Source organism: Tamandua tetradactyla, chromosome 8 (assembly GCF_023851605.1).
Source record: "Tamandua tetradactyla isolate mTamTet1 chromosome 8, mTamTet1.pri, whole genome shotgun sequence".
NCBI classification, from domain to species: domain Eukaryota; kingdom Metazoa; phylum Chordata; class Mammalia; order Pilosa; family Myrmecophagidae; genus Tamandua; species Tamandua tetradactyla.
Genome location: NC_135334.1, coordinates 77,421,222 through 77,493,310, shown reverse-complemented (window position 1 = coordinate 77,493,310; position 72,089 = coordinate 77,421,222). Strand labels below are relative to the sequence as shown.

Below are 72,089 nucleotides of genomic sequence, written 5' to 3'. Positions count from 1 at the left end.
CTGCCTGACATGTGCAGTAGCTTAGACTTTAACCTACAAGTCACTATATCTCATTATAATACTAAAAATCATGTCCATCATCATATTAAGACTGCCATTTTCTTACATACATTCTGTGACAAAGCATGTAATCAATATGTAAATGCTCAATAATCAGATCACCTCTAATTATCTAGGGCCTTGTGCTCATTATTCTAAACCCTACCCATTTTTTTCTCTAATAAAACTATCAGAATTACTGAAGTTAGGGCAGGCCATGGTGGCTCAGCAGGCAAGACTGCTTGCCTGCCATGCCAGAGGACATGGGTTCGATTCCTGGTGCCGGCCCATGTTAAAAAAAAAAAAAAGAATCACTGAAGTTCAGGGAGACATATTTTGGGCCAATCAGCCATCTGCTTTCTTGCTACGTGCCTAGTAATAAACTTTCTCTCTCTTTAAAACTCCAGTGTCTCAGGAATTGGGCATTTGGGCACATGTGGCAAAAGTGTCTACCACCTTTGTTTGGTAACATCTCCCCATCACTGGGAGGGGTGGGGAACAGCAGATTGAAGTCAAACACATGGGCATTGATTCTATCAGCGAAACTGACATGAGGGAACACTATATAAACTCAGGAGATTTTAAGCCCAAGAGAGCTTCTATGATTGAAAAGATATACCTCTGTGCAAGGAGGGTGATGAGTTCTGACTCCACCATGAAGCTTGCATTTGAGATCATCCCCAACCTCACCTATGAGTCCCATCTCTGGCTGCTCCTTATTTGTTTCCTTTTATTATGATAAAACTATCATTTTAAGTGTAGGGCGTTCAGTGAGTTTTGCTTGTCATTCTAATAAATTATTGAACCCAAGTAGATAGTGGAAACCCCAAATTTCTAGTCAGTTTCTCAGAACTGTGAGTGACTTGGTTCCCTAATTTATGACTAGTATCTGAAAGACATCTTGTAGAGTATTGCCATTAACCTCTGGCCTAACTCTGGGTAGTTAGCATTAGAATTGAACAGATTTACTGCACTGCAGTTTTTGTGGTGTCAGAAAGTAGAAGTTTTGCTAACTCTACAAGGTCCTTCTATAAATACATGGCAAGTATATTTATTAATTTTTAAAATTAACATTTAACATTTAAAGAAAAAATGCACAGAAGATAAGTGTACTACTCAATTAATATTCAAAATGAACATACCCATGAAATGAAACCAGATTAAGAAACTTCATATTACTAACATCCAGGAGACCCTCTGGGACCACTTCCAGATATGATTACCCTTCCAAAGATAAATACCATCTTGAACTTTAACACAAGTATGTGTTTTTTTCACTTATTTAATGTAACTATACTATATATAATTATTTTGTCTGACTTCTTTTGTTAAACATTATTTTTGTAAAATTAAAATATATGCGTCCTTATAGTTGCAGCTGATTAACTCCTATTGCCATGTAATATTCCATTGTGTGAAGGGACTCCACATTATTTATCCATTATATATCTACTTTGTTATTAGGAATATTACCAATGGGTAAAATAAATTGCTGTCAGTATTATTTGTTCATATTTAATATAAATTAATATTTGGATTAATTTATGCTATTTACTAATGTGTATTAATAGGTCATCAAATATTGGGGTGGCACTTCATTTTTATATATGCCAAAATTAGTAGGGTATCAAATTTATAATTTAATAAAATTTTCAGATTATTACTATTCTTTATCCATGTTATTACATTACTGTCCAGTATGAATACTATAATTTGAGAGCAAATGAATTCAGATATTTTGAAAACTTTTATAACTCTTCAGTGTAAATGGGAGTAGTACCATAAGTAAATTTAATTATCAATATTTATTTATGGCTTTTATTAGTGGGGGATCAGTGGGATATTATAACTACATTTGAGGTATGTGTGTGTGCAAAGGCATTTTTTTCCTTACAGAGATATTTTCAGCACCTTTGGATATGGACATCTCTGGGGATTGATATTAGTTTAGACAAAAAGTAAGCAGAAAAAACAATTATCATTGTCTCCTTCATTGTTGGAAAGATTCCATTTCTGATAACTGGAATAGGTATGTTTAAAGCTGGTGATAATTCCCTGTAGAAAGTAAATACTGCGCTTTCTTACAATATTCAGTCTACAGTGATCCTTTAAGCGCATCCCATATCCACCACTGTTATGCCTAATGTAGATTGGAGGAATGTGTTTGAGGCTCAGGGAAGATGAAACATCATTTCTAAACAGTGCCGGAGAAATCACGGAAAGACTTACTTCTGCTTTATGTGAGAGGAATAACGTGAGGTGAGACAGTCCCTGTAAAGATCAAAATCTAAGGCAGAGCAGTTAAAACACAAACACTTGAGTCATACTACCTGGGTTCAAATCCCCACCATTTATTAACTGCATGACTTTAACCTCTGATATTCAATGTACTCATCTGTGAAACATAGTCTCTGAAGTTTAGTGTTGGTGTGGGATTAAATTAATATTTTTAAATGCCTAGAGCAGTGCTTGACATATCAAATAGACTTTACAATTATTTGTTAAATAAAACAAATACAATGTCCCTGGATGATTCCAGATTACAGTCAAGTAACAATGATTTTCATAATTATTTTTAAAATATGAACAGTATGTCCCTAGGGACGTGAAGTCAACTCGTACTCATTAGACTCCTTAATGCTGAAATAAAACACAGCTCCAGAGCTCCCTCTATGTACGGAATAGAAAAGATAGAGTCTCCCTTGGAAGTAAAGAAGCAAATTCTTTGGATTTTTACCACTGAGTTGAGATTTGAGCAGGACATGCTGAATAGAAGAGAAAGAGTGAATCAAAGGATGCATGAAAGATCCTCTGAAGATGAAGAATAGCTATTTTTCACCAAGACACTGAAAGATTAATATGCATTTTTGGAATTAAACTCTATCATAATATCCAGTTGCTTGAGAAAAGGCAAGATCTTTTTAGAGCTGTTTTTCCTTTCTGCCGTCTCAGTGCTTTGCCAGTAATAAATAGCACAAGTTTCTCAGTGTGCACATGTACTTGGATACTGGATGTGAATAGGAAGAATTGGGGCACTGCAATCCCAAAGAACTAAAGAACTCTGTGTTACATGATAATCTACCTCAGCTCAAATCAACACTGTGTGAAGGGACAGTTTGGAGGAAAATTATATCATAGTAAAAACACTTCAGACTTTTCAGGCTGGCTTTTAGTGCTCCTGACACTAATTCATCAATCTTTCTTCTGACAGGTTTCCCTGGCCTGGAACAGCAATATCCCTGGCTCTCCATCCCTTTCTCCTGTATCTATGCTATGGTACTGTCAGGGAACTGCCTGGTCCTCCATGTGATCCGGACTGAGCCAAGCCTGCATGAGCCCATGTTCTACTTCCTGGCCATGCTGGCCCTCACCGACCTGTGCATGGGGCTGTCCACAGTACACACAGTGCTGGGGATCCTGTGGGGGCTCAGTCAGGAAGTCAGTCTGGATGCCTGCATTACACAGACTTACTTTATCCATGGTCTGTCCCTCACAGAGTCTGGAGTCCTTCTTGCCATGGCTTTTGATCGGTTTACAGCCATCTGCAATCCTTTGAGGTATACATCTATACTAACCAATGCCAGAATCATCAGAATTGGGCTGGGAATTTTAGGAAGAAGTTTTTTGTTCATCATTGTTCCCATAATCCGCCTCAAATTTTTCCATTACTGCCATTCCCATGTCCTGTCCCACTCTTTCTGCCTGCACCAGGACCTACTCCGGCTTGCCTGCTCTGACATCCGATTCAACAGCTTCTATGCCTTAGCCCTGGTGATCTGCACCCTGTTCTTGGATTCAGTGCTCATCCTCATCTCCTATATCTTGATTCTATACTCAGTCTTGGCTATCGCATCCCAGGAGGAGCGGCTCAAGTTGTTGCAGACCTGTGTTTCCCACATCTGCGCAGTCTTGGTTTTCTACATCCCAATCATCGGTCTGACCATGGTGCACCGCTTTGGGAAGCATCTCTCTCCTGTGGTCCATGTCCTCATGGGCAACATCTACATCATCTTCCCACCCCTGATGAACCCCATCATCTATAGTGTGAAGACACAACAGATCCATGCCAGGATTCAGAGGTGGTTCTCTATGAAAAGGTAGCGAAATCTTTTGGATGGTAAGTGGGATAAGTGGTTTAGATGCAGGAAACTGTGGGCAGGAAAAGGAAAGGAATGCATTTAGGTAAGGAAGTTGAAAATAAGGCAATTGGATATTAAGAGTTTACATGCCATTCCATTAGTTAAAATATTTACACATATTACGAGTGGTAACAAAACCCAAGCTTGTTAATAGAAGTATAAGGTTGAAGGTTCTGACAGTAGAGTCATTTATCACATGCCTGTATCATCTCTGCCTAAGAAAAATAGTATTTATAATTATTCAAAAACATTTGTCTTACCGTAAACATCTACAAGGAAGTCATCTGAAAACACAGCTGTGTCTATCAGTGAAGGCACAATATAATCACCTCTTGGTGATGTTACCTTGGTCTACATAGAAGATGCAATTATTCTCTAACCACAAATGATATTATTAAAGTGGTTAATTGTCCACTTCTGAGCTACCCCAAAATATCAGCACTCTTCTCTTCTCATTAACCCCTCAACAGACAACTATTTTGCTTCTCAGAAGACATAAGCATTTTTTACATATATATGTAAAAATAAATGTAATAAATATGTAAATTAATATATATATAAGCATTTTTACATATATATATATTTAGAGAGAGAGACAGAGAGAAAGAGAGAGAGAGATGGTGACCAACCTCACTAACTTAATTCCTTTTTAGAGAAATTGATATCCTTTTGCTATCCAGAATATATATCCATTTATTTGTTTTATGTGATCATCTATTATCCTTTATGGATATGGTAAATAGCAACTAAGCAAGAATTTTGTAAGGACCTTTCATAATGGTGGGGAAAATATGTATTACTTAACTAATGTGAGGTCAGCTAGTTAGCAATCAGGGAAAACAACAAATAATAAAACCTATTGTATCCTGAAAATATTGTGGAATTGTAATTCATGAAGATCTTCAAAGGGAGAATCAATTGTTATGCTTTTTTATTTCTGTGCATGCATATCATCTTCATTATACTCGTTATGAATTACAGGAAGAATACATGTATATATGCTTTAAGATGCAGCTAATATTGAGGACTTCTTGGAACTCTTCCATAAATTTCTGAGAAGAAACCTTGTACGCATTTCATCTATGTAAAGGATTTCCCCAAATATTCTAATTCACAGTCATCTCTCCTTTTCTCCTGGATATTCTGAATTATCAATCTTGTGACTCAATTTTTGTATCATTTGTTCATCAAGTAGAAATGCTGGTTTGAACTAGGTGATATGGATTAAGATATATGGATACGTAGGAAACATGCTGACCAGTAGCAAATACAAATATATGTAACTGAAAAGTCTTTGAATTACAATCTTAATCACGATCTATGTAAGAGAGAGCTAGATGAAGACTTGGCAAAGAATTCTACACAGGCAAGTGTTAGTCAGTATAAAATTTTTGGGGGGGTCTTTTCTTAGGTTTTGGAAATTCAATACTAGAAAAATATCATAAGTTGTGTGGTGGAGTGGTCAATAAAAATAACTTTCAGTCTTCAAAAGTAATATAACAGCCAGATCATAACACATTGGCCCTTTTTCAACTTCCCATTAAAATGCACTTAAATGCGTATAAAAATGGTGAGAGCACACAACTTTGAACAACCAGAAAATAGCCAAGAAACTGCAAACCTGAAAGTCATTTGTACAAGCTATATTGTAAATGAAGCTGGCCAAAAATATACAATTGATAACATAATGCTTCTTTACTCTGTAAACTGGGTAGAATCACCAACCAGAATCTGGGAAACATTTTTTCCATACCAACTCATAATCTGAGTGATGGAGTTTACAGCAATAATGTTGTGTTGCTTAAAAAATAGACTTTTTCATAGAAAGTTGTCATAATTGACAGGAAGTTAAAAAATGTCAACTATCATTATAGCATAACAATTTAATAAAGGCCTTTAATTAATACTCAGTGGAAATTAGATAAGAAAATAACTACAATGTTCATGTGTGGTGGAAGATGATGATGTCTTATTTATTTTAAACTTACTACAAATGTGTAAAATCCAAGAAATTTGATGAATTATTTACTAAAATTTTAGCTATAAATGCATATAAACATACATACAACACATCAACACTTGGTAAGGATGGTGTGAAAACACACACTTGAAGAAATATAAACACATTTCCTAATCTATTTAACTATGTCTTCCTCATAAAGCAGATCTGTAGTTAACCGTGAATTAAAAAATAGCATTTTAATCTTAAATATTTATAATTTCTTATGGAAGAAAAAAGCCTGAGAAACATAAAATTCTAAAAAATTCAAATAATGTTTTGACTAGCTCTAATATTAATAAAATACTTTATGAAGCAATAATATTCTATGAAGTATAGCATATGAACAAAAATTTCACAGAAAACAATATGGCAGAATACTGAGTACAGAAATAATGCTAGATATAGAGAAGTAATTAATTAGTGAATAAATTTAATGAAAATCTAGTGGCATTTCATATCACTTGGGAAAATGTGGATAGCCAGATAGGAAAATAGAAAGCAGAAATTAACCTAATTTCTTAATCCAAATACAGATATTTTGAAATAATTTCTAATTAGATCAATAGCAAGTACTGAAAAATATAATGATAAAATTAAGGAAAAGCTGTTCTTTAAAAACAGGGTTTGGATCAGATATGCTCTCCAAATAAGGTCAGGAACCTAGAGCTCACAAAGTGAGGAGTGATAATTTAACTACACACACACATATACACACACACTGCATATACACACATATAATAATAAAATTAAAAATTAAAATAATCTTAGCAATTTAGTACATGACAAGAATTAATTTGCTTAGGCAGAGCATTCTTACAAATCAATATGGAAAGAAACAGAATAAGCAATAAATAAAAGAAACAATTTAAATCGGCTATACTTAGAAAAGAAATTCAAATGACAAGTGCACGTTGAAAATGTTCAAACTCATTAAAAGTTGAATAATTACAAAGCTAAGTGATAATGGTCATATAAAATTTCACATTTTATATCTAATTTGAAAAATAAAATATGATTTTCACCATCCGGTGTTGCTGATGTGTATTTCATTTTGGATGTTAATTAGCAAGGGCTTTTTGGAGATAAATATGTCAATGTTATTCAAATATTAAATCATTACACACTTTAAGAATGAAATTCCTTATTTAGTATTTTCTTTTATTTGTTTATCCAAATAAATATGCAAATATGTGCCAAAATCTATCTTTGAAACACAGTTACATAAAAACTAGGAGCCAATGATCTCTGAATTGCTTGAGGGGTGGTTAAAAGTACATTGAGACCAAATAATTATAAGTTCTGCAGTTGAGAAAAATTGATAGATATGTAGTTCCCAAACTAGAGAAATGATCCTTATGCATTTTAATGAAAATAGCAAATACCTAAATATAACCTCCAATGGTAAGGAGTAGTAGATGGGTAATGTGAAAATGCATACTATTATACACCTTTGAGGCTTGCTAGCTAATATTTATTAACTTTACAACAATGGTTAACATGTTACATGGCTTCTTATAGCCTAGGAATGATGATGATGGCTAGAAAATATGCTTATTTGAAAATGTCTTCACTTAAGCAGCTCTCGATCCTCTAATACCCTAACTGAGCTGTCCTTAGTTTCCAGAAGGACATGAATCAAACCTTTTCAGTTCTGCTTCTAGGGAATGTCCCATTCACTGTGGCCCTTCCCTGGATCACTCAGCTGTATGCTTAGCAGCTGCTCAGGGATTTCCCTGTAATATTGAGGCTGGAGGTTCTGGGCAGATATTCTGCAGTGGATGGATACTAGGCACATTTGTGCAGTAGTGATTTTTTTGTTTGTTTTTTAGATTTCTTTTTCATCCATGTCTTTATTACTCATCTACTCATACACTGGATGAAGGGAGTATCAGTCACAAGGTTTTTACAGTCACATGGTCAGAGGATGAAAGCTATGCAGTTATACAGTCGTTATCAAAGATCAAGTGTAATGGCTTACAGGGCAACAATTTCAGGTATTTCCTTCTGGCTATTCCAACACACTGGAAAATAAAAAGAAACATCCATATAATGGTACAATTGTCATGATATTTGTTAAATTTGAATTTCTTCATTAAACTTCCTTGATCTTTTACTCAATTTTCATGGATAGCTGAGAAATAACCATTTTAATTATTTCATGCTGGAAAAGGGTATTGGTCCTATGGGATAGAGCAATGAAACTGGCTGATGTTCTTGGAGAAATTGTTACCTCTGGATTTTAGGGCCTATATGGCATAGGAAAAATCCAGAGGCCTTAGAGTCCTGAAAAAAGAAACTTAAATAAAACTTGTACAGAGTCTTAGATTCCAGGGAATTCTTTAGGGTGTTCAGGAATACTATTGCTTGGGGCTTGGCATACTGTGGCTATTGGGGATATCTGGCTGAAACTTGCATATGAGGAATCCCCATAATAAGCTCTTGACTCTGTTTGAAATCTCTCAGCCACTGAAACTTTGTTTCATTTCTTTTCCCACTTTTGGTCAAGAAGTCATTCTCAGTCCCTTGATGCCAGAGCCAGGCTCATAACTGGGGGTCTTGTTCCACATGGCCAGGAAGACTTATACCCCTGGAAATCGTGTCCCACGTAGGGGATGTAGTGAGTTTATTTGCAGAGTTTGGCTTACAGAGAGAGTTACAAATCTGAGTAACAAAAGAGATTGTCTGGGTGTGACTCTTAGGCATAATTATAAGTAAGCTTAGCTTCACCATTACATTTTAAATATTTGATTTTTTAATATTCAGGTTTTATTGAAAAGATGTATTCACATACCATATATTCTGTCCAAAGTATACAATCAATGTCTCACAGTTATCTTTACTTACTAATGCAATCATCATCACACTCAGTTTTATACCTTGTTCATTGCTCCAAAGAAAAAAATGACATATAGACACACACACACATACAAAACCCCAAATACCCCATATACTTATTCCCCCCTCAACTATTTACCTCTAATGTTGGTGTGGTATGCATGTTACTGTTGATGAAAGAGTATTAAGGTATTACTGTTAAATTTTGTTCATAGCATGCAATAGGTAATTTCCCCCCATTTACCACGCTATCATTAACTCCTTGAACTAGCATCATTCATTTCTAGTAGTTAATGCAAGAACTTATTTATATTTATAATATTAATCAGTGATTTCCATGACTTTAAACAATACCTTTCAAACAAATTCACCAATATGACACTATTACTTATACTCTCAATGATTACCATTGTCTCTATCTATTGCCAAACATCTAAGTTCAAATTCATTAACAATACTGCACATATTCAATAACAGCTTTTCCTTCTCTAACTTCTGCCTATTTCTAGGTCCCCTATAGTCTACATTTTAAGATTCTGTGTCTGTATTTTCTTGGTAGTTCACGTTACTAAAATCAGACAATATCTGTCCCTTTCTGTCTGGCTTATTTCACTCAGCAATATGCTTTCATGTTTCAACCATGCTGTCACATGCTTCAGGAGCTCATTCCTTCTTACTGCTGCATAATATTCCATCGTATGTATACTATATTCTGTTAATCCACTCATCTGTTGATGGGCATTTGGACTCTTTTCATCTTTGACAATTGTGAATACTCCTGCTATGAACACTGGTATACAAACGTCTGTTTATGTTGCTGCTTTCAGATCTTCTCGGTATACACCAAGTAGCAGAATTGCTGGGTCATGGGGCAATTCAATACTTAGTTTGCTGAGGAACCAGCAAACTGCTTTCACAGTAGCTGTACCATTTTACATTCTCACTAACAGTGAAAAAAATGTATCTATTTCTCCACATCCTCTCTAACATTTGTAGTTTCCTGTTTGTTTAATAAAGGCCATTCTTATAGCTGTGAGATGATATCTCATTCTGGTTTTTTTGATTTGCTTTTCCCAAATAGCTAATGAAGATGCACATCTTTTCGTGTGCTTTTTAGTCTTTTGTATTTCCTGTTTAGAAACATGCCTAGTCATATCTTTTGCCCATTTATCATTGGGTTGTTTTTCCTTCTGTTGTTGAATTGTAGGATTTCATTACATTTACTAGATATTAATCCCTTATGACATACATGGTTTTCAAATATTTTGTCTCACTGAGTTGACTGCCTCTTCACTTTTTGACAACGTCCTTTGAAGGCAGAAGTGTTCGAACTTAAGGTGTCCCCATTTATATATATATTTGGTCTTTCATTGCTTGTGCTTTGAATGTAAGATACCTCTTATCACTAGGTCTTGAAGATGTTTCCCTATGTTTTCTTCTAGGAGTTTTATGGTACTGGCTCTTACATTTATGTCTTTGACCAACTTTGAGTTAATTTTTGTATATTGTGTGAGATAGGATATGGATATCTGGTTCTCCCAGCTCCATTTATTGAAGAGACTATTCTATTATAGTTCAGTGTATTTGGGGCCTTGTAAAAAACCAATTGACCATAGATCTGAGGGTCTATCTCTGACTCTCAATTCAAATTCATTGGACAATATGTCCATCTTTGTGCCAATATCATGCTATTTTGACCACTGTGGCTTTATAATAAGCTTTAAAGTCAGGAAGTGTAAGCACTCCTATTTCCTTTCTATTCTGAGAATATTTTTGGCTATTCAAGGCCCTATTCCCTTTCAAATAAATTTGAGAACCAGCTTTTCCAAGTCTGCAAAGTAGGTTGTTAGAATTTTGATTGGTATTGTGTTGAATCTGTTGATTAATTTGGGTACAAGTCACATCTTAACAAAATTTTGCCTTCCAATCCATGAACACAGAATGTCTTTCCACCTACTTGATTTCTTTTAGCAAAGTTTTGTAGTTTTCTGTGTACATGGCCTTTACATCCTTGCTTAAGCATATTCCTAAATACATGATTTTATTAGTTACTATTGTAAATGGAATTTTTTTCTTAATTGTCTGATCTATGTCATTACTAATATATAAAAATACTACTGATTTTTGTGCATTAAGCTTGTTTCCTGCCACTTTGCTGAACTTATTTATTATCTCAAGTAGCTTCGTTGTAGATTTCTCAGGATTTTCCAAGTATAGGATCACTTCATTTGCAAATAATGACAGTTTTGCTTCTTCCTTTCTGATCTGAATGCTTTTCATTTCTTTATCTTGCTTATTTGCTCTAGCTAGAACTGCTTGAACAATGCTGAATAAAAGTGCTGACAGTGGGCATCCTTGTCTCATTCCCAGTCTTAGGGGGAAGGCTCTCAGTTTCTAAACATTGAGTGTGATGTCAGCTGTAGATTTTTCAGATTTACTTTTCATCCTATTGAAGAAATTTATTTTGATTCCTACCTTTTGAAATGTTTTTATCAGGAAAGGATGCTGAATTTGTTGAATGCCATTTTAGCATCAATCAAGATGATCATGTGATTTTTCCTTTTCGATTTTTTAATGTGTTATATTACATTGATTGATTTTCTTGTGTTGAATTACCCTTGCATTCCTGAAATAAATCCCACTTCATGCCATATAATTCTTTTAATTTACCATTGGATTGAATTCATAAGTAACTTGTTGACAATTTTTGCACTTATATCCATTAGGATATTGGTCTGTAGTTTTCCTTTCTTGTAGTATCTATCAGGTTTTAGTTTTAGAGAGTTGTTAACTTCATAAAATGGGTTACATAGTGATCCTTTGTCTTCCAATTTTTTAGAAGCGTTGGAGCAGGAAAGATGTTAGCTCTTTTTGGAATGTTTGGTAAAATTCCCCTGTGAAGTCATCTGGCCCTGGGCTTTGATGTTTATTGATTGGGAGGTTTCTGATGACTGATTGAATCTCTTTATTTTTCTCTGGTTTGTTGAAGTCTACTATTTCTTCTTGATTAGTATATGTTGCTCATATGTTTCTAGGAAACTGTCCGTTTAGTCTTAAATTGTCTTGTTTGTTAACATACAGTTGTTTATGATACCTTATGACTTTTTAAATTTCTTCATGGTCTATGGTAATGACCCCCCTCTCATTTCAGATTTTATTTATTTGTATCTTCTCTCTTCTTAATTTGTCAGTCTAGCCAAATATTTGTCAGTCTTGTTGATCTTCTCAAAGAAACAATGTTTGTTTTTATTGATTCTCTCTATTGTTTTTTGGTCTCCAATTCATTTATTTCTACTTTAATCTTTTATTTCTTTTCTTCTGCTTGCTTTCAGTTAAGTTTGCTGCTCTTCCAGTGGTTTCTTCAGTAGTTCAGTAGGTTTTTGGTTTTAGGTCTTGCTTCCTCATTAATGTATGCATTTTAGAGCTATAAATTTCCCCTTCTTCACTGCACCTCTTTGCTGCATCCCATAGATTTTGATATGTTATTGCCTTCATTCATCTCCAGATATTTACGGATATCTCATTTACAGATATCTCTTGCAATTTCTTTATTAACAAACTGATTGTTTAAGACTGTATTGTTTAAATTCCCTATATTTGTGAAAGTTCTGGTTCTTTGATGGTTATTGATTTCCAGCTTCATTCCAATTATGGTCAAAGAAAGTGCTTTGAATAATTTATATTTTTTAAAAGTTATTAAGACTTCATTTGTGCCCCAGCATATGATCTATCCCAGAGAAAATTCCATTAGCACTTGAGAAGAATATTTATCCTGGTGTTTTGGGATATAATGATCTATATGTTTGTTAAGTAAATTCATTTGTTATATTGCTTATATTCTCTGTTTCCTTACTGATTCTCTGTCTGGTTGTTCTAGCTATAGAAGAGAGAGATGCATTGAAATTTTCCACTATTATTGTAGAAATGTCTATTGCTATTTTCTGTTTTGCCAATGTTTGCCTCATGTACTTTGAAGCTACTTGATTGGGTGCATGAACATTTATTATTGTTATTTCTTCTTGGTGAGTTATCCTTTTATTAATATATAGTGTCATTCCTTGCCTCTTATGAAAACTTTTATTTAAATTCTATTTTGTCTGATATTAGTATAGCCAGTCCTGCTTTCTTTTGGTTACAACTTTCATGGAATATCTTTTTCCATCCCTTCACTTTCAACCTATTCATATCCTTGAATCTAAGATGAGTCTCTTATAAACAGCATATAAATGGATCATATTTTTAATGTATTCTGCCAATCTTTTTCTTTTATTTGGGGAGTTTAATCTGTTAGCATTCAGAGTTATTACTGTAAAGGCAGTTCTTGATTTAAACATTTTATCCTTTGTTTTTTATTTGTCAGGTATATTTTTTCCTCTCTTCCTTTTTGATCTTTAAGTTACTGTCATGGCCAGGTTCATATGTCAACTTGGCCAAGTTGTGGTACCTGTTCATCTGGTCATCAAGTGCTGACCTCTCTGTTGCAATGATGACATTTCATAGAATTAGATCATGATCACGTCAGCTGCATCCACAGCTGATTCCATTTGTAATCAACCAAAGGGGAGTATCTTCTGCAATGAGTGATGCTTAATCTAATCATGGGAAGCCTTTTAAGGAGGATTCAGAAGAAACAGGCTCTATTCCTGCTTCCACTGGCAAGCCTCTCAGGTGGAGTTCCTTCAGACCCTATATTGGAGTTGTCGGCTTCACAGCCTGCCCTGCAGATTTTGGATCTGCATTCCCACGGTCACGTGAGACACTTCTATAAATTTTATATTTGCGAGTGCTCCCTGTTGAGTCTGTCTCTCTAGAGAACCCTAACTACTAGTTACCCATGCTAATACTTTCAGTTTGTGCCCTCTTGTAAACCTCTCTCTCCTGTCTTTAGTGCTTCCTTCAGTCTATGCCTCTTGTTAAGAAATTCTTTGCAATTGTTTATCTGTGAAAATTTTAAATTCTTCCCCACTTTTTTTTTGGCATGGGCAGGCTCTTGGAAACAAACCCATGTCTCCAGCATGGCAAAGGAGGACTCTGCTCTCCCCTACTTTAAAGAACAGTTTTGCTTTATAAAGAATTCTTGGCTGGCAATTTTTTCACTTTCAGTACTTACATATTTTATACCACTGCCTCCTAGCCTCCATAGTACCCAATGAGTAGTCACCACTTAGTCTTATGTGGCTTCCCTTGAATGTGGTGATTTGCTTTTCTATTGCTGCTTTCAGGACTCTCTCCTCTTCAACATCTGAAAGTCTGTTTAGTATGTGTCTTGCAATGGTTATTTGGATTTATTCTATTTGGAGTTCTTTTTTTTTTTTGCATGTTTATGTCCTTAATTAGGGTTGGGAAGTTTTCCCCAATTATCTCTTCAAATTATCTTCCTAGAAGAATCTTTTCTTCTCTTCTCCTTCTGGGATACTAATGATTCTTATATTTGTGTTCTTCATATTGTTAATCAATTCCCTGAGATCAAATTCAAATTTTTCATCTTTTCCACCATTTATTCTTTTGTACATTCAAATTCAGTTGCTCCATCCTTTTGGTCACTTATTCTATATTCTCCCTTTTCAAATCTACTGTTGTGTGGCTCTAGTGTATTTTTAATTTGATCTACAGTAATTTTCATTTCTGTAAGACCTGCTATTTTCCTATTTCTTGATATCCTTTATGTCTTTAGCCAACCCACTGAGTTTATGTAGGGGATTTGTTTGAACATCTTTGATTAAGTAGTTCCAAATTCTGTGTCTCTTCTGCCTTTTAATTTGGTCATTTGACTTGACCATATCTCCTCTCATCTTCAAATGTTTGTGATTCTTTGCTGATATCTCAGCATTTGATCAATTTGATAAGGTAATTTTGAAAATTGATTTCCTTCACTTATCTAAGATGTTGCAGGTGCTTGGGCTGGCATTGAAGTTCTCTTTCACAGTTGGTTTTTCAGTCATTTCAGCCAAACCAGGGCCAGGCCTTACACAGGAGGTGCAACCCTCCTTGGAAGCCGTTAAGTGCTGGACATAAAAGCAATTTACCAGACTGCACTTTCCCTGGCTTCCCAGCTAATGGTGATAATCGGCAACCTTCTTCTTAACTGTCTTCCTCCCCAGGACTGTGCCAACCTGCTGTACTGGAACTTTATCAGGGAACAATCAAATTCAAGGCCGCAGTTTTCCATGTATGCTGGAAGCCTCCAACTCCTGGAGTAGGGGGCAGACACTGTGCACCTTGGCTAAGAACCCATCTGTGGATACAAAGTGTCTGGTGATTCCCAGGCTCCCAGTGGAAAGGCCTTGGGCTGCAGGACTGAAAGAGTTTCAATTTCCCCAGCCAGCAGCCAGCTGAGGAGGGCTCTGCTTTTCATGAGCCAGCAAGACCTGTGTTTGTTTTAGGGCACTGCTTTGATTGTTGAGTCATCCATATTTTTCAGCCAAAACAGGGCCAGGTTGATGTGCAGGGAATGTAAAACCCTGGGATAGGGTCTGGTGAGGCTCAGAAAAGCCTTCTGGCTTGTCTAACAGATGGCACGGTTTGGTGATTTAATTTGCCTCAGAAGCTGTTTTGCCTCATGCAACCCAGGCAGTGTCTGACTGTGTGAGGCTGAAACTGTGGGAATCTTATGCCTTCACTTTGCCAGCCCAAACCTGGCACATTATGGGGCTATGTTACCCACTGTACTTGTGGCAGTGGACTCCTCCAGCTGCGCCAGAGTTCAGCTGTCCCTCAGGTAAGGATTGGGTCCCCTGCTGCTGTTTCCTCCAAGGTTGAGGAATGAACACCAAGATCCAGGGTTGAAAACACAATATCTGTCTACATTTTCTCTTATCTTTGTTTCTTATTGACCTGGACCTTGAAATATCCTTCCTTCTCCCCTGGGTCCACAAAGAGTTGATTTGAATAGTCCCTGTTGTTGCTTGCTGCTTTTAGGGAAGACTTTGTGGTCCCCTCCTTAATCCTCTATTTTAGAAAATCTTTCTTCCTGCCTTTTATTCTGCCCCGCCTTCCCCCCTCTCCCAGCAGCTAGGTCTTACATGGGTCTCTGTGTGCTTAGATCTCTGTGTCTGGATGTAGGTGGGGATCTGTCTCACTGCTGTGAGAGATTTGTGTCCTGGTGGGAGGTGGGAGGTGTCCCATTTGCTGCCTTTGGGATCCAGCTGCAGAGGACCAAGTGAGTGGGAAGGGAAAAGACCAGCAATCTCAGACAGAAATTTCCTACCTGATATTTGTCTCTTCCTTCAGTACAGGATTTGTAGATTCCTGCTCCAGCCTATATCTTCCTCCAAAGTTCTGAATAAGTGAGAATTATCCTCTATTTTGCTGATTCTCTGGGGAGAGGTTTTCAGTAGCTATTTATATAACCATGTCGATGACATCACCTTAAAGTTAAGAGTTTTCCTGTGCTAGGTGGGTTTATGATATTTTCTCTTCTGATCTGTGTTTACTTTCTCTTTGCCAGTCTGCTCATGCCAAGGAGACTGTTCAATTGGTCTGTGTTCATAAATGCAGATGCAGTGGGTTTGAGCCTTTCCATCTGCAATCCCAGAGTTGTGACTCCTCATTGGTTTTGTATTTTGTATTTTTCAGTTGGCAAAGTCATTTGTTGTCAAGGATCTCCTTGTTTCTATGTTTTGTCTTCATGTTTTTTTCTTTTTGCTTATAAGTTGGAAAAGCTGATACTTTTAAGAAGGCACTAGTTTGCATGTTTTGTCTTCTAGTTTTTCTTTATGTTGGAGAACCTGCTAACTTTGAAAAACTCCTGTCTTAATGTTTTGTCTTTTTTTTTTTTATGCTGGCCGGGGGGTCACATTTCATTCTTTTTCCATTTGAGTATCCTGTTATTGCAGCGCCATTTGTTGACTTTTTGTTTGTTTATTTGTTTGGGAAGTGTGTGAACCTGGAATTGAACCAGAATCTCCTACATGGCATGTGAGAATTCTACTGCTGAACTACCCTCGCAGTCCCTGTCTTTGATTTTTGTTAGCACTGCTTAGTCATGAGAAACTCTCAGAATGTGCTGGCTATGTCTCCTTTGAGTTGTATTTTGAATAATTAATCTAAATTAGAAAGGGACCCTGTTAGAAAAAAAGGAAACTAATTTTCTATTATAATGCTCCCTGGCAATGATATAAATTGGACAAAGGCAAAAAGCAACCTAAGAATGGGATTTTAAATTTCAATAGCATCTTGCCATTAAATTTGCTTTCTAAAAGAAATCACAAGTGAAATGATATACCCTATGTTCAAGCTTTTCAAAAATGCCATTAATTCTGGTTAAAATTTGTATATTATTGTTTCAAAAATGCATTGACTAAAGTGTTTTAAGCATTTGACATTATTCTAAGTTTTTTTTTTTTTTGCATGGGCAAACACTGGGAATCGAACCTGGGTCTCCAGCATGGCAGGCAAGAATTCCCCTCTGACCCACCATTGCACTGCCCTAAGAAGTTTAATTTTGATGCTAACTGTATGCTGTGAAATGTTTACTTGAAGATAATTTACAATATCGTTTTGGTAACAAGTATGTAGGATATAAAGGATGGGTTTTTTTTTTTTTAAAAAAAAGGGTAATTTTGTCCTAAATAACTGTTTGTTCCAGAATGAGAAAGAAGAAAATGTAAGAGAAAACCTGAATATATGTAATAAGTCACAGAAGGTTCACAGAAAAGAAAATTGTGGTCACAGTTGGGAAGGATTTGATGTTTTATTCTGTAAAACTTTTTTAAACTTTAGCATCAAATAATATACTACTGTGAAACTAAAATTTAGTTTTAAAGTAGCAAGAGATTCTTAGATTAAATTGTTCTGCTTTAGTAAGAGGTTTAATTTTTTTTCTGAATCAAAAGTTGATATTTTAGCAGAATAATTTCTTGCATTTAATGCTGACTTTATCATGTCCTTAGTTGCTTAAAAAAAGTCTTCTCCTTTTTAGTATAGCTAGATATTTTAATGCTTTAGTTAGATAAAGAACCAAATATTGTTTCAAATCTGACAACTTTTAGCATTTGCTTTATCAAGGTCAAACTAAAGGATATTTTTTTATTCCAAACAGTTGCAAATGATTTGTTCTTTCACCCTGTAAAAAATGAAGTGCTAAAAATAGTTAAGTTCATTTAATATGTTATAAGTTACATAAGAAAATTTTAGACAATGTGATGGAAATTAAAAGAAATTTTCTAACCTCATGTTAGTTATTGATTTGCGTAGTATCAGACCATATAGTGCTGCAAACCATGGTTTTCTCTTTCCTAATTAAAATGTAAAGTAAACTTAAACCTCTGCTTCTACTGAAATGTTTGTATGTTTAAACCAGGCTCCTAGTATTTGCATGTTGTCTTCCCACTTAAATTTTTGGCTAGACCAGTTTCTGTAGACCCTAAACTATAAAAATATCTGCCATATCACCTTGACATGCTCCAGAAGTAAATGGAAACATGCTGTCAATGAAAACACTTCACTACTAGGAACTCCTCTGCCTGCCAGAAAAGCCTCACTTACTTTGGCTCTTTAGTGAACACTGCCTCCAGGCTGGCTCTGTTGCCTAGTGCTGGAGGGCACCATGAGACAGGCTGATAGAACCCTAGGGCCTACCATCATATTTTTCACAGGACCAATGATGGTATGCTACAACAACTGTACAATAAAAATACCTTCTAAAGCCATAACTGCCAGAGTAATGTAATTAAGGCCAAAAAAGACACAATTGGCACTAAAGCCTACTCCTATGAAGAAACAGCATGTACAATATTGTAAGTCTAACGCCCACTGCAGCTCAAGGAAATACTTGTGCATTAATTTGTGTTAACTGCTGTACCTATAGACCTGATAAATATGATAATATCTCCTCTATACTAAGCATATGCAAGGGATTATTAAACATGGTAAAAATCTTGGCAGATATCTCATTTTCTAAGTAAATAATGAACTTGCCTATGAAACAAAAAATAGATCTCTTAAGCACTCTTTTTATTTTGCTAGTTATATGCTATCTTGTTGTTATCTATATTATCTTTATAAGTTTATACCTAAAGCATGCTCCAGAATAATATGGAAGTTTTCTTCACATATGATCAGCAGGAAGTAACTAAAGGAGATGAGACCTTGACACATTTTCCTTCTACAGAGAATGCTCAGAAAATATGTCTTCTTAAGAATAAGAAACATAAAAATACAAAGGGAGAATTGAGAGCTAAAAAATATACTTATTTTAAAATATCTTCACTTAAGCAGCTCTAGATATTCTAATACCCTACCTGAGCTGTCTACTCTTTCTTCTTATTTCCCAGAAGAAATAAACCAAACCTTCTCAGTTCTGCTTACAGGAATAAGATAATAGAATAGTATTATGAACACACACTGTAACCCAGTGAATCAGTAGCTGCCTTCTTAAGAGACAAAAGTTTAACATTTCTAAGGATCAGCAAAAAAAAAGAATCATGAAGACCTTGAACATAAGTATTTAAACATTAATATTTAAATCTAATCACTGAAATTGGAAAAACAAAACATGCTCGAGACAACATGAGGCTGAAAAATTGTTCATGCCTTCCTTACAAAAATCCTACATCATTGCTGACATTATACTAATGAATCATATAGACATAAATTTTTGACCTCTACCCCCTTTCCCTTACCTATAAAACCCATAGCTCACATTTCACTTTGAACTGGTTTTGGAAAGATTCCTCCAGCTCCTTGCTTGTATACTTGCAATAGATCACCTACTTAGTAAGTATCTCCTTTGTAGTGCCGGGTCAGGCAGGCCCTTCTGTTAAAAAGAACTTTTCTTACCGTATCAATGGGAACATCCTATAATTGAAGAAAGCTTTAGTTCTCAATTTAAGTATCAGCATTTCCAGGAAACTTCTCCTAACCCATCCACACTTCAAGTTTATGTTAGATTCCACATCAACATTTTCCTTTTGGTAACTATAATTCTATTATTGTAGTACTGATTATATTATATAAGACTAGGATGTTTATGTTTTTGTGTTCATTATATTCTACGTTTGCATGTTTTGTTAATTGCTTTTATCACAATTTTTGAACCAGGGTGGAAATCCATAAATATTTTTTAAATTAGCTAATTAATGCTTTGGAATACATTTTGAATGTGCCTTACTTCTGCTATTTTAAACTTGTATCTTTAATTATACTGATGCATATGGAGTTACAGGCTATAATAGAAATGAAAACAGTGGAAGTAGGAATGAAGATTAGCTCTCAAGATCTTGGAATTCTGAGATGAACTCCTTGTTTTTATATCTATCTTTTGTAGGGACATTTAACGGTAGCTTGCTTACGGTATTTCTTAAAATTTTAACAAGATTTTTTTATTCAGATACAGTTTAAAATTCACTTTTTTCTAAGTTTATTCTATTTTCCTTAACAGAAAAATATAACAACAATAAGAATCAAAATTTGGTATTAATGAGTTGCAGAAACAATTCTAAAAATCTCAAAATCTTGACCTAATTAAAGATTTAAAGCTCCACTTCTCAGTCATTTTCAACAGTGTTTTGCAAGAAAGCAAGCTTATGGTTCATCAAATAATTTGTGTGGAGGTGGTCCCACTTCTCCTTCTCAGCCATAATATATTCAAAGTTCTAATGGTGGTAGAATTGATCCTGGGGAAAGAAACAACTTTGAAACTCACCATAAATTCTGTCACTATAAATACCATAGTGATCAGATCTGATTAACAACTATACCTTTTGATGCAGACTTTAATCCAAATTTTCTCTGCCTAAATTATATCTTTGTGAGCTAAGTAGAGCAAGCTGGTTATAGTTAAGATTTCTGACAAGAAAAATAATATCTCTGTTTGGCTCACAACATAATCTGGTGGAATTGCATGGTGATTTGCATGAAACCAAACTCAAATTTAATGATAATCACAGAGCAGTTTCTTTCAGTCAAAGCAATAATTGCTGTAAAACATTTTATTCATTTCCATCCCTGGCACAAACATGTCATTTATTTAATGATGTTAGTACCATGGGTATAAAATTAGGTTATTAAATTTATTTTACAAAGAAATCACTAACAGTGTCTAGAGACCTTTATCTTTAATTACAGAGAACATGTGCATTATTCCCAGGAGGGACAATTTTACCTGATCAAATCAGCATAGCTGGTTAAAAGTGCAGCTTCTATCTACAGACTGTTGGGATTTAAAATCTGGCACAACTACTCTAGTTGTACATTTTAGTGCATGCTCTTAACCTCTCATGCATCAGTTTTTCTTATCTATGAAAGTTGGATATCAATAAGGCCTAATTCTTGAGGCTCTTGTAAGGATTAAATGAATTAGTACAAGTAAGATGTTTTGAATGGCTTCTGGAGTATAGAAAACACTGTATAAGAGTATTTGTTTATTTATATGTAGCATTATTAATTCTTGAAGTTGAGAGCAATATCGTTTTTTCACACATAGTCCTTTTATGTGTTGAATTGTATTCCCCAATAAGAGATTTTGAAGTCCAAAAGTCTAATACCTCAGACTGTGACCTCATTTGGAAATAAGGTCATTGCAGATGAAATTAGTTGAGATAAAATGAAGTCAGACTGGGGTATGATAAATGTTTAATAGAATGACTGATGTCCTTATAAGAATGTTAGAGGATCGGAAATCCCCAGGTCGAGGACAACGGGGACGGGTGGGGGAGGCCCCTTCCAAACCCGTGACTCCCGGGGAACGTGCACTCTCTCGGGCGGGCCGCTGCCGCTGGCGCCCTCCCGCCACGCTAGTCGCCCAGGGCTGACTAGGAAATTCGGACGGGCTCTTTCCCAGGCTGCGGCGACCAGCAACCCTCCCTGCGTTGGGACCCCGGGCTGGCTCAAGCCGCTTCGGCTAGCGAACCCCCCGGACGGCGAGAGTTTTCCAAAGTTTAAGGTCCCACAGCACCTTTTACTGGTGGGGCCCGCAGACAAACGTGTGCCACGAGCGCCACCTACTGGGCAGGATAAGAAAAACAGAACCCAGAGATTTCACAGGAAAATCTTTCAAACTTTTGGGCCCAATACCCAGGGAAATCTGTCTAAATGCGCAGACGCCAACAGAAGATAATGGATCACGCTCAAATAATTGAAAATATGGCCCAGTCAAAGGAACAAACAAATAGTTCAAATGAGATACAGGAGCTGAGACAACTAATGCTAAATATACGAACAGAAATGGAAAACCTCTTCAAAAACGAAATCGATAAATTGAGGGAGGACATGAAGAAGACATGGGCTGAATATAAAGAAGAAATAGAAAAACTGAAAAAACAAATCACAGAACTTATGGAAGTGAAGGACAAAGTAGAAAAGATAGAAAAAACAATGGATACCTACAATGATAGATTCAAAGAGACAGAAGATAGAATTAGTGATTTGGAGGATGGAACATCTGAATTCCAAAAACAAACAGAAACTATCGGGAAAAGAATGGAAAAATTTGAACAGGGTATCAGGGAACTCAAGGACAATATGAACCGCACAAATATACGTGTTGTGGGTGTCCCAGAAGGAGAAGAGAAGGGAAAAGGAGGAGAAAAACTAATGGAAGAAATTTTCACTGAAAATTTCCCAACTCTTATGAAAGACCTAAAATTACAGATCCAAGAAGTGCAGCGCACCCCAAAGAGATTAGACCCAAATAGGCATTCTCCAAGACACTTACTAGTTAGAATGTCAGAGGTCAAAGAGAAAGAGAGGATCTTGAAAGCAGCAAGAGAAAAACAATCCATCACATACAAGGGAAACCCAATAAGACTATGTGTAGATTTCTCAGCAGAAACCATGTAGGCTAGAAGACAGTGGGATGATATATTTAAATTACTAAAAGAGAAAAACTGCCAACCAAGACTCCTATATCCAGCAAAATTGTCCTTCAAAAATGAGGGAGAAATTAAAACATTCTCAGACAAAAAATCACTGAGAGAATTTGTGACCAAGAGACCAGCTCTGCAAGAAATACTAAAGGGAGCACTAGAGTCAGAACCGAAAAGACAGAAGAGAGAGGTATGGAGAAGAGTGTAGAAAGAAGGAAAGTCAGATATGATATATATAATACAAAAGGCAAAATGGCAGAGGAAAATATTATCCAAACAGTAATAACACTAAATGTTAATGGACTGAATTCCCCAATCAAAAGACATAGATTGGCCGAATGGATTAAAAAACAGGATCCTTCTATATGCTGTCTACAGGAAACACATCTTAGACCCAAAGATAAACATAGGTTGAAAGTGAAAGGTTGGGAAAAGATATTTCATGCAAATAACAACCAGAAAATAGCAGGAGTTGCTATACTAATATCCAACAAGTTAGACTTCAAATGTAAAACAGTTAAAAGAGACAAAGAAGGACACTATATACTAACAAAAGGAACAATTAAACAAGAAGACATAACAATCATAAATATTTATGCACCGAACCAGAATGCCCCAAAATACGTGAGGAATACACTGCAAACACTGAAAAGGGAAATAGACACAAATACCATAATAGTTGGAGACTTCAATTCCCCACTCTTATCAATGGACAGAACATCTAGACAGAGGATCAATGAAGAAATAGAGAATCTGAATATTACTATAAATGAGCTAGACTTAACAGACATTTATAGGACATTACATCCCACAACAGCAGGATACACCTTTTTCTCAAGTGCTCATGGATCATTCTCAAAGATAGACCATATGCTGGGTCACAAAGCAAGTCTTAACAAATTAAAAAGATTGAAATCATACACAACACTTTCTCACATCATAAAGGAATGAAGTTGGAAATCAATAATAGGCAGAATGCCAGAAAATTCACAAATACCTGGAGGCTCAACAACACACTCTTAAACAACGAGTGGGTCAAAGAAGAAATTGCAAGAGAAATTAGTAAATACCTTGAGGCAAATGAAAATGAAAACACAACATATCAAAACTTATGGGATGCAGCAAAGGCAGTGCTAAGAGGGAAATTTATTGCCCTAAATGCCTATATCAGAAAAGAAGAAAAGGCAAAAATGCAGGAATTAACAGTTCACTTGGAAGAACTGGAGAAAGAACAGCAAACTAATCCCAAAGCAAGCAAAAGGAAAGAAATAACAAAGATCAGAGCAGAAATAAATGAAATTGAAAATATGAAAACAGTAGAGAAAATCAATAAGACCAGAAGTTGGTTCTATGAGAAAATTAATAAGATTGATGGGCCCTTAGCAAGATTGACAAAAAGAAGAAGAGAGAGGATGCAAAGAAATAAGATGAGAAATGGAAGAGGAGACATAACTACTGACCTCACAGAAATAAAGGAGGTAATAACAGGATACTATGAACAACTTTACACTAATAAATACAACAATTTAGATGAAATGGACGGGTTCCTGGAAAGACATGAACAACCAACTTTGACTCAAGAAGACATAGATGACCTCAACAAACCAATCACAAGTAAAGAAATTGAATTAGTCATTCAAAAGCTTCCTAAAAAGAAAAGTCCAGGACCAGATGGCTTCACATGTGAATTCTACCAAACGTTCCAGAAAGAATTAGTACCAATTCTCCTCAAACTCTTCAAAAAAATCGAAGTGGAGGGAAAACTGCCTAATTCATTCTATGAAGCCAACATCACCCTCATACCAAAACCAGGCAAAGATATTACAAAAAAAGAAAACTACAGACCAATCTCTCTAATGAATACAGATGCAAAAATCCTCAATAAACTTCTAGCAAATCGTATCCAACAACACATTAAAAGAATTATACATCATGACCAAGTAGGATTCATCCCAGGTATGCAAGGATGGTTCAACATAAGAAAATCATTAATGTAATACACCATATCAACAAATCAAAGCAGAAAAATCACATGATCATCTCAATTGATGCAGAGAAGGCATTTGACAAGATTCAACATACTTTCCTGTTGAAAACACTTCAAAAGATAGGAATACAAGGGAACTTCCTTATAATGATAGAGGGAATATATGAAAAACCCACAGCTAATATCATCCTCAATGGGGAAAAATTGAAAACTTTCCCCCTAAGATCAGGAACAAGACAAGGATGTCCACTATCACCACTATTATTCAACATTGTGTTGGAGGTTCTAGCCAGAGCAATTAGACAAGAAAAAGAAATACAAGGCATCAAAATTGGAAAGGAAGAAGTAAAACTATCACTGTTTGCAGACGATATGATACTATACGTCGAAAACCCGGAAAAATCCACAACAAAACTACTAGAGCTAATAAATGAGGACAGCAAAGTAGCAGGTTACAAGATCAACATTCAAAAATCTGTAGCATTTCTATACACTAGTAATGAACAAGCGGAGGGGGAAATCAAGAAACGAATCCCATTTACATTTGCAACTAAAAGAATAAAATACCTAGGAATAAATTTAACTAAAGAGACAAAAAACCTATATAAAGAAAACTACAAAAAACTGCTAAAAGAAATCACAGAAGACCTAAATAGATGGAAGGGCATACCGTGTTCATGGATTGGAAGACTAAATATAGTAAAGATGTCAATCCTACCTAAATTGATTTACAGATTCAATGCAATACCAATCAAAATCCCAACAACTTATTTTTCAGAAATAGAAAAACCAATAAGCAAATTTATCTGGAAGGGCAGGGTGCCCCGAATTGCTAAAAGCATCTTGAGGAAAAAACACGAAGCTGGAGGTCTCGCGCTGCCTGACTTTAAGGCATATTATGAAGCCACAGTGGTCAAAACAGCATGGTATTGGCATAAAGATAGATATATCGACCAATGGAATCGAATAGAGTGCTCAGATATAGACCCTCTCATCTACAGACATTTGATCTTTGATAAGGCAGTCAAGCCAACTCACCTGGGACAGAGCAGTCTCTTCAATAAATGGTGCCTAGAGAACTGGATATCCATATGCAAAAGAATGAAAGAAGACCCATCTCTCACACCCTATACAAAAGTTAACTCAAAATGGATCAAAGATCTAAACATTAGGTCTAAGACCATAAAACAGTTAGAGGAAAATGTTGGGAGATATCTTATGGATCTTACAACTGGAGGCGGTTTTATGGACCTTAAACCTAAAGCAAGAGCACTGAAGAAGGAAATAAATAAATGGGAACTCCTCAAAATTAAACACTTTTGTGCATCAAAGAACTTCATCAAGAAAGTAGAAAGACAGCCTTCACAATGGGAGACAATATTTGGAAATGATATATCAGATAAAGGTCTAGTATCCAGAATTTATAAAGAGATTGTTCATCTCAACAACAAAAAGACAGCCAACCCAATTACAAAATGGGAAAAAGACTTGAACAGACACCTATCAGAAGAGGAAATACAAATGGCCAAAAGGCACATGAAGAGATGCTCAATGTCTCTGGCCATTAGAGAAATGCAAATCAAAACCACAATAAGATATCATCTCACACCCACCAGAATGGCCATTATCAACAAAACAGAAAATGACAAGTGCTGGAGAGGATGCGGAGAAAGAGGCACACTTATCCACTGTTGGTGGGAATGTCAAATGGTGCAACCACTGTGGAAGGCAGTTTGGCGGTTCCTCAAAAAGCTGAATATAGAATTGCCATACGACCCAGCAATACCATTGCTGGGAATATACTCAAAGGACTTAAGGGCAAAGACACAAACGGACATTTGCACACCAATGTTTATAGCAGTGTTATTTACAACTGCAAAGAGATGGAAACAGCCGAAATCTCCATCAACAGAAGAGTGGCTAAACAAACTGTGGTATATACATACGATGGAATACTATGCAGCTTTAAGACAGGATAAACTTATGAAGCATGTAATAACATGGATGGACCTAGAGAACATTATGCTGAGTGAGTCTAGCCAAAAACTAAAGGACAAATACTGTATGGTCCCACTGATGTGAACAGACATTCGAGAATAAATTTGGAATATGTCCTTGATAACAGAGTCCAGCAGGAGGTAGAAACAGGGTGAGATAATGGCCAATTGGAGTTGAAGGGATACAGACGGTGTAACAGGACTAGATACAAAAACTCAAAAAAGGACAGCACAATAATACCTAATTGTAAAGTAATCATGTTAAAACACTGAATGAAGCTGCATCTGAGCTATAGGTTTTTAGTTTTGTTTTGTTTTGTTTTGATTTTACTATTATTACTTTTATTTTTTTCTCTATATTAACATTCTATATCTTTTTCGGTTATGTTGCTAGTTCTTCTAAACCAATGCATATGTACTAAGAAATGATGATCATGCATCTATGTGATGATGTTAAGAATTAATGATTGCATATGTAGAACGGTATGATCTCTAAATGTTGGGTTAACTTCTTTTTTTCCGTTAATTAAAAAAAAAAAAAAAGAGAAGGGATAATTGGAGCTGAAGGGATACAGACTGTACAACGGGACTGGATATAAAAACTCAGAAATGGACAGCACAATACTACCCAATTGTAATGCAATTATGTTAAAACACTGAATGAAGCTGCATGTGAGGTATAGGTTTTTTGTTTTTGTTTTTGTTTTTTTTTTCTTTCTATTATTGTTTTAATTCTTATTCTGTTGTCTTTTTATTTCTTTTTCTAAATTGATGCAAATGTACTAAGAAATGATGAATATGCAACTATGTGATGTTATTAAGTATTACTGATTGTACAAAAAAGACAGGCCCAAGAGAGGAGAACTCCCGTGAAGGGAGCCTACACAAAACAATGGATTGAAATAGAATAATTGAAGGGCATAGAGAAAGGAAGAAGAGAACAGGGTGACTGAAATATACATTTACATTTTGCAATCTATGCCCTCATTTCTTTCTTGTACTTTATATATTCTGGTAGTCACAGAATTAGAGTAAGCAATTTCTGTAAACATACTCAGAGCTCCTCTGTCTTTCTTAAATTCATTAAAAGAATATTTGTCATCTGCTGTCTATATAATTGCTCGGCATCTCTGCTTCAGTAGGCACTGTGGAACTCCCATCAGAGATCACCTTCTCCAAAAGGAAACAGATAAGCCCTGTTCACCCAGGAAGTCTCGGAGTGGGATGGTTATCATAATATAGCTGCTCTGTGGGTCATGATGCACCACTGAACATGCCTCTTACCCTGATCTTGCTTCACCTCTCTTATAGGTAAGTCGAAGATATGGGTCAGCAAAACCAATTAAAAATATTCTTTCACGTTAGCCTTTAGCTACAGACAACTCACAGCCATATAAATATATGAACAGGAGTATTCTTAATCCTTTAACAAAATTCTAAACTGAGCATCTGAGAGGCAAGACTACAAGGCCTTGGAGAGTATAGCACCTGGGGAATTGAGTTCATCAGAGATTCTGAAAGTCGCATAGTGCTGGGAATAGCTAAGTACTCGGAAAATCAGAGTTTAGACACCTAACTGAAAACCAGGCATTCGGTTGAGACACCAGAATGGCCTTTCCTTAGAAATAAATCTATATCAGTATTTGAGTAAAGGAAACCCTAAAGCCCTACTAAATAACACCAAGACCAAAACCATGCCTCAAAAGCATCAAGGTAATTCTTGAGTAAATGTTAACAGTCTCATAGAACAAAAGGCAACAATATTTAAAGGAAGAGAACAAAGTCCCGACTTTCAAAATTATAGTATCCATAATAATTGTCTGGGATACAATTAAAAAATATTAAGTCTGCAAAGAAATAGGGGAGTGGGACTCATAACTACTACAACCAACAACATCAACAATAAAAAGAGTAAATAGAATTCCCAAAATAAATGAGAGGTTGGAATCAGGAAACATAAATGTGGGAATTGGCAGATATATATTATAAAATGCTCAAAGATTTAAAGAAAAAGAAAGTTATTCAGTGAGCAAATGGAAAATCTCATTAGAGGCATGGCAACTATTTTTTAATAGTTTCTTACTATTAAAAATAGTTAACTTTCATTGAGAATCTGGAAGATGTAAATACGGAATGAAAAAGTCATATATTAGATTTCACACCATAATGGATACTGAAGAAGCAGCCTTCAATGAATTTGGAAACAAGGCAATAGAATCTCTCCGAATTGAACCACATAGAGGAGAAAGACTGGAAACATTATCTGAGCAAAGTTTTCATATTAAGTGACCTCTTGAATAATAGCAAGCATTCTAATGTGTTATTTGACTCATGGCAGTAGCAGAGAAACTGAATAGAACAATTATTTGAAAAGTAATTTCAAAAAAATTCTTAAATTTGATTTAAAAATGTTGACCCATAGGAAGAATAAATCTACAGAAAACCATATCTCAGCATTGCCAAGAACAAGAGATAACGAACAAACCTTAAAAGCAGCTGGAGTGGAATAAGTACATTACATATATATATATATATGGAGATAATGATAAGAATATTTTGCTTATTGCTCATCAGAAACAATGAGATGATGTCTTTAAGATGTTGAAAGAAAAAATAAATATTTTTCAACCTAGAACTCTACAAATAACCTTCAAAAATGTAGGTGGAAAATCAAACATTTTATATAGATAAAAGGTGAATGAATTGTTCACTAAAGTTTAAAGTGTTTTGGCTGAAAACCAGCACTATCAAATTGAAACTAAGATAGTAATCAGGGGTTGTCAAACATTTTCTGTAAAGAGCCAGATAGTAAATATTTTAGACTTGCTGGTCACATATTGTCTCTGTCATATATTCTTATTTGCATTTTGTTTTGTTTTGTTTCTTGCAACCCTTTACAAATGCAAAAATCATTCACAAGACTTTGAAAGTACATCATTCACAAGACTTTGTTAGGTAGGATATGGCTTGCAGGCTGAATTTCCTCACTTTCTATTCTACACAAAGGAAAGAATGGCACCACAAATGTAAATACAAATGAGACAAAGTATCTGAGAATTAGAATACTCCTTTCAGAAATGTATTCTAAACCTCTGTGGATATTTGTAGAATACAGAAATGTATTCTAAAACTCTATGGATATTTGCTTTTAATTTAATTAGTGGATATAAAGATGATTAATGTAGAAACATCCATACTTTTGGATGGGAATAGGCTATCTTGTGTATGCTATTTCTTTTTAATCCACAAATCTAATGTGATCCAAATATATATTTCATTTTGAGTTCATAGGAATGTCTTATAATTAAAATTTGTATGAAAAATTAGATATTCACAGAGGATTAAGAGCAAGAGGTGTGACTTATCCTAACATTTTAAATCACATTTTATTTAAATAAAGTCACAGTAATAAATGGAATAAAGTATGGCATAAGAACAGATCATTAGAGCAAGAGAACCAAGCAGAGAATGCAGAGATAATCATTTACGTATGGGAACAAATATGTTTAGGATCAAATCACAAATCAATAGAGAAAAATAGACACACTTTAGATGGATCTGTGAAAATGGTTTATTTTATAAAGGAAAGTAAAACCAGGTTCAACTAACAACACAGTTCAAAGAAAATGTGGGAGTATGGCTTTGTGACATAGGTATGAGTAAGGAATTAAAAAAAAAACATAAACAATGGTAAAGCTTACATAAGGATGGAGGATGTTTTCCAATTAAGGATATCATAGACAAAGTCAATAGAAGGATAGCTGTATTAGTCAGGGTTCTCTAGGGAAACAGAACCAGTAGGAGATACCTGTAAATATGAGATTTTACTAAAGTGTCTCATGCAACTGTGGGGATATACAAGTCCAAAGTCCATAGTGCAAGACGCAAGCTGACAGCTCCAATGAAAATCCTAATGAATGCCCCAGGAGAGACCAGCTGGCTGAAATGGAGAGAGAGACTCTCTTCTGACTTCTCCTTTAAAGTTTTCAGATGATAAGATTAACCATCACTAATCACAGAGGACACTCCCCTTGGCCAACTGCAGATGTACTCATCCATGGATGCAATCAACGTGCTGATGCTTTATTAAACCAGCCTTCTGGTTTATTAAAATCAGCTAGGAAATGTTCTTGCAGTAATGATTGGACCAATGTTTCCTTGACCAGACAATGAGGCACTACCACCTGGCCAAGTTGACACATGAACCAACCATAACAATAACCAAATAGAAGATATTAGCAATGTATACCACTGGCAAATTTTAAGTTAGAATATACAAGAAACACCTGCAAATCATTAAGGAAAAAACGCAGGCTACACAATAAAAATAAACTACAAATTAAATCAACTACCTTATATGACAGAAAATTACAAATGACTCTCTAGCTTATGAAAGGATGCCCAAATACAATAGTATTGGAAGAAATGCAGTATCTGAAACATATGGATAATTGAAATTTAATTTAATTGCCATATTAGACCAGAAAATGTTAGAAGCTAGAATTTTCTAGGGATACAAGAAATATTATTACTTATGAACTGATGATGGGAGAATAGATGGATATGCTGTTCCAGAGGGCATCTAGCTATTCACTAATACTGAAGAAGTTTCCATTACACATGAACCTGTGAGTGCATATGAACATATGTGACTATGGGGAAAAGCAGCATGAAGTGACTGGACATATGGGAATTGTATCTCATTAAGATGGTATAAGGGCAAAGGAATTACAGAATGGAGATCTTGACAAATCCTTTGCTTTCAGATATTAGTGGTCTTGTTGTTTACATGAGTCATAAATGAGAATTTGATGCTAAAGAGATGGCTATGAAGGTAAATAGATTCACAAAAAATTGGCAATATATAGACATTAGAATTCCAATTCTAATTCATTCTGGAATTAGAGTTTGCAATGTCTTCTTAATTTTCAGACTATATGTCTACACTAAACTTTGAACTTCTTGGACCTCTTATGGTATTCTCCCATGGAGAATCAAATCTACACATTTGATTCACACCTCAGTAACACAAGGACTATTAACTAGGACTTTCTCTAGTGACTGGATTTTCCAAAACAGTTAAACTATATCCACACACAGGCTCTGGAGAGATAAGAGTATTTATATGTCTGCCCTAGCATCAATATGTTTGCATATAGCCCAGTCTTGTTTTCCCTCCAACTTCATGTTTCCATTATGTATAATCAGGTTACCTCTAAAATTCTAAAACATGAAGAAACCAGAACATTGGAGCGTCCTATTAGACTTGGCTTTTAACAGGATTATTCTGGCTGCTATGTTGCAAATAGACTGAAGGGGACCAAGAGTAGAAACAGAGAGACAATGAGGAGGCTATTATAATAAATTAGACAAGAAATATTGGTGGATAGAACCATGGAAGTGGTTGTAATGAGAAGTGATTAGATTCTAGATATATTTTGAAAGTAGAGCCACAGAGATTTGGTGTGAAAGGGAATGAGGAAAGTTGAGTGACTTCAAGGTTTTTGAAATCAAACTGGGATAATGGAGTTGCCATTCACTGAGATAGGGGACCTGCAAGAACAGATATCAGCAGGAATGAGGGTATGGGGAATGGAACACAGAATATCAGGAGTTTATTGTTCAACCATTAAGTTGAAGTATTTACTATATATCCAGGAGTTGTGTAAGACATACACATCTGGAGGGCATATAAGTCTGGAACGCAGAGGAGAAATAAGGACTGGAATTGTCAACGTATGGATGGTTTTTAAAGTTCAGAGTACTTAGCTTGAATTTCATGACTCTACATGGCATGGTTTCTACTCACATTTCTAGCTCTATTTTTTGCTAATAAGTTGATCAAATTTGTCTCTGTACTATCTCTTGAACAAGGCGTATGTTTTCTCTTCTCCAAGTCAGTGGTCATATGTTTTTTCTCTACTTGGAATGTCATCCTTCTCCTCACATTGATCTTTGACCTTTAAAAGCCTGGAATTCCATGAAGTCTTCACTGACCATCATCACCCCTTCCTCTTGCCCTAGCCAAATACTGTCTCTTCTCTTTCTTGCTTCTGCAACCTCTTGTGCCTGTCTAAGAGCACTTGCTACATGCACTTTATTTTAGATATTTGTGCACATTTCTCTTGAAAACAGAGATATATTCATTTTTATATTCCCAACATGCTCAGCCTGGTGCCTTGCACATAGTGACTGTTCAATGAATATTGTTGACTCAAATGATTGAAATCTTAAATCACCTTAATGGACAAAGGAGGAGACATTCAAAATTATTCCTTTTTTTTTCTTCTTTCATATGTGCACAACTTACTGAAGCAAACATTTTAAAAGTACATATCTGAAACAAATTGTACTCAAATGTTGGTTTCTTGGCTCCATTCATTAAATAGAAGGATGAAACTAGGAGTTGGTTGTTTGAATTTCCCATGCACTGATTTTCTAACTGAGGCTGATTCTATCAAGTTTAGAGATACAATAACTGATAAACTGACTATTCTACTACTACTGCATGAATAAAGTTGGTAATCTGGATGACATTCTATAGTTGATCCATTAAAAATATCATTTTAATTGTCTGTGTTGATTGACCATGATATTAATTAAAATGCTAAGAAAGAACATATAGGAACTTGACTGCCTTTATACTACAAAGTTTCATTAGCCTTCATTTTAGCTCTAAATTAGTGAGTAATTTGTACTTCTAAAATGTGCTTAAATGCATAGCTAATGTTGAGTATTTATGTTTCAGGGAATTTTATAATTTCTTTATAAATATTACTTCCATATTCAATCATGCTTTGGTTCCTTACAGAAATTTAGAAAAAAAGTGAATAGTAGGGACTCTGTTTTTTATAGCCTCAATTCACTGTATAGTTTATTTTTAAAGCTTTATAAATTCTATATTGCTTGGCTATATTCTGTTAAAACCAGAAGTATGGATAGTAGTAGATCTCATTCAATTCTTTAAATATTGTAATATTGTACTGCCTAGTACTGAGCTAGGGATATGAAAGTGGAAAAGGTAATATCTGTTTTTAAGAAACTCAGGGTTTAGTGAGGGAGTCATTTAAACAATAATAATATTAAGAAAAATAATTGTTGAATTTCCTTATCCACTATTTACTTAACTTTGTTAACTAATCATAGCTTAACCATTTTAGCTTTGTCAACATCAAATGAATACCCTTTAAATGTAATGGTGGTGTCTGTGGCTTGCAACTTATTTCACCAGTACTTACTTCACCAGAACAGTAGCCTGCTAGAACTCCCAATACACTGAAAATTATTCCTCTAAAAGTGTATACTTTAGAACTGTTTTGCTATTTGTTATTTTAGTTACCCCCAAATAGGAAATAACTCAATTAGCCATAAGGAAAAGAAAAGAAGTAGTTAATTTCACAGCATTCACTGAATAGCTCTTTTGTTTTAATTACTGAAAGGCAGTTACATGAAGGCACACTGTTTTCTCTCAAAGAATTTTTAAAGGATTCTGGGAGGCAAAATTTCCATGTATTTTAAAATGTGAGAGCAATTGTAGAACTTCTTATCAGCAAGTACAAAACACTGATTATAAAACTAAAGGTACACCAACTCAATATAATGATTGAAAATAAGAAGGTACAGATCAGTAAAAAAAGTATTTTACAAAATTTCATTTGCTTTTCATTGAAAGTAGTATCATAGTATACTTACAAGCAAAGTATAGTTAATGTTTTATTTGAGAATTTCAGGAGGTTCAACTCCTTTTTTGCTGTGTGACTGATCTCTTTCAGAAATGGATGGTCTGAAACAGAATTAGCACTCTCTCTAGTTCAGTCACAAGTACATCTGTCAATGTCCAAATTTTTCACAAAAGACAAAATGCATACCACCTGATGGAACTACAGAGAAGCCATAGAGGAAGATAGTGCAGATTTTTTATCTTTATTGGATTAGCATTCTGATAGATTTAGAAGTCAAGTCAATGTATTACCAAGGCTCTGGGAGAATCCTTTAAGATAACTCAGGAAGACTTCACTGAAGATTCATTGGCTAGATTTGTTTCTTAGTTTTAGACACATTTTTCATTTTTAAACTTGATTTGGAAATATGTGTTGGAAAGAGTTTTTTTGTTTTTTGTTTTCCTTCCTCTAGATTTTGCTTTTCCTGAGATGTTGGCTGAAAAAAACTGGCTTAGACTTTTCTTTGGTGAATATTTTTTCTGAAAGGTAACAATTATATATTATATCAGGAGTTGTGATTTTATTCAAGATGTTTGTTTTCTATCATTTATGCTCCTTTTAAAGAAATTTTTTCATTTACAAAATACATAATAAAAAGGCCTGTAGGATTTTAGACTGTTGTGACTGGAAGAGGCCTTGAGGATAACCTAGATGAGTGTTTTTCAAATTGGTCTCAAATCAACACAATAAGAAGTATTTTCACATCATTACCCAATAAACACATACAGCACACCAAGAGACAGGTATATAAAACAGAAACAGAAATTTTATTAAATGATACTTAACTACATTTGAGGATCTCTGTATGAGATCTTCTTTCTCTTTCTATTTATTCTTTGTCTTCTCTTCCCTCCTCTTCTTTTCTCATTGTGGTAGTTTGAAGGTGTTATGTACCCCAGAAATGGCCATGTGCCTGTGGGTGCACACCTACTGTGGGTGGGGCCTTCTGACAAGATTATTTCAATTGCGATGTGACCCACCTCATTCAGTGTGGGTCTTGGTCCTCCTGCTGGGATCCTTTATATTAGGATAAAGGCCACAAAGAAGCTACGGTTCATGAAGAGAACTTCAGAGAAGTTGAGGAAGGAAGGCCCTGAGGCCAGAGGCTAAATGTGACAAAACCCAGGAGAGAAGGACCAGCAGACATTACCATGTACATTGCATGTGGCAGAGGAGCCCCAGATACCGTCAGCTTGTCTTCAGAGAAGTTATCATGCTGTTGATGCTTTAATCTGGACGTTTTCACAGCCATAGAACTGTAAACTTGTAAGTTAGTAAATCCTCATTGTTAAAAGCCAGTCCATTTCTGGCATATTGCATTGCGATAGCTTTAATGTACAAAAACAATCACCATCCTCTTCTATGGCCCTCTTCTCTTTTTTCTCTCTTCACACTCTCTGTCTTTGTATTCTGTTTCACTCTCCTTTGTTTCCTTCTTTCTCTGTCTCTCTCATCATTTCTCTCTCAACTCTCTTCACTCACTATTATCTTTCTCCCTCTTTTTTCTTTCATTTTCTTTACTCTTTACTTCTACACTCTTCTCCTTGCCCCGCCCCCCTTCTCTTTCTTTTTATCTCATCTCTTTTTCCTTCTTCCTTATTTTATTACATTTTTGAAAATGCTAGTGCTGGTCCACTAATTGGTCCCACTACAAATTTGAAAAACACTGACCCAGATCAAGTCCCTCATTTTGCACTTAAGGAAACTGAGATTGATAGAAATGAAAACACTTGATCAAGAGCAAATATTATGTCTTAGATACATCTAGTTATAGACACATTTAGGTTTAGGATGTAGGACTTTAAAGATTTTCAAAGAAACCAAAATAATATTGCAGGTCATCGCTTTTTTAAATAACATAGTGAGTATAGCTTATTAAACTTCTGAACCTGTCTCCTTGTTTTGAAGAGTACAAATTATAGCTGGTTGAAATTATAAGCAATATTGTATGGGTGAAATTTGGAAATTCCCTCAGCTTTCTAATTTCATATATTTTCTGTCCATTAGAAAGTTATGATTTTTTTTCCAAGTAAGGAACAATTATTATAGTTATGCATAAAAAAAAGGACTTGAATACTCCACTATATACAATTACACAGAATCCTTGCATTATATTTAGGACATGGAGGAAACAGGAGAAGTTATTAATTTACTTTCATACTGCTAGGAAAAAGTCTGTGGGTGAAGAGAATAACCAGGCAGAGTTTGACCAAATATCCCTATGTTTAGCCCCTTGCCAAGGGTTAGTATGTGTGAATGCCAGAGAAACATGCTAAGGGCAAGGGCAAGTGAGAAAGTGAAAAATTTGAAAGTTATTTTTCCAGTAAGTACTGTGAAGTGCCAGGTACTATGATATGCCAAGGGACAGAAAGAAAGAAGAATGGGAAAAATTAATATCATCAATGCTATGTGGTAGAGAGTTGATTTGTCTACCAGTATCAGAGCATTATTGCTGATAAATCAGCTTTTATCTTGGGGAGAGATTTGTGATGCCAACAAAGGAGCTCAGCACTTTATTTTCCCCTTTTCTTCCTTTGTTTCTTTAGGAACTCATTCTATTTTTGCCTTTTTCAGAGTCAACTTTGCATGTGTTTTTTTGTTTTGTTTTGTTTTTGGTAATTTAGTTTCCATCAATATCCTTTATTGTTTCTGAAAGGTGCATCACATTTCAAGTGGAATTTTTGCGATAATGGAATAAATTTGATAATATTTGGATTGAGAGGAATAACTTCTAGATCCTACTAGCTACTGAAATGATTGTTTTATATATAATATTTTTATAATATACATGTTATAAATAACAGTTCCATTGTCAAATTACAATGAGCATAGTCCTCCCAAGATCTGGGAATAAAGAGAAAAGAAAATAATGTTGCACCAATGGTGTGCTGGAGCTGACTCATACTGGCTTACAAGACCAGTTACATGCATTTTCCCAATTCCATTGTCCAGTGACTTCATCTTGGTAAAATGAAATTAGCCATGATCTGAACGCTCCATGGGAATTAGCAAGTGCTCTAAATCACTGTTTTTATTTTACTTATTTGTTTTTGCATTAACTTATTTGAGAGCTGATTTACCAGTATATTATTGAGTGTGATAAATGGCAAAAATATTATAAAGCAAAACATTCAAAACTTTGAATAACTGATCTTAATCTAAAAGTATTGGATGCTAGTCAATCAGCATCGTTGGTTTTGGATCAAGAGTTTATAACTTGCAGTTTTGCCGAGAATTTGGAGTTAACTGAAAAATTAAAAGGAAGCACAACTCGTAGATTTTTTTTTTTACTAATTTAGAAATATTTTAAAGTATTTTATAATCAATAATAATAATATTTTGGGCTCACTGTGATACTTTTATAGACTTCAGGAAAGAAGGACAAGAAGGAGTCTGAACAGAATCTAAATAAGAAAATGAAACACTTTACAATTAATATTTATCCTCACTGTATAATTTCATTTCAACCATTATTATATTTTCTGTGTTATTTGATAAGTTTGTGAACTATACTATTTCAATATAAATGAATTTTTTTACCTTTATGTTAAAAGTAACTACTTTAACTTCTATTCCTGTTAAATAATTTACTATACTTAGTATAATGCCGTTTACTTGTATTTAAGAGATGCCTTTATGGCAGACACCCAGATTCCTCTGTCTGAAGAACTTGCTGCCCAGCCACAGGAGTAGGGTATACAGACAGCTGTGAGGTGTCAGCACCTTCAAAGTTTTCCTCAGCTGCAGAAATCTGCTTAGTCCCATGTCACATCTTCCTTAGGGACCCTCCATTTGACTGAAGGGTGTGGGATATGGAGATTGAGCCTATTAAACTTGATACTGGACACTTCAGAACTTCTTGCTGAATTGGCAGATTTTTTCCCCAATATTATAGTTCAACTTCTTCTTCTGGCCAATGCTGTTTCTCCCCACTTCCTTTCACAAATACTGATCCCTAGTGTTCTAGTTTGCTAGCTGCCAGAATGCAACAACCAGAGACAGATTGGCTTTTTTTTTTTTTTAATATAGAACACTTCACGAATTTGCATGTCATCCTTGTACAGGGGCCATGTTAATCTTCTCTGTATCATTCCAATTTTAGTATATGTGTGTAGGAGCCAAGGGTTAAAACAAGACCTGCAGAACTTGTTGAGAGCAGCTGGCATCAAATTGGTGGCAAGAAATTGAGGAAACAGTTATTTGCTTAATGGAGAACAGTCTGGGGGAGAGAGAGAATGTTTCTTTTGTCTTAGCCCCAGGTTCTTTGTGGTCATCTTAAGTAAGTGCTCTGTATTCTCACCAGATGCATGTGTACTCTTTGTCACGTGAACCCTGCAGGAACCAGTTAAGAATAAAGTTGTCTGATGTCTCTGGTCTGTTATCGCTGAGCTTCAGACCCCCTGAACCCATCTGTGTCTGTCTTTCATTCTGTCTATCATTCTTTCTTTCATTCTTTCTTTCTCATCATTCCTTAATATACTTCGTGCTCCATTTCATAGGAAGCAATGTTTGGTGCACAACATGGAGCTCGAAGAAGACTCCAAAACAATGTTAAGGAACCAAGGAAAAGTTTCCATTAGAGGGAAGTGTGTCCAGCCAATAGAAGAGGACTCGAGTCATATTGGTAAGTAAGCATTTTCTTGGAGCATCAGGGTAATGGGTAATCACAATGGGCGGCTGGAGGAGTGTGTTAGTGTGTTGAAAACATTGTTAGAAGCTACTAGCGTCTCTGTTACATCTGAATTATTAAGCTTATTTGATCTCATTCAAAAACATTGTCATTGGTTTCACCCTGAGTGTCATAATGTTCTAAATTTAAAACAATGGCGTTTGGTTATGAAGACTCTTCAGAGGGCTTATCAAAAAGGGGAGACTGTTCCATTATCAGCATGGACATTGTGTCATCAAATAACTTCAGCCTTAGATCCCTTACAGTCAGAAAGTGAAGATGGGGAAGCTGAGAATTTTTCCCAAAAAAACATGACTGCGACAGTGGATATAGATGAAAAGGGAATGAAACTTAGAGAGAAGGTAGGGGATTTGCTCTTGTCATTGCAGATGATGGAACCTTGGTTTGGATTTCCTTGAAGAGAATAAAACCCAGACATGTCGACCTGGATGAAAATAACTAAATGGGTAATGTATATTATAGGACATATAACTTTAATTGCTGAAGGACAGGGACATTTTTATACTTATTGGGTTTATATTCCTAACCTGCCTCTGCTGTGGGCCCTAACATGGGCCAATCCAACTTTGCCAAAATATTTGAATGCTAGTTTAGGATTCCCAGGTCCAGTAGATTCTAGGCTTCCAAAAATTCTTAGGAAGAAGAAAAATGGTGTCAAATTTAACTCTTCAATTTTTAGAAAGACCCATATGCATAACTCTAAGGAAACAAATGATACTTGCCTGTTAGATGGGAAAGAAAGTTGGAATGGATGGTAGTTATGTCATATGGATCGAACAGTTATTATAGTTAATGATTCCTATGGAATTGTAAGAGATGTGGCCCCTGTGGGGTCTCCCATCTCTAACTTGAGGATAACTGAGATTATATGGACAGGCAAGCTAAATCAGAGTTTAATACTTAGAGGATGATTTGCGCCAAATTTTTGGGATGATAAATACATTATTCAGAGAAATTTATGGAAAATTTTCCTAGGACTGGGACCAATTTATATAGCAAATTCTAGTAACTATAACTTCCCTTTAAATAGCAACCATAAACACTATATGCATATAAGAAATCAAACTTTTGAATTGTGAGAATTATTTTCTATTCACTTGTATCCAAGCGTTTATGTTTCAGGAAAATGAGACGATAGTAGCAGCAAGGAGAAGAGGTATTTAGCTGCTGGTACAGATGTCAAGACCCTGGCAATCCTCTCCAGAAACACAAGTCTTGATCCACTTGGTAAAAAGAATATCTGAAAAGGACTAAGAGGCTAATTGGACTCATTATTATAGCTGTCATTGGAATCATTGGAATTATCACAGTGGTTGCAGTCATTGGAACTGCATTGTTAGGTTTGGGGCTGTTTATACTGTTTCTCTTCCTCCTCAGCTGTGTTTAACAACCAATAATCAAAGTAAGAAAGCTTGACTGGTAGCCAATGATGGGTAATATCCTTCCTTCAGAGCTTAAGGGCAACCTAAGACAGGCACAGTCACTAATCAAAGCTGCGCTAACCATGTGATTCTTGCAAACCTCTTGGCTCCCTCCCGAATCAAAGTCAGAGAGCTTGACTGGTGGCCAATGACAGGTAAGACCCTTCCTTCAGAGCTTAAGGGCAACCTAAGACAGGCACAGTCACTTTGGCTAATAAAATTTAAAAAGGGGGGGAAATGTAGGAGCCAAGGGTTAAAACAAGACCTGCAGAATTTGTTGGGAGCAGCTGGCATCAAAGTGGCGGCAAGAAATTGAGGAGACAGTTATTTGCTTAATGGAGAACAGTCTGGGGGAGAGAGAGAATGTTTCTTTTGACTTAGCCCCAGGTTCTTTGTGGTCACCTTAAGTAAGCACTCTGTATTCTCACCAGGTACATGCGTACTCTTTGTCACGTGAACCCTGCAGTATATAAGCAGGAACCAGTTAAGAATAAAGTTGTCTGATGTCTCTGGTCTGTTATCGCTGAGTTTCAGACCCCCTAAACCCATCTGTGTCCATCTTTCATTCTGTCTTTCATTCTGTCTTTCATTCCGTCTTTCAATATCCTTCAAGCTCTGTTTCATAGGAAGCAACATATGTGCTGCCGAAGCAAGTACTGGATTGGCTTTTCATAACAGGGGATTTATTTCATCAGTTCTTCAGAGGAAAGGCAGCTAACTTTCGACTGAGGTTCTTTCTTACATGGGAAGGCATAGGGTGATCTCTGCTGACCTTCTCTCCAGGCCTCTGGGTTCCAACAACTTTCCGCAGGGTGATTTCTTTCTGCCTCTTCAAAGGCCTGGGCTGAGCTGCGAGTACTGAGATGGGGGAAGCTGAGCTGCTTGGGCTGTGCTACGTTGAGATCTCTCACTTAAGCACCAGCCAATTAAATCAAGCATCATTCATTGCAGAAGGCTCTCCTCCTAGCCGACTGCAGATGTAATCAGCAACAGATGAGGTTCATGTATCATTGGCCCATGTCCATAGCAACAGAACTAGGCATGTTCACCTGGCCAAGTTGACACCTGAACCTAACTACCACATGTAGTAAACATTTTACTCTCCAAATGTTGTTCAGTGTTTGTCTTTAGACAATCCAACCTACAACAGACCTGTACATATACATTTGCCTCATGCCAAAGCAATTTTATCATGTCTTTTCACTGCCATTGAGCCTTGCATTTCTGGTATGTTAGCCCTCTTTCATAGTTTCCCCTGTGGCTTTGACTATAGCAGAAGTTGATAGAAAAGCTGCTTTAGAGATTTTTCTCTGTGTTTCAGGACATATCCCCCACTGTATGCACATTTGGTATGAAGTTTCACATATCTCAATACTCTGTCACATTAAATAGAATTTTATAGGTACAATTAGACATCTTAGAAATCTGATTGTTCTGTAAGCCTATAAAAGTCAACTGAAGGGAAACTATTTTAATAGTAAATGGATATATTACAGACTTTATGAATTTTAAATTTAAATCAAAATTCTACTTGGTTGAAATTGAAAAGACATCAATATTGTTTGCATCATTAATTGTAAGGTTTAACTGAAAACAGAAGATATCATTTTAAATCTTATGTTACTCAGAATACCGCATTGAGATAGTTACCTTCTTTCTACGATCAGTTCACAAGTTCACATCTCCTAAATTTCTCTATGAAATTACCTTGTGATACTATAAGGTGAAAAATAAAAAATTAAAAGGATAAATAAAGTATTTACCTCTTTAATGAACATGAATTCCTTCATATAACTCTTTTGGAGAGTTGTATGAAAATGTTAAGAATATAGATGGAGAAGATAAGAAATATGATAAACAGTAATATTTACCCTAAAGTTTTGAATCTCTAATGTGCTGAGCTGCTTGGGCTGTGCTACTTTGAGATCTCTCACTTAAGCACCAGCCATTAAATCAAACATCGTTCACTTCCCTTATTAGAAGTGATTTTCATCTGAATTAGAGTAGTGGATAGAACCAGATTTAGTCACTGTTAAAACCCCGCAGTAATCTTTGATAGAAATTAGTGTTAGATAATTTTCTCTTTCAGCACTAATAACATAATTTGATCAAAGCATTCTCTTAAAGATGTAGACATGTTTTTAGATAGATATGTTTTGGTAGATATGATTCAGGTATAACGTGAGCTTCTGGGGATTATGTGCATTATTTTCCTCCTATAGCAGATAGGCTACATATTTTATACTTTTTAAAATGAAAATAATAAAATAACTTGCTGCCAAATGATGGTGAGCATAATTTTCCCACATTAAGAATCTTATTCTTACCTATTACCTATTCTCTGATTTAAATGCAATTCATAGAAATCTAGCTCAGAGGATTTACCTCCTTCTCCCTTCTTTTCTGTTTTCACACTCTAACAATAAGATCAGAAAAAGCACAGCGTGAGAGTAATTTGTATAAACTTGAAAGTTTGGGTGGCTTGAAAGTGCAGATTCCCATCAAAGGGTTAGTTGCAAATGGAAAAAAAGTTGCAAATTGGAATGTGTTTACTTTACTTTATTTAATTACTTGTTTACAATTTAAGAAAAATAAATTAATATGAAGCTTAACTTAAGAAATAATTCTTTAAAAATAGGGGGTGGCAAATATTCAGAAATACATTTTCAAAGTCTAGCTTTAATATTTATTTGGGATTTTTTAAAGATAAAACATTTAATCTTTGTGAGCTTGCTCTGTAAACAGATAATAACATGTGCACAAACACACACACACACACACACACACACACACACACAGACACCTCTACCTGTAGTCCCAATCTCATAGGACTATTCTGGGAATTGACAGGGTTAACATGCAGACAAGTACTTTAACAACTGTAAATTGCTAAAGAGTACAGTGTTCGTAAAAATGATGGAAGGCTTATAGAGAGAAAAATAATTTTAAATCAATACCCACATCAAATCCATCAGGACCTTTTTCTGAGAACTCCAAATGAACACCAAGAAAAGCAGCAAGCATATAAGAACACATTCTTCACTCCTGGCAGCCTCACTTGTTGGCCCCAGTACCGTGTATCAACCCACATACACAGACGTATACATTTTGTCATCATATGCCCTGCCAAAAAGATGAAGAAATGAAGAAACACTACATTTCTCATATTGTTATTTATACGTAAATTACAATTGAGATAAAGGTAAATTAGAACTCAGGAGATGTGTGAAAGGAAATAACTGATGAGATTAATTTTGCTTTTGTTGTCTGTTTGATGCATTTTGACACCAAAGAAAGACACATTGTTTTGAACCAGAGCAAGCCTCTGCCTAATGGTTGTACTCTATGAAAGCCACAAGTATAACGTATACATAGTAAACATGGAGTATGGTACTGTTTGGAGATATTGGCTTCAAGAAGGAAGAGAAATTGGAAAGGACGATTCATTCAACAATTATCTGTTAAATAATTTGGACACCATCCTAGGAGTGAGGATATAAAGAGAAAAGACAATTTACTTGTCTTTGGGATCACACAGTCTAGTAAATGATGACAGGATAGGTGCTAAGTGCTGATGACCACAGAAAGGTTGTGAAAGACCTCTAATCCCAATTGATACATCCAGAGAAGTTTCCTTAAAGAAGTGACAGTTGATTTGCATCTGCATTTTGAAGTGGGAATAGGAATGAACCAGGATGGGACGTTTCCAGGCAGAGGAAAGTTTCTGTACAAAGATTCACGTGGATGAAAGAACATTACATGTTTTGGAACTGCATATGTATTTATTCGTCCATAAGGCTGGAATATAGTGCACCATGAAGGTATGGCAAAATGAGCTGGACTGTTAACTGTGTGCCAGATCCTTAACAACCTTGTATGACCAATAAAGAGCAATCGTCTAAATATTTAATCAGGGGAATGAGATGATAGTTGCAGTTCAGAGGCAAAGGATTTGAATAGACTCTTCTCTAAAGAAAATGTACAAATACTCATTAAGCACATGGAATGATGTTCAAAATCATTAGTTATTAGGGAAATGCAAATAAAACCAAATGAGATGCCATTTCACATGCCCTAGAATGGCTAGAATTAAAAAGAAAGCATACCTGTGTTAGATAGGTTGGGAAGAAATTGAAACCCTGATATGTTGCTAGAAAAAATATGAAATAATGCAGTCACTTTGGAGGACAGTATGACAGATCTTCAAAACTGAAATGTGGAGTTAAAAATTCTACCTCTGATTTACTCAATAAAAAGAATAAAAACATGTTCATAAAACATGTATGGTATTATTCATAGTAACATTATTCATAATAGCCAAAAAGTAGGAATAGGATATTTGTCTATTAGCAAAGGAATGAATAAAAAGTATTGTATGACATCAAAAAAGCATTCAATCAATCAATAAAAGAAAATGCAATATAAAGATATGATACAGTGCAGATGAACTTTGCGACCAAAATGATAAATGAAAGGTACTAAAGGTAAAAGACATACTATAGGTTTCTGTTTATTTGTAATGAATAAACAAGCAGATCTATAGAAATGATAAGCAGATTAGTTATTATTTAGGGCTGGAGGAGAAATAGAGAATGATACCTAATGGGGACCTTTGGAAGTGAAAACATTCTAAACTTAGATTATGGTGATGATTGCACAACTCTGTAAATAATGTAAAAACCATTTGTTTTTACATTTTTGATACAAGACATTTATGGTATATGAATTGTACTTCAACAAAGCTGTTACAAAATTGGAGGCATAAAATAAGACTTTGTCAGATATATAAAAGCTGGTATCTTTCTTTCCTATGAGAACAGCAAATAAGCACTAAATGAAGATCTTCAGGCTGAAAAAAGAAATCATCAAATGAAAATTGAAGTGTACTAAAAGGAAATGTAAAATAATACATTTATATTTTTCAACTTATTTAAAACATTGAATTTAAATAAAACCAATATAAATTTAATATAGGATTTATAAAATATTTAGAAGTAAAACGCGTGTCATAATAATGCTAATTCTGGTAGGTGGTAACTGAAAACACACTGTTGTAGTGTTCTTACGTAACACTGGAAGGGTTATATTACTATTTCCTACAATTCTAATGCTCATTCAGGATAGACTGAGAGTTGTAATATGCTATTTTTCCCTGATTTTAGAAAATTCTCTAAAACCTAAAATAAAAACGATACACCTCAGAAGCAACAGAGGAGACAAACATGGTTTATTAATAAATGATGAAAGTTATAACAGATAAATAGAAAACTAATAAGACTGTAGATTCAGAGCCACTATGCCATTAGTTACATTATATAAGAATAATCATTCTAATTAAAAGGTAGACATTCTGAAATGGATGGAGAAGGGATAAACAATATCGAATTACATGTTTTACAAGACTATCATGTGGCATATAAAGAGTCAGTGAAGAGTTGTGGTTCCAAATAAGATGGAATAAGATACTTCATCCTGTCTCTCCTACAAAGAGGGAGAAATCTTGGAACCAAAATCTTGGAGAAGATGTATTAGGAGGCTATTTAAAGATGTTAAAAATCAATTGGTAGCAGGCAGATTAGGGAAAAATACAAAAATTCAAAATTCTATAGAGCCATCAGTGAGTCAACTTTTTTTGCTTTCTTCCATTATCCACTAGCCCAAAGCAGGTAGAAACCCATAAGTGAGCACTGGCATAGAAGAGAGAATTTCATGGAGCGTTCTAGCTTTGTCTAGCAGGACAGGGTTCTCCTTACACTTAGAGAAAATTTAGAAGCTCTCTCTTTTATTTTCCTTTATTATTTTATACCCCAGACCCTAATAATCCAATGGCAACCCTCTTGAGGGCGACAACAAGAACCTGAGAGAGTTGAACCTCTGACAAATGACAGATAACCTTCCTCTCCATTCAGTGAACCTAAAATTCTACGATGGTTGGGACAACTTATCTTGCTTTTTTGCCACTCTCTTCGAGTCCTGCCTCTTTGGCCCACAATTATAGTCATAATTGTGAAAATGTGTGGCAGCATTGATAAACTAGAGCCTTGGATCTTTGGCGAGGTCCATAAAGGAACTGTAAAGAACCAGAGAGATCTCATAGAGAAGTGTGCTAGGAAAAATGAACCCATAAAGTTGACTATGAGCTTCCAGGCTGAGTTGCACCTGTGTGTATCTGATCCTAATTAACATATGACAAACATTGAAAACTGAAAAAATGGATGAACTGACACTCAGGACCCAAACCAACAGTCAGTGGGGAATAGGTAGAATAGAACAGAATAGCAAAGCAAAGGCTGGACCCAAATGGTCTTCCAATGTAATAAACAAATTATCCAGGATAAATCCAGAATCGTGGAACAAATGAAAAATTACAAAACTCTCAAGTAAAATGCGAATATAAAATCAACAGGACCATGATTACTTTGAGAAAGAAAGGCATGTATTTTAGAATTTATTTATTTATTCATGAGCTTTTTTTTTTTTTTTGGTTTGTTTTTTGTTTTTTTGCATGGGCAGGCACTGGGGAGCAAACCCGGGTCTCCAGCATGGCAGGTGAGAAATCTGCCTGCTGAGTCACTGTGACCCAAAAATCTGCCATTTATATATAGTTTCCCTCAAAATATAGTTCTGTGTTCTCTTCAGTTTGATTGCCTTATAAAGCCCATATTGTAATAAGGCTCTTGTGGATGTACTATGCATTTCCTTTAAAAATTTTTTTTTGTGGTATCATATATGCATTTCAAAATTTCCCATTTGAATCATGTTCAAGTGTACAATACAGTCATATTAATTACATGTAGAATATTTTGCAACCATTGTCACTATTCATTAATGAAAACTTTTCATCACCCCAAACAGAAACTCTGTATCCATTAAGCAGTAATTCCCCACCTACTCTCCCAGCCAATGATAATCTGTAATCCAATTTATGTGTCTGGATTTTGCATATTCTAGGTTTTTCATATGAGTAGATTTATGCAATATTTGTCTGTTTTTTTTAAGGGAGATTCAACAAGATCTCATTCAAAATCCTAGCAGGATTTCTGTAGACATCTGCAAGCTGATGTGAAAATGTATATTTAAAAGCAAAGATGCCAGCACAACAAAAACAATTCTGAAAAAATGAGTTTGGAAGACACAAATTGGAGCCCTACTTAAATACTGGGCTAGGACAGTAAAAATACATGAAGAATCTATAGTATCTTTCAGTGCCACAAAGGAAAGAATTACTTAAAAAATAAAACAATGTATGTATGTAAAAATGACACAGGAGTCAAATGAAAGAGATCTCCATGGTCAAAATTAGAGTAATTTGAAGAATAATACAACTAAAGTAATATTAGATAATAGTTAAATGTATAAAATAAACATATAAGAGTCTGTACAGATATAAATAAATAATTGAATGAATAAATAAATGTGAGAGAGAAGAGACAAATCTTCTTTAGTGTTAAATTGCAAATAATTTATGTAGCTGTACTCTCCTCCAAGAGATGGAGTTTAATGCCCCCTTTCCCTGATTGTGATCTTGACTTAGTGATTTGCTTCCCTTAGAAGAAAAGAGAATATAAAAAAAATAAAGAAGAAGAAGAAAGAAAAGATAGAGTAACTCTAGAGTGAAAATTCCTGACAAATACTATATTTATTAGGTGACTGAAATAAGCAGAACAAGTACTAAGTCAAGTTAATAGCCTGTACCCTCGGTTATGTGATAAGAAGGGCAACTTACTTCCATGGTGTTCTTATCATCCTTACCTGACACTTATAACCCCAGAAGAGCCATGAGCTAAACATCAGAGCAACCCAATTTGAGGGACATCTTATAAATAACTTATCACTATCAAAAACTCTAAAGGTCATGGAAAACAAGGAAGGACTGAATTATTGTCAAAGACCAGAGGAGACTAAGGAGATATAGTTGCCTAAATGCAATTTGACCTGGATGTGATCCAGGAAAAGTAAATGTCCATTACTGGAAATAATAGTGAAATCTGAATAAAGTCTGAAATTCAGTAATATACAAATGATATTAATTCAATGATATAAATAGGGCAAACTTGAAGAGGATTATATGAGGACTCTCTGAACTATCATTGTGGCTCTTTTTTTGGGTGGATGGCCCGGGAATCACACCCAGGTCTCCCACATGGAAAACGAGCATTCTATAACTGAACCACCTGTGCACCCTCATTGTGGCTTTTCTGCATATATAAAACTATCCTAAAATTATAAACATACATACTAAAAATTGTCGAGGATGCAATCCAAAATTACTTTGGTTGAAGAACCACAACATTCTTAATCCAAATGGGAGAAAATAATAAACAGATGCAAACTCCAAGATCAAACAGATGTTGGTATTATCTGATAAAGACTTTAAAATGACTATTATAAAACCATCCAAATAATCAATCACAAACACTGTTGAAATAAATGGAAAAAGTAAAAACTTTAGGAAAGATAAATAGAAGGTACTAAAGAGAATGAAATGGAAATTTTAGAAAAAAAAATACAATACCAAACCAGAAAGAAAAACTCTCAGGTAAAAATCAAAAGAATTGAGTCAGCAGAGGAAAAAAACATAAACTTAAAGATAGATCTATATAAAATAACCAGTGTGAACAAAAGAGAGAAAAACATGAAAAAAAAAAGATACATGTTCAGCATCTAAACATAGCATCATATAGAATGGTGGACTCCAAACTAATGAAAGAACAAAAGGTCAAAATTAAAGCAATGAAGTTAGTAAAAGGGGAATAATTGTGATGTGTGGGTATTCTGGTTTTCTAGCTGCCGGAAAGCAATATATCAGAAACGGAATGGCTTTTAAAAAGGGGAATTTAATAAGTTACAAGTTTATAGTTCTAAGGCCATGAAAATGTCCCAATTAAAACAAGTTTATAGAAATGTCCAATCTAAGGCATCCAGGGAAAGGTAACTTGGGTCAAGAAGGCTAATGATAGATGCTGAACATCTATTTTTTTTTTTTCATGTTTTTCTCTCTTTTGTTCACACTGGCTATTTTATATAGATCTATCTTTAAGTTTATGTAAACTAATCAAGACTAGAAAGGGTGGAGACATGTCTTCATTTAATCAAGTTTCATACACACAATTGATTGAGTCACATCTCCATGGAGATAACCTCATCAAGTTTCCAACCTATAGTACTGAATAGGGATTTGAAGAAACCATTGCTCCTACAAGATTGATTACGATTAAAACATGGCTTTTCTAGGGTACATAAATCCTTTCAAACTGGTACAGTGGGGAAAAAAGAGTTTCCAAAAGCACAAAATATGTTGCAAGTTTTGAAAACTTTTAATCAAATTTAAGGATTTCTGTAGAACTAAAGATACCATAGACACAAGTAAGAGATGGACGATTGATTGGTTTCAGACATATTTGAAATGTCTATGACTGGTAAAATTGAGGTAAGAATATGCAAGAAACATCTGCAAATCAGCAAGAAAATGTAGGCTCACCAAGAGAAAGCTGACAACCAATTTAAAGAAAAAAATACAAAAGACTGCAACATACACATATCAATAGATGTTTTAAAATCTTTAGTAAGGTGGGAAGTACACAGGGACCAAAACAATACATAAAACAATGAAATTAGATCAGAAAAAATACCTTGAAAGCAAAAAAGTGGCAAGGATTTAAAGAAATAAAAAAGTATGATCATTTATGCACATTTCAAAGAATAATGGACAGATTCAGCCATAATGGAGAGCAGTCCAGTAGCTCACTGACTGTGAAGAACTGAACACACATGAGCATGTGGGTTTGCTATGAGCACGTGGGTTTGTTAAGAGCACATATTAACATGGGGAGAAGAAGCATACATGATTTGATGAATGGAAATTGTGCCACAGTAAGATCATACGAAGGAAAGGGGATAAGAGAATAGAGATCATGAAATATCTTAAGTTCAATTTACACTTTCAGATGAGCCTATTCTTTTTCTGAGGCCTAAGTAAAAATAACCCTGGTCAGTCTGGAATTGGATTTGCAATTTCCTTTTTTCTTAATTTTTGTAGTTTTCCCACTGCAAATGTATTAGCTTGTCTCATTTTTCTCACAGCATTCTACAGTGCACCACGCATTTGCTTGACATCTATGGCATCTCATTTGACTGGGCACTAGGGGATGGTCCACATGCTCTAGGGAGTTTACAGTGTTAACATGCTTTTATTGATGGGCAGAGCTACTGTTTTTTGTTAGTTCTCATCAAGTCCTCTTTTCCTTTCTATCTTGTCTCTTATGTGTATAATTAATGGGTCCTCGGATCTTCCAAACATAAGGAGCCTCCTGAGCATTGTAATAGTTCATTATAATGTGACCATAACTGCTAACGTTACCACAGAATCCTCACTGCTTTAAAGCAAACCACTGACATTTATTTTAACCATTCTTCATATGCAGATCGACCTGGAAGCTGTAGCAGCAAATGATCATTTAAAGATTTGCAGAGAGCAACATTTATATTTTATCGTCATCTACAATGTATCATGAAATGTGGAATAGCACTCAAGATAAGACAGGTGAAAGTAAAATGGGAAAAGAATATGTGTAAATATATAAATGATGCACATTTATGAGAACTTTATGAGAAACATAGTAGGTATTTTGGGTCCACATCTCAATCTTTATAGAATGACTACTGAAGTTTCCGTTGCAACATGGTTATGTAACCCGTCCTAGAAATAATTTTGAAACAAATTTTAAGAAGACAGCTGAAGTGAATGAAAGAATAAAAGATGGATAATGACTGTGACTAGACTAATCATCTTTGGAGGATCAGACGCTTGGGTAGCAAGATCAAAATCTATGAAATCCTTAACAGACTGTAGAATATGTTCTTGGGGCATCCAATCTTCCCTCAGCATTTATTCAGAATTTGCAGCATTTCAGTGCCTGTGTTGTGGTGCTCACAGGCTGATTAAGAAGACTGATATAAAAATAAATAGAAAACATATATAATAATTCTAATAGAAGGATAGATTTAAAGGCTGCTTGAATGATGTATTAGAGTTAAGGAGGTTGAGGCAGCAAGGATAGTTCTGAAATTTATTAAATGTCTAGCAGTGGTGGTTACCAGCAAAGAATATATAATCAAATGGAAGAACATGCTCTAGAAGAACATGTTTTATTATGTTTGAGGAATCTTGATATGTTATTACTGCAGTATATTAATGTAAAATATATAGTGCATTCATAAAAACAGTGTAGAAAATACCGTAGTATTCCAATAAAATAATCTAATCTGAAATGGCAGATTCCAAGGAAGGAATTGTGCCAACTGACTAGATGTAAGCAGAATCCCAAAGCCCACACTGCCGAAAGGAATATATTATTTATATGGTTCAAAAACCTAAGGAATGGTAGTACAAACAGGAAGTTTGAGAAGCCTGGGCAGGAATTCTGACTGCTTTGTATATACAATCTGCTGAAGTTAAAGAATGATCTTATTGGAAAAAAATTTTTTTTCCATTATTTCACTCAAAACAAGCATGGGAGAAGAGAGAGTAGACTTTCTGGGAGAATGGGGTGGAAGTACAAGCAGACCATGCTTTGGGGATTGCTCCCTGCAATTTCCCCTGTATCTGAAATACTAGTGCCCTGACAAGAAGTAGCCTCTGTTTAAGAAGTCAGCTTACTTCTCTTTTGGTATGCATTACAAATGTTTCCACTTTGTAAATAAATATACTGGAAATTAAAAGAGCAATTTTTAAATCTAGTAATGTTTCCTACATAAAGTTTTTATACATATATATTTCTAGGCATATTACTTTGCTTCTTACACTCCCAGCTCTTTGTCATCAGGTCTGTCATTTGCAATCAGCCTTTTGTATATTTGATTCCCCCAGAAGCAGACGTAAGAATGTAACTAGGCTAACCAAATTTCCAAGTGGAAAAGGATATGCAAAGGTTTTTGTATTCAATATTTGAAGATTTGGTCTGAAGTTCATATCTCTCTCTGGGGTTATGAGCCACATGTTTTTCATAGAAATTTCCCAAACCCCAATATCTGTATTCTGAAAGTTTAAGCTGTAAATTATTCTGAAATGTTTTATAATGATTCTTTGACACTTCCCAATTTATTATAAGAAAACACCTCAGATATTCACTCTCATAGGATGAAAGGAGTACATGTTTAATAGAAGAATGAAAATACCATAACCAGAAGATGTGTTCCCAAACAGATATTGTGGAAATTCAGACAAGCCATTGTAATTAGGAATATTTATCCATTTTTTTCAATTTTTACATTAGTGCACGTTAGGAGCAGGATTCTAGATGCCAGTAACAATTAGATCTTGAAAAGCACATTATTAATATTGGGATGCATATTCTAGAATTATGATACCAGGTGGAAATTAGATCCTAGAAATAAGTTTAGGGGGCAATCATCAAAACTAGAGGACAAGGTCAGAGCAAATGTCTTAGGAAGTTATTCTTTCTGTTGAGAATGAGAGGGCTGGATTGGAGTAGTTGCTTTGCTATTCACCAGTTAGGTAGGGTGGATACCACTGCCAGAGACAAAGATGTACAGCTGGTACTCAAGGCTTTGAGAAGTTAGACTGGATTTATATAATCCTATTAAATAATGTGTTTATTTGTAACAATTTAAAATCATATCACATCATGAAGAAATAAAATCTTCAAGCTCTTTTTAGAAGTTTTTTTTACTGTTTCCTATATGATTGTACAGTCCCGCCCACCTTCTGATTTCCTAAGGAGTTAGTCTAAAATAGGAGGGTATTTTCCCTTGATTGATGATGAGGCATTTATTGTCTTAAATGTTCACATGTTTGATCCTGTGATTTGACCATTAGAAGATTTTATTCTGAATTCCTTATTATTTAGATGTGTCATCTACGGATAAAAGTATTATTAAGTTAATAATTGCATCTTGAATTACCTTTGCCTTATTGTGTGAGTGTGTGTGTTTATGTGTGTGTCTCCGTATTTGATCTCAATTGTCTTGAGAACAGAGATCTTGCCTTTTTTTCTGATTATTTAAAACATAGAAAGCAATATTAGCTTAGTCATAAATATGAGGCTATTTTATTAGTATTTACTCTTCTAGTAGGAAATAAAAATGACAGATAATAATAAAATTCAGAAATAAGACAGAAAATCTGAAATATGTTACTCATCTTCTTATTTGCAGATGAAGATGCTGGGGGTTACAATGATGAAGTGTCTTATCCAATGAATTACAGATGTCTAGATGAAGAGCCAACTCTTTAAATAGACATTATAGAGTGTGTCCAGAGTCCCCACATGCAGGATTATGGAATAATCATTCTTTCATCCCACTTTCTGCCCAAAGAAAGCCTGGCAACTTTGCATCTTTTCATGCAATCTGTCCTTTATGACATGGCAGATAATGCTACTTATCATTACATCTCATCTTTCTTCCTGGTTGGTATTCCTGGTTTGCAAGATTTTCACTGCTGGATCGGCATTCCTGTCTGTTTCCTCTTTGCCCTCACCCTGCTGGGGAATAGTGTAATCATTATTACTGTCAAACTAGAACCAAGCCTCCATCAGCCCATGTTCATCTTCCTTTGCATGCTGGCAATGAATGATATGGCTCTTGTATCTTCTTCAGCTCCCCAAATGCTTGCGGTCTTTTGGTTGGATGCCCACAGGTTTGGCTTTAATATCTGCTTAGCACAAATGTATTTCATTCACACATTTTGCATAATCGAGTCAGCGCTTCTAGTTGCCATGGCCTTTGATCGCTATGTGGCTATTTGTATCCCGCTGCATTACACAACTATCCTAACAACACCAATGGTCATCAAGTTGGGTCTAGCTGGTATGATTCGAGCTGTTCTTATGGTTTTACCTTGTCCTCTTCTTATTAAGAGGTTACCGTATTACTCCAAATCTGTCATCAATCATGCCTATTGTGAGCACATGGCTGTGGTGAAGCTGGCCAGCGCAAACACCCTTATTAACAGAGCATATGGTATCTCTGTGGCACTTTCAGTGATGGTTGTGGACCTAGGGCTTATAGCTACATCCTATATCAAAATTCTGCAGGCAGTCTTCCGACTCTCTTCCCAGAATGCCCGATCTAAAGCACTGGGCACCTGTGCTGCCCATAGCTGCACTATACTTTTTTCCTACACACCTGCACTATTTAGTTTCTTAACTCACCGCATTGGCAAGAAGGTGCCTCCAAGTGTCCACATAATCTTTGCAAGTTTGTACCTTCTGGTGCCCCCAACAGTCAACCCCCTGGTGTATGGTGTCAAGACCAAGCAGATCCGTGATCGAGTGGTGGGGCTTTTCTTCCCAAAAAAGAAGATTTCTCAAAACTAAAACATTTAAATACCAGCCTGTATTGATTGAATCTGGCTCATGAAGTAATAGTACATACAAAATGTTATACAAAAAGAAACCCTTTAAAGTAGCAAATCTATCTCAAAACAATAGATGTAAAATCCACAACAAAATATTAACAAACCGTATCCAACAATAATAAAAATAATTATACATCAAAGTCAAGTGGAAATGATACAAGGAAACTTCCACAACTTGATAAAGACCATCTGCCAAAAATAAATAAACTACATTTTACATCATGCTTAATGATGAGAAATGATGCTTTCTTCCTAAGATTGGGAAAAGCCAGGGCTGCCCACTCTCACTACTCTTATTCAACATTGTATTGGAAGTCCCACAGAGTGGGATAACCCAAAAGGAAATGACAGATATACAGATTCAGAAGGAAGAAATAAATATTTTAGTTCATAAATAGATAGGGGATTCTAGATTGTTGAAACTATTCTGTATGAAACTTTAATAGTTGATGCATGACATTAAATGTTTGTGAAAAAACTCATAGAACTTTACAGCAAAAAAGAGTGTGAAGTTTAATGTATGCAAATTTTTAAATACATTTAGAAAGTTAGACGATTCCAGGAAGAAATGAACACTGTGACAAAAGAATGTAATAATTTTTTATAGCAATCTTACAAATGTAATAACAGTATTCCAAATGTAGTAACAACATTACAAGTGGATGTAACAATCTTGGCTAAAGAGAATGGTGGGAAAAGATGCTGATGTAAATTCTTTGAAAATAAGTGTAGAGCAAGATTAACTGCATATAATCACTGTATATTAGTTGATAAGGCTGTTTCCCAGCAGTACATATATGTAAACTGTAATTCAATAATTTAGAAAATGGATGGTGTACAGTTGAAGCCAAGCATATAATTTTTGTAGTAGAGATTTACAGATAAGCAATGGGAAGAGACAATAAATATCCATATAGTAATGGATTAGTGTTGGAGACCTTAGTAAGAACTCAAGATTAGTTTAATATTTATGCAGTTAAATAAATAAATATAAATATATATATATATATACACACACACACGGATTAGTATGTGCACATACGTTTCCTTGCTTTCTCAGCTTTATGCACCTAAAATAAACAATACCCAGCAATAATAACCACACTCAAAGCTCAATCTTAGTTTCTAACGTTCTGACCCAACCAAGTCTTCTTTAAAAAATTGCTAATTCTACAACTGGACAGGAAAGAGACAAGAAAAGCCTGAAGCATCTCAGTTTCATAAAGTAAGACGTGTTCAAACACAAATGCAGACAAACATACACACAAATAATGAGGTATGTTGAGGAGAATCAGCAGTAATTCTAAGTGTTTCCAATGACCAAACTGGAATACTCTGAATAATGAAATAAAGTAGTATTGGATTATAACACACAGTATAAAACAAATGTCTGTGTGTCCATGCTGATACAAATGAACTATTGAATACATTATTAAATAGGGGAGAGTATGCAAACCTCCCAGGTAGAGGAATTATAGTTAATTTATTTAGATACTCTGCCTTCATGTAGGGTAAGCATAAATCTCAATTCCTTAAGTGTTGTCTGTATGGAGTGATTTCTTTCCAAAGAGCATAATATGGAATTAGGATAAAAATAACTTTACAATGACAAACGTGACAAAGACTCCCTTAGACAGGTGATCAAAGTCAACATTATCCTCAATAAATTAAGTTGATTGTATGTATCTGTGATATTATGTGAACAAAACAGTACTTGTCCTCTATAATTTTATGCCTCAAATCCTATAACCCCAACATAATCATGGAAAAAAAATCAGATAAATTCCAGTAGAAGGACATCTTACAAAACATACAGTCTGTTCTCGTTAAATATCAATATCAGAAACCATCAATGATAAGAGGAGCCAAAGGTTACATGAAAACTAAATATAATGTGGTATCCTGGATGTTAACTTAGAACAGAAAAGGTACATTAAATAAAAGTTAAGAAAATATGAAGGAAATGTGGATTTTAGTTAATTATGAGGTATCAATATTAGTTCATTAACTGTAACAAATATATTATACATGGAAAATTGAATTATGTATCCCAGAATATATTCTTAATCTTAATCCATTCCTGTAGATGTGACCCCTTTTTAAATAGGACTTTTTGAAGGTGTTATTTTAGTTAAGGTGTGGTCCACTGAATCAGAATGGGTCTTAATCCTATTACTGGAAACCTTATAGAGAAGACCACAGGGAGAAATACACATGGAGGAATATGAGTCTATGGAATCTAGAAGAAAGGAGATGACACGCCAGGAGAGAAAATCACCATATAATTGGAAAGCCAAGGAACCCTAGGATTACCAGCCAGCCAGAATGCACCCAACCTCAGGAAACAGCAAGTCTTTTAGACTCTGAAATCATGAAGCAGTAAGTTCTCATTGTTAAATCAACCCACGGTGCAGTCTTTGCCATAGCAGATAGGAAATTACAATACCATACTAATGTTGGATGCTAAGTATAGGGGAAACTGGATATGTGGTATATGGAAGCTCTTTTTACTATTTTCACAAATTTTTGTAAATATACTTATGTTCTAAAAGGTAAAGTATATGAAATAAATTCCAATGCATAATTAAATGTCTTGGTGCTCAGATCATCATAAAACAAAAGAAAACATAAGATATAAATGGTGATAATAATTATAGTGGTGATGAGATAATGACTACAATTATAATTGAAAGTAAAAAAAGAGTTGGCTCATAATCTTTGAATTTATAAATCTTTAAAATGAATTTTTTCTACAATTAGAGTTTCCATACCTTTAGTATTTTAGTCAGAGGCTATGTATTTACATTTAAGTGTGGTTTTAAGGAACTGCATTCACTGAAAGCTAAATGATCTACTGGAAAATATTCATAATTTCTGCTATTTATGTATCTACTGAATAAATATGATATGCATTCTATATTCCAACTGAAACACTATCTATAAAAATAGAAAATGTTTAATTAGAAATTAGAGCTTTATTGTTTCGAATACAAACTTTAAGCTTTTATGATTCAGTATATAATGAAATTGAGAAAGCACAGATTCTCATGACGAACATGGAATTTTTCATTGTGAATTTTTGTTAGGTTGAATGAGAAATTAAGAAGAGTCCTTTTATTGGAAAACCTTGGCCACTTGATCATGAATCTGTTTCCTTTTCACTCCATAAACAAGATTGAGCAAAGGTGGAACAAGCAGGTAAAGGCTGGACAGAAGAATATGAATGTATGGTGAGCTCTGGAACCCAAACGTATGTGTAAAGAAAGAGAAGAAACACGAGATAAAGCTCCAGGAAAACAAAAACATGGGCAATGCAGGTGTTAAAGGCCTTGCACTTATAGCTTCTTTTTGAGGCAGCATGAAGACAGCTATAAGTATTCGGATGTAGCTGAGTATGACGTAGATGATATCGAATCCAAGTATACTGAAAGCCACAAACAGACCATAGACCTTATTGATCCACACATCTTCTGCTGCCAACTTGACGATGGCCATGTGCTCACAGTAGGAATGGGAGACCACAGAGGTCTTGTAAAATTTGAGCTGGTGTTTGAGGAGTAAAATACATGGAACTGTTAGAAGGGCAGCACTGAGTACCACCTTGACATCAATCCAACTAGGGAGTTGATGGGTGAAAATGGTTGCATGCCTCAGAGGATTACAGATTGCCACATAGCTGTCCAGGGTCATTTCCCATTGAGAATTTCAGTGACGTCATACACTGAAATGTGTGGATGAACCACATCTGCAAGAGACAGGCTTCAAAATAGACTTCTGCTAAATGGAACCACAATATACCTAGCATTTTAGGTAGGATGCCTGTGCTGAGAGTGACCAAGCATTGCCAGAAGGAGATACATTGGCTCGTGGAGGCTGCACTGAGATTTGATGATGACCAGGAGTAGGGAATTCCCAAGCAGAGCAAAGATGTATGTGGTACAGAAAGAATCCCAATTTTGAACTCCACAGACACCAAGCCAGGGATCCCAATCAGGGTCAGTGATGAAGGCATGAAGACTATGCTGCTGAGCTTACACATGATGGCTTAGAGCTGCTGAGTAAGGCTTATAGAATTTGTTAGGATTCTTTCTTCTGTATTCTGTCTTCACCTAGATTTACAAAATCATAGGTTGAAAATAGCTTCCAAAAGCATGTTATCAAAGCTTGTTTACTGATGGGGCAATTAAATAAGTTCCAGAATGCAGATATGGGCTCCCAGAATCATTCTTCTCCCTACATCTTTCTCCTTCTTTCTCTCTTTTTCCCTAGTACACACACACATCCATGCTCACCTTACTTATAGGCAAACCCAAACTCACTACTGAGAGAAGACACACTGATGTCTAGTTAATATCAGGGCATGTGGTTTGGTGGTTTGTATATAATCAATTGAAGATCATCTCATTAAACATCAGTTTGGTTTTCTAAGTTAATATGATTTGGGGACTTAATTAATGTAGCACAAATATCTTGTTTCCTGTGTTCTTACCCATGAAGCATTTATTCATTCAGTCAGATAGACAGAAACATAAATGTAAAACTCCCTATTTCAGGAACTATTCAAGCAAATGGGAAAATAATAAATAGGGTAACCATAATTGCTGCAGGAAGATGACAGAATAGGATACGTTAAGTTCATTCCTGCTCCAAGGAACTGCTAGGACAGGAAAGCGACTGTTACATTAACTCCAAGGTGCAAAATGATCTGGGAGGGCCTTCTACACCATATATGGAAGTCCTGGTTGCAAAGCTGAAGAATTGAGATGCAGAGAACCAGAGGCCATCCAGCTAGTATAAACACAGAGGCTCAGAGTGCATGGACAGGGAGATAGGGCCTAAGAAGTAAGCCAAGCCATCTTCCTTGAATGCACTACCCTCGCATGCAAGACTTTCAACTCCCCCCACACTGCATGCACCTAAACCCCATCACTTGCCCCCCACATTGCACTCCAAGCACTCTTGCTCTGTGCACGTGCACACTCTCACCCCCTCCCATCCAGAGACCTGTGTGCCCACACCCAGCCCCTCAACTCCCACCTCCCCCTTCCTGTAGCCTGCAGGCAGTCACCTGCACATCCAGGCCATGGTTGCTCACCTTTCTACATTAGTCACACTCACTGCAACCCATACACTTGTGCAACACTGCCATCCCAGCTCTGTGAATGTGTACATCAGTGTAAGGACTTCCCAGATATGCACACATGCACATTTGCACTCAAGACATACCCTCAGATCTGGGCAAGCACTGACCTGTGCATCTGTACCACAACATTCCAGCCCAAGCAGGCACAACCCGAGCCAGCTGCCCCTGAGCTCTGCATATGCTCATCCCAGGGCTCTGCTCCTAGACCCTCACACATCAGGGCCCTGCCCCACAGACCCATACACACTCACACCCACATCCTCACTGCTGGGTGCCCATGCATCTGTGCACCAATCTCTTGACCCCTGTACCCCAACCACATGCCCCACACACGTGGACACCTTTGCCCTACCCCTGGTGCAAGCACCCTACTGCCACCCCTGGCAAGTGCTCATGTGTGCATCTGTGCCACACAGGACCTCCTGCACACACATGAACCCCTGCCCCAAAGCCTCCATCAACTGCACATCTGTGCCAGGGCCCTACCCATCCAACATCACTCACCCCTGACCCAAGTCTTGCAATTCCCATGACCTGTACCCTGCCCCAACACACTTGTACATCCACATCCTGGGCCTACTGAAACCCTCCACCTGCAGAAGGACACACCTACGCCCTGCCTTCCCTTTGCCCCAAACTCTGTGCCACCTACCCCACACCCTGATACCAATGACCCCAATGCTCCACTCGCATCCTGTCTGTGCACCAGCCCCAATTCGTCTGTTCAGGCCCCAGTCAGCCTCCCAATGGGCCCTATCTCTTTGTTCCCTACACCATGCTCTGATCCTGTACTCCAACACCTGCCCGAGCTACACTGCCCCCATGGCCCCTCCAGCCGCACTGTCACAACCCCGAACCCTACACCCTAACCTCACAGGCACTAGCATAACATCCCCCACCCCTGATTATACTTGTTTTTAAACCCATCACTGCACAGTTGTGCCCCACATCCTGCTCTACATCCATCTTGCAAATGCAAAGCTTTAGTCTGCTGAAGGAAATCAACTTCAAAAGTAAACCTCAAGATATTTACATGCCTCAAAGGCAACAGAAGATCCATAGTCATATCATGATGCAGACAGACATAGCCCAGTCTAATGGCCAAATTAAGACACCAGAGGAGACACAGACTTTGGAACAAATAATCAAAGATGCTCATAGAACTATACTAAATAAACTTGATGGGATGGCTAATGACATAAAGGAGATCAAAAAGATACTAGAAGAGGATAAAGAGGAATTTGAAAGAATAAATAGAAAAATATCAGATATCACAGAGAATATAAGTGCAGTAGACCAAATCAAAAATAAACTAGAAATACAAACCAGCAGATTTGAAGAGGTAGAAGAAAGAATAAGTGAGCTAGGGGACAGAACAATTTATTTCAAGCAGACAAAAGAACAAACGGCAGAAAAGATGGAAAAATTTGAATCAGATCTCAGGAAAATTATGGACAAAAAAAAGAACACAAATATAAGAATCATTGGTGTCCCAAAAGAAGACAAGTAAAGGGTAGGAAGAGTAGTTGAGGATATAATGGGGGAAAACATCCCAACTCTTATAAAGGACATAAAAAGGCAAATCAAAGAAGTCCAACAAACTCCAAATAGAATAAATCCAAATAGGCCTTCCCCAAGACACATACGAATAAGTCTGTCAAATAGTGAAGTGAAGTAGAAAATCCTGAGCAGCAAGAGAAAAACAATTTACTACATGCAAGGGTAACAATATAAGACTGAGTTCATACTATTCAACTGGCACCATGGAGGTGAGAAGGCAGTGGTATGATATATTTAAGATCCAGAAAGAGAAAGACTTCCAGCCAAGAATTGTGTACCCAGCCAAACTGTCCTTCAAAACTGAGAGAGAGATTAAAATTTTCACAGACAAACTAATCCTGAAAGAATTTGTCAACAAGAGACCAGCCCTATAAGAAATACTAAAGGGAGCTCTGCTGGCTGACAAAATGAGACAGGAGAGGGAGTTCTGGAGGAGAGCACAGAATTGAAGAGTACCAGTAAGTGTATCTTAAAGAATCAAAAGAGAAAGAGGAAAGAATATATATATATCTAATAAATAAAATACAAAGGATAAGATGGTGTATTTAAGAAATGCTTTTACAGTAAAAACTTTGAATGTTAATGGACTAAACTTATGAATTAAAAGATACAGATTGGCAGAATTGATTAAGAAATATAATTCATCTATATGCTGCTTACAAAAGACTCATCTTAGAAACAAAGATAAAAATAGATTGAAAGTGAAAGCATAGAAAAAGATGTTCCATACAAGTTGCAACCAAAAGAAAATAATACCAAACAGAATAGACAAAGAAGGAGACTATATATTAATAAAAGGGACAATTCACTGAAGAGAAATGGCAATCATAAATGTTTATGCACCCAATCAAGGAGCTCCAAAGTACATGAGACAAACATTAGCAAAACTGAGGGGAGTGATAGACATTTCAATAATAATAGGAAAATTCAATACACCACTCTTTTCTGTAGATAAAACAACCAAACAGAGAATCAGCAAAGAAACAGAGAACTTAAACAATTTGATAAATGAATTAGACCTAACAAACCTGTATAAGTCATTACATTCCAAAACACCAGGATATACCTTCTTCTTTAGTGCTCATGGAATAGTCTCTAGGATAGATCATATGCTGGGACACAAAAGTGTAAGAACATTGAAATAACTCAAAGCGCTTTTTCTGCTTACAATGGAATGAAGCTGGAAATTAATAAACACCAAAGAACAAGATCTTTTACAAATATATGGAGATTAAATGACACACTCTTAAACAACCAGTTGGTCAAAGAAGAAATTGTTAGAGAAATCAGTAGTTATCTGGAGATCAATAGAAATAATAATACAACATATCAGAACTTATGGGAGGCAGCCAAGACTTTTCTGAGAAGGAAATTTATTGTCTTAAATGCCTATTTCAAAAAAGAAGAAAGAAAAACTCAAGGACTTAACTGCCCACCTGTAGGAACTTGAGAAAGAACAGCAAACCAACCTCAAAGCAAATAGAAGAAGAGAAATAACAAAGATTAAAGCAGAGTTAAATGAATGGGAGAACAAAAAACAAAAGAAAGAATCATTACAACCTAAAATTGGTTCTTTGAGAAAATCAACAAAATCAATGGACCACTAGCAAGATTGACAAAATAAAAAGAGAGACGATGCAAATAAACAAAATAAGAAATTAAAGGGGGCTTGTTACTGCAGACCCTGAAGAAATAAAAACAAATCATAAGATGATACTAATCACAACTATACATCCAAAAACTAGACAACTTAAATGAAATGGACAAATTTCTGGAAACAAACAGAAGATCCTAACAAGTAAATCACAAGTAAAGATAATCAATCAACCAACAAAAAATCTTCTTATGAAGAAAAGTCCAAGGCCAGATGGCTTCACAAGGGAATTTTAACAAACATGCCTAAAAGGACTAATACCAAACTTGCCTAAACTTTTCAAAAAAAGGTATATAGAGAGAGGATAAAGGGATACTACATAACTCAGTTTATAAATTTAACATTACTTTAATACCCTAACTGAGTAAAGATTCTACAAGAAAAGAAAACTAGAAACTAATCTCCCTAAAGAACATAGATACAATTGTTAACAAAATACTAGCAAGTCAAATCCAACAACTCATTAGAAGGATTATATAACACAACCAAGTGTGGTTTATGACAGAAATGCTAAGATGGTTCAACATAAGAAAATCTATAACTGTCATACAGCACATTAACAAAACCAAAGGGAAAAATCACATGATCATCTTGATTGATGCTGAACAAACATTTGACAAAATTCAACATCTTTTTTTCTGATAAAAAAATACTTCAAAAGGTAGGAGTCGAAGGTAACTTCTTCAATATGATAAAAGTTATATTAGAAAAACCCATAACCAACATTGTACTCAATGGAGAGAGAATGAAATCTTCCCCCTAAGATTGGGAACAAGACAAGGATACCCTTTGTCAGGACTATTATTCAAAATTGTACTAGAAGTTCTGGCTAGAGCAACCAGGCAGGAAAAAAAAAAAATAAAAGGCATACAAATTGGAAAGGAAAAAGCAAAACTTTCACTGTTTGCAGACGACATGATACTATGCTTCAAAAATCCTGAAAAATCTACAACAAAGTTACTTGAGCTAATAATAAAATTTAGGAAGATGATGTGATATAAAGGACTTGTACCCAGAAAACTATATAACACTGCTAAAAGAAATCAAAGAAGATTTAAATAGGTGAAAAGAATTCCCTGCTCATGGATAGGTAGGTTAAATATAGTTAACTTATACATGCTAGCCAAATTGATGTACAGATTCAATGCACTACCAATCAAATTTCCAAAAACCTACTTTGAAAACTTGGAAAAACTTGTTACTAAATTCATCTGTAAGGGAAAGAGACCCTGAATAGATAAAGCCTCCTGAAAAAGAAGTACTAGTAGGAGGATTAACACTTTCTGATTTTTAAACTCATAAAGGCACAGTGGCCAAAACAGCATGGTAGTGGCATAAAGATAGAAGTATTGACCAATGGGATCAAATCAAGAGCACAGAAATAGACCACCAAATTGATGGTTAACTGATCTTTGATAAGGCCCCCAAATCCACTGGACTGGCACAAAATAGTATACCAAAAAATGGACATAGTAGAAATGAACATCAATAGCCAACATAATGAAAGAGGACCCTTACTTTCCACTCTACAGAAAAATTAACTCATAGTCAATCAAATACCCAAATATAAGAAACACGACCATAAAACTCCTAGAAGAAAATGTAGGGAAACATCTTCAAGACCTAGTAATAGGAAGAAGCTTCCTAAACTTTATACCCAAAGCACAAGCAATGAAAGAAAAAATAGATAAATGGAAACTCCTCAAAATCAAACGTTTTTACACCTCAAAAGACTTGAAGAGGTAGCCAACTTAAAGCGAGAAAATATTTGTAAATCACATGTCAGATAAAAGCTTGATATCCTGAATACATAAAGAAATCATACAACTCAACAACAAAAGAACAAGCAACCCAATTTTAAAGTGGGCTAAAGATATGAATAGACAATTTTCAGAAGAGCAAATACAAATGGATAAACAGCACATGAAAAGATGCTTTTTCTCATTAGCTATAAGGGAAATGGAGATCAAGGCTATAATGAGACACCACCTCACATCTATAAGAATGGTTGCTATTAAACAAACAGGAAACTACAAATTTTGGAGAGGATGTGGAGAAATTAGGATACCTATGCACTCCTGGAGGAATGTATAATGGCACAGCCACTAAGGAAGACAGTTTAGCAGTTCCTTAGGGAACTAAATATCAACTTGTCCTATCACCTGGCAATACCACTACTTACTGTATACCCAGGAGAGATGAAAGCAGTGACACAGACATGTGCACACTGTTGTACATAGCAGCACTATTCCCAATCGCCAAAAGATGGAAACAATCCAAGTGTCCATCTGTAGATGAGTGGATTAACAAAATGTGATATATACATAAAATGGAACATCACACAGCAGTAAGAGAAAATGATATTCTGAACCACATGTCAAGATGGTTAAGCCTTGAGGACATAAAGCTGAGTGAAATAAGCCAGACACAGAAGGACATATACTGTACGATTCTATTTTTGTGCCCATGGTAAAGGTAAAATCAGAGGCTTATAATACAGAATATAGGGGATCTAGAGGTACACAGAAGCTTGAGATGGGTGAACAGTTAGCTGATGAGGCTAAACTTAATTGTAAGGGAATAGATAGAATTGAAGGCAGTTCACTAGTGGGTCTATAAATAATATCACCATATTGAAGGTGAGCATAATTGAAGGGGGGTGTATAGACTCTTATGTCCCAAAGTAAGTTCTCTCATGAACTACTGCAAAGGTATGAATTTTGTACAAAGAAGGTATAGTTTTGAGGTATGGGGGGAAATTGCTATTGCATGCTATGGGCTATGTTTCATAGGAAAACATCAACAGTACTGCAGCAACACCAGGGGTAAATAATGGAGACAGGAATAAATGTTAGGGAGAGATTTGGATTTATTGGTGAGGTTGTGTTTATTGACTATCTTTCTCTTGGGAACAATGATATTATCTAAAATGGATGGACTGTTGACTTTGGACGTGATACATGAGGCCGGCAGACAGAGATGGCTGAAAGACACACTAACTGAAAAGTAAACTGATGAACAATGGCATAAAATACATATGATACAACATTGTGCTGCTACAAAAAAGAACAGAGTTGTGAGGAATGCAACCATGTGAATGAACATATGGAACACCTGGTAAGGTAATATAAGCCAGAAACAAGATGGCAAATAGTGCCTGATCTCATTTAAAAAATACTTATAAGAAAATGGGGGTTAGACTGTAAAGTCTTACAGCAGTCACATTTAGTATGGAGTGGTAATTGTTATTTCTGGAGTTTGAGGGGCTGTTTTATATACATATAACCTAGTATTTAGAGATAAGAAGAAAGACGATCAGGTCAAGATTAAGATAATTCAGAATACAGGGGTAAGGAAGGCATTGCCTGTATTTTAGAACTTCACCTACTCTTTGAGACCAAAGAAAGAAAGGTTTATTTTGTCCAGAACCTAAATTTTCAGTAGCACATAATCTAACTCAACATCTGGATAAATCATTTAAACAATCCAATCACAGGGAGGCCAGAATAAGAAATGAGAGCTTTTAATCCTGTATAGTTAAATGCAATGCCTGCATACATCCCAGAGTATATTAAGGAGATAATCAAAAAGTATCAGCAAAGTCCTTTGAGGGATGGGAGAAACAATATGAAACTATTAAACTTTACCACTGGAAACCCCTGATACTGAGTCAAACATTAGGGACATCCAAATCAATAGGCCCAGCCTTTGATCTTGAGACTTTCTCTTGTAAAACTCATGTATGTAGTGGAGGAGTTTATCCTACCTATAGGTATGCCTAACAGTCACCTCCAGAGGATCTCTTTTGCTGCTCAGACATGGCCTCTGTCTCTAAGCTCAACTCTGCAAGTGAAATCATTGTTCTCTCCACCCCATGGACATGACATCCAAGGATGAAAGTCTCCTTGGTGGCATGGGAGATGATTCCCAGGGATGAGTCTGGCCTTGGCACCATGAGATCAACAATGCCATTCTGACCAAAGGGGGGAAAGAAGTGTAACAAATAAATTATCAATGGCTGAGAGAGTTCAAATAGAGTTGAGAAGATATTCTGGAGGTCACTCTTATACAAGATTCAGTTAGATATAGCTACTATCATAACTTGCCAAACCAAAACCATTCCTACCAATCTTAATATCTAGGGTGTTGTATAAGATTCTACAGAAGTTCATGTATTAGGGTAACTTTCCAGAAACTTACACCCTCCAGATGGGCCCCTGATTCAGATAAGTCCTGAAATGCAGAGGGGCCAGCCTTTCTAGAACATCAGCTAGTTCCATCCCTTTATCGCATGTTAGCAATAGCCCCTTCCAACATGAGAAAGTTAGAATGGCCATAGTCCAAATACTCAAAAAGAGTAGCAGAAAGATCAAAGTTGACGGTGGTGTTATACAGAGAAGACGGGGTTTAACAAATGAGTATGAGTGCTGAATCAGTATATTGATATTTCTTTTAGTCTCCAGTATCTTAGAGCAGCTAGAAATAAAAACCTAAAATTGTGGAATTGTAACCCATACCAAACGCTGAAATCTAATTGTTGCAATGTACCTTGAAATGGATTGCTTTTTGTATATATGCTATTTTTCACAAAAAAGGAAAAAAAAAAAGAGGAAGAGTATTAGAGAAGACAGGATTTAACAAATGAATATGACTGCTGAATCATATGTTAGTATTTCTTTTTGTTTTTGCATGGCTAGGCACCAGGAATTGAACCCGGGTCTCCCGCACAGCTGGTGAGAACTCTTCCACTGAATCACCATTGCCCACCCTAGTATTACTTTTTATCGCCAGTGTCTTGGAGCAGTTAGAGAAAAAAATGAAAAATCATGGAGCTATAACTCATATCAAACTTTAAACTCTGTTGTATAACTACTTGCTAAAATATCTTGGAAATTTGCTGCTTTTTTTGTATATATGTTGTTTCACAATAAAAACCACATTTAAAAAAAATAGGGGAGCCTCAAGGAAGCAATGGTCTAATTGGGGCAGTGCCACATGATAAAGCAACACTAAAAATGTACATATATGGCATACAGAGGAGATTGTAAGGCTATTTTAAACAGTCTTGCATCTCAGAGTTGGATTCTGGTGAAATTTTCTCCAGAAATCTGGATAAAATTAAATACTTTAGCAACAAATAATAATACAAATAATATTGGCCAGGTAGAAAGGTGAACAAGGCAAATTTAGATATGACTAAAACTTGATGTATGACTATCATTTTATAAAAATTTAGACCTGAAAATTTTGAGTTGGAAGATATTTTACTGAAGAGAATAATGGATAAAAAGTTCCTATACAATCCTGTACTTCCTATACAATTAATTTCCCCTGGAAAAAATTCTATTAACAAAATCTGGTCAATAAATAATATCTATATTTTACAATGTGGAAACAGCTAGACTTAATCAATATTATTTTAGTGAAATAAATCAGAAAATAAAAAGAAACAAAAATACTTAAATGTATGACACAATGTAGAAAAGACAATTGTATTTCTTCAATGGGATTTTTTATAAAATATGCTTTCCTGACAAAAAGTAATCAGTTTTCAAATATTTTTATTAAGATGGATATTATTCATTACATAGAGTTGAATTATTCTTTGTTTAAACAGGGTGGGTAAAATGTTTCAGATTAAAAATTCTCATCTAACCCAGCCTGGCAGACAATTAATGATGGGGATTTCCTGGGCAAGGTAATGTGTAAATGTGCTCCATAAAAAATGATGCAAATCTGAATTATTTGATGTTGTCCCTTGAAAAAAGTATGATATTTGTAGACAATGTTAGTCCACATTTTTCCCATTTTATCTTTCTTACTTTCTTTTCCTATACAAACTACCCTAAAAAGTATTACAAGCTCAGGTTCCTGTTTAGTATCATTCATTCTGCTATGGATGTGTTAGTATTTGTGTCCATTTATATTCTTGCAATTCTCATTGTTATGATATAATTCCTAAAAGTTTACTTTCTTTCTTGTGTTGTGATTTGGCACAGTATTAATACAAAATTTAGTTATGTTCATCATGCTTTTATTGAGTATATTCTGCATATAAGACGCTATGCCAAGGGCTGGGTAGATAAACATTAAAGTTGCAGAATTCACCTAAAGCAGAAACTGAAGCTGTACTCATTTGAGTTCTTTATTTTGCGGCTCCATTTTAAGCCAAGAACCAGAGCATGCAAACATATCTCACACTTCTCTATAGAGATATTTTGAGAATATTAAATATGCACTGAAAACTTGAATTCCAATCACAAACCCCAGGTTTCATTCTATCTTTCTACTTTTTTTATATATTGAGGGACCAGCCTTCTGTTAATATCAGTTTTTAATTCCATCATCTGTAAACTGCTTTCAAAACTTTATAGGGGTGTTATAAGGATGAAATGACATAATGAATGCAATACTATCATCAAATTTATTTTTTTTAATTTTATTTTGTATTTATATTATTTGTATTTGCTAGTGTCAGTTCCATACTAATAATCAGAGACATGAAGATAAATTAAAGACCTTCTATCTTTAACCACATAAAGATCCCTATTTGTGGCAGTCAAATGGATATCTGTAGCACTGAGTTTTATTTCTATTATTAAATAATTACATAAGCAGGCTTTCTACACTCATTTCCAAAACCAGAACTTCCTTCAAAATCCCTTATCTCAATGTAAATCAAGTGCAGTCACTTAACTAGTAAAGGAGAGTCATTTCAAATCATGGAATGTTTACTATGTTACATATATATATATTCCAAAAAGATATCAGACATGTTACATATATATTCCAAAAAGGCATGAGACATAAAGTGATAAAAATATAAAATTTCAAACTTCCTTCATGAATCATTGATACTATATATGCATTTCAATGGTATTTATTTTGAAAATTATACTGACTATTATGGATCACAAAGAATAACAGTAAGCCCATCCACGCACTGTAGGAGTTAAAAGGTTGATGTTTAACTATAGTTGAGGCATCCTGGAATGGAAGCTGAGAGAAAGTGAGTCTAACAAGGAATGAAGGTGATTTTATCTGGGAAAGAATCAGGGGAAAGGGTTCTAGGTACAAGAAATAATGCAGCAGGAGTGAAAATTAAAAAAGAGAGCAGAAAAAGAAGGGTAGAAGGAAATGATATCTAAGCAAAAACTTAAGAGAACTTCACAAAAAAAAATAAAATTAAAAATACAGCCAGACATTCAAAAACAATAACAAAATATGGCCTTTGGCACTTTGGAGAACATAGGCCACCACTGGGTTTTCAGGGTAAGGAAATAATAATGATGAAAACCATAAGCAACTTTTTGTAGGGGAGATGACATTGGCTCTAAGTGTAAAATCTAATACAAAACCTGAATGCATGAGTAAACTAATGGTGCTACGTTCTGCCATTATAATGTCTGAAAATACATTTTAAAACCAACAGAGTGTGAGCACATCACACCTTTATAAATGTAAATGATGTAAATATAAATTAACATTATTAGAATGTTTTATGGGCTCTGCAAATTGATGATTTAACATCTAGAGATGCCCCCAGATGAACAAAGTTCATCTATACATCTGTAACAACTAGTTAATTCAGATTCCTGCTTGGTAGAAAACAACCTCAAACTTTTGGGGTCATACACTGTCACATATAATCAATCAGCCTTGTTTTAGTATACATCTGCCTCAGCCTACCATTTTCCACAGATACCACATAAAGTTACCTACTCAGTTTCCCAATTTTTCTGCTTCATGACTGCCTCTGAGTGGCATGCTCTGGTTCTCCCCTTGGAACTGTAAGTACATCCTTAAAACCCTTCTAGTCTCTCTCTCTTGATCTGTGTATGATCTTACCACATCTTAGATAAGGTATGAACAAACCAGTTGGTGCAGTAAACACAGTGGTTTGGTCTCAGAAAGAAGACAGATGCCATTAGACATCCCTTGGGTCATTACTGGAATTGTCATATTGCAGAGGAGGCTTGGGGATGTATGGCTGACTGCTGGAATGCTTATTCTTTATCTGCCATCTGCTTCAAGTTTTGCCATCACTTCCCATCCTAAAGTGTGATGCTCAAAATCAGAGCGTCCCTGAGTTTCTGCTATTGCATAACAGTAGGAAGCCTCACTGTAGCCCTGGTAACTCAGCATCTGAGGATGAGAACAACTTTGACTAAGATTGTGAAAGGCTTCCCCAAAAAGAACACATTTGGGCTCCCCTTATACCATGGTTCGGTACTGATTGGCAAACTGGGCAGCAACAGCAGCTGGCTGGTTACCTCTGACTCATAATTTACCCTAGATATTTGTCTGATCTGCTAGAAATGCAGGAAACTTCCACAGACAGCCTGTAGACCTCAGGTGGCATGTGGGATGGCATGGAGAATCCTGTCTATCAGTGTGAGATGACTGTTTTTTAAAAGTAGTTTGGTAAGGAGCAGTGGCCCCTGTGTTGTTGCTTACATTGTACCTAAAGCATTTCATTCTTGGAGAACTGTGACACAAAAGTCCTATGGAAATTTCTAAATTACTTGTCAATTACATAACTCTCAGTAAGTGTGATTGGGTTCTTCTCAGTGCTGTGGCCTATTAGCATGTAAAGAGCCCATTATTTGTAACAAAACTGAAACCACCTGGATGTTGACCCATCTTCTTCCAAAGTTGATGGGAGACAAATAAAGAAGCAGCAACCTGTGAGCAGGGGTGCTGGAATTGCCTGACT

At 35.6% G+C, this 72,089-nt stretch overlaps 2 protein-coding genes, 1 non-coding gene and 1 pseudogene across 16 annotated transcripts; 2 read left to right on the top strand and 2 right to left on the bottom strand.

The window, feature by feature from the left end:
- The first annotated feature begins 3,420 nt into the window (after window positions 1-3,420).
- LOC143643546 (olfactory receptor 51V1-like) lies at window positions 3,421-4,140 on the top strand. Its single transcript, XM_077112162.1, has one exon. The coding sequence runs from the start codon at window positions 3,421-3,423 to the stop codon at window positions 4,138-4,140; it is 720 nt and encodes a 239-aa protein (XP_076968277.1).
- An 11,180-nt stretch (window positions 4,141-15,320) lies between these two features.
- On the top strand, window positions 15,321-59,405 carry LOC143644587 (olfactory receptor 52P1-like). 14 transcript variants are annotated; one of them, XR_013156763.1, is made up of 5 exons: window positions 15,321-15,733; window positions 39,025-39,149; window positions 51,061-51,179; window positions 53,813-57,395; window positions 58,103-59,405. XR_013156763.1 is itself a non-coding variant. In XM_077113781.1 (5 exons), the coding sequence occupies exon 5, from the start codon at window positions 53,926-53,928 to the stop codon at window positions 54,973-54,975; it is 1,050 nt and encodes a 349-aa protein (XP_076969896.1). In that variant the 5' UTR covers window positions 15,321-15,733; window positions 16,246-16,410; window positions 39,025-39,149; window positions 51,061-51,179; window positions 53,813-53,925; the 3' UTR covers window positions 54,976-57,686. The 14 variants fall into 14 exon arrangements, 6 of the variants coding, with proteins under 6 accessions (XP_076969896.1, XP_076969894.1, XP_076969899.1 ...); XM_077113781.1 differs by lacking the exon at window positions 58,103-59,405 and adding an exon at window positions 16,246-16,410 and having other exon boundaries at window positions 53,813-57,686; XM_077113782.1 differs by lacking the exons at window positions 15,321-15,733; window positions 58,103-59,405 and adding exons at window positions 27,669-28,115; window positions 34,938-35,011 and having other exon boundaries at window positions 53,813-57,686.
- Window positions 38,545-38,647, bottom strand: LOC143645352 (U6 spliceosomal RNA). The gene has a single exon (XR_013157073.1). It is a non-coding gene; the product is annotated as a U6 spliceosomal RNA (small nuclear RNA).
- On the bottom strand, window positions 58,116-59,151 carry LOC143644589 (olfactory receptor 52A1-like; annotated as a pseudogene).
- Window positions 59,406-72,089: the final 12,684 nt, after the last annotated feature.

Coding starts and splice junctions, on each gene's coding strand:
- LOC143644587 (XM_077113779.1), top strand. CDS start 53,926: ATGCAGGATTATGGAATAATCATTCTTTCATCCCACTTTCTGCCCAAA.
- LOC143643546 (XM_077112162.1), top strand. CDS start 3,421: ATGGGGCTGTCCACAGTACACACAGTGCTGGGGATCCTGTGGGGGCTC.